A 72089-nucleotide genomic window follows, 5' to 3' on the forward strand; every position below is an offset into this window, starting at 1 on the left:
GGATCATAATCGAAAAAAAAATCGAAACTACTACAGAATCATTAATGTTCGTAGGTGTTTTTGGAGGGCCAAACGATGGTCGTTTTCGGTGTGAAACCTATCATTTCGAAGCTCGGGATGTCTATTATCTAATCTTAAGAGGACTCAAGTTGAAACGATATCGCTTCGGACTTTTTTTTGGGGCCAAAATAGTAACCTATGTACGGGCCTACGAAAATCACAAATTAGGCTTAAAATCATAATCATTATTCAAATCATCAACAACTCATTACAGCATTCATATTCATCAATATTAAGCATGTAAAAACTCCTAATCTTGAATCCTAGCCCTGATTGACTAACTCGATCTCACTTCATCGGATTCAAGTTTCGAATCGTTACATTTGTCGTGATTTTCGTCGGTTTCTATTACGATTAGTCAGATCAAATCACTGGATCATGATTGGGACTCCAAGAACCTAGATCAAGTTATTAAGGCTCGGATTGGGACCAATCGAACCTTCGGTTCAAGGAAAAGAATGAAGAATCGGTCCAAAATGGACTAGCCTTGACTCGATGGCGAATATCGGGCCGCCGGTGAAGATCCGGCCACCAATCCGCTCTCCTCTTTCCACGGCAACGTCAAAGACTCTTGCTACAGCAAATCACCAGCAGCTTGAAGGCTTGGGAGCCTTGGTGACTGTCGGTTCGAACCTAGAACGAGACCGATCCAAGAAGTGAACCGAATCTAGAGAGAGAAATCGTGATCTGTTTGTGCAGTGTTTTGGAGGGAGAAATGAGAGAGAGAGGCTGAGGAGAGAGAAAAAAATTCGTGCAAATGAACTGCCCTTTATGAACATAGAAGATATTTTACTTATATACTCATACATTAAGCGATTTTGGCCGTCAATTCGACCCTACGACCAAAATCTCGATCCAACGATCAAAAATCCATTTTGAATGCTCCATTATGATCTCGAGGTGTTGGGTAATTGATCTAGTGGGTTTGATTTGCAAAAAACCAAGCCAAAATTGGGAATTGCATCAAAATGTCTAATTAGGGGTTAATTTGCAAAAAACCAAGCCAAAATTGGGAATTGCGTCAAAATGTCTAATTAGGGGTTAATTTGCAATTTGACGAAATTCGAGAACCAATTTGTAAAATTTTGGGAAATTGAAAGTGTAGAAGTGAAATTGAGAGTGAGAGGGTTTCAGAATCGGTGGCCGGAGGCCAAGAATCGGCCGGAAAGGGCCCGAACCAACCAGTCCCACCAGCGGCTGATCAGATCGTTTGTCCACTTCGGACCCCTGTGGGTAAAAAATTTATGCAATTTGACCCCTAAAGGACCTAATTGAAAAGGAATTTTATATTTTTTTATGAAGAAATTGACCAATTAAGATACAATTAAGCTAATCAAACCTTATGAACATGATCTAGGGGTCTTTTTTTTTTGACTTAATTGAATGATTATCGTGGAAAAAATTGAGTCGAAACCATGGGTTCTTTGAATTAGGCCTAAAGGGCTAAAATGGTAAAATTTGCAATTCAATGGGCAAAATTGCAAATTAACTAAAATTAACTCAATTAGTGCCACAATTGCCCTATCTAATGAGCTACCCATAGGTAAGATCACTTACCACATTTAAATTGACCTTGAATTGAATTGCTTGAGCTTAGGTCAAAAATGGATCTAAGCCTAATATTAAAATTGGACCTAGATTTATGAAATTAAACCATAGCCATGAATGGGTCAATTCAAATTTTGTCAATTGAAGCTTAATTGCTTGACTTTCTAATGCTTGGGAGGATAAAATTCTTCAAATTGATGAGTTCTTGTGTGAATTTCACAAAATCGATCTCAAATTTGGACTTATCTCAAGAGTCCATTTGCAAGTTATGAATGATCGATTTTGGTCCTCTAATTAGGGCTCAAAATAGCAATTCATATTTCGACTCGATAAATCATAAAATTGAATGCTCAAACAGATTAAGATAATCCTTAAACCGAATGTCAAAGAAAGAATTATACCTAATTATGACTAGAATAAAAGTAATTTTATTTTTGGTCGATTTAGAATCCAAAGCTGAAAAATTCAGAAATCAAGGTTCTTAATCGAATTTTGTAAAATTTTTCATGCAAAATTCAAATTAGTATTAAAAGAAATATATTTGTACATTTTTTATTTTTAATTTTTTGGGTCAAGGTTTGACCTAAAGTCAACCATTTAGTTGACTTTTCTTAAAAGGTTAATTTTTTTTTTTTTTTTATCAAATCTTTGAATTTTCAAGAAATTGATTTGAAAAAAAGTGAAATTAAAGCTAAGTAGAAATTTTTGGGTAAAAAGTTAATTTTTGACTCGAGGTTGACTTTTAGTCAAATGGTTGACCAAAAAGTCAATACAAAAGTCAACCATTTGACTTTTCAAGTTTTTCTTGAAAATAAGCTTAAAAACTGCTTAAAAACAACAATGCAAAAGAAAGAAATGAAAAAAATGACATTATAGTGTTCCGTCACGATCAGAAACCTAAATCTTGATTTTTTATTGTTTAATGACATGTCGACTAAAAATCAAGTGTCAACAGTGCGCATATTAGTAACTAAAATCCAGAACACAAATATGCATTAATAAATCTCAAAACCATTCAAGTAATGTACAAATGGCATGAAAGGAAAAATGTGCAACATAGAATTGGATGCGACAAACAATTGGGGTGACTCAAGATTCATGATGAAATGTGTGAGGGTTTCTAGGTGAATATACGCTCTAGCGGCACAAATTTAACATGCAAAATGACATTCAAATGCAATAACGTGAACATGTACTCAAACCTTGTAACATGTAGTTTAAGTGTCAATAAGACATTATCGCAAAATTTAGTCTCTAAATGTCTCAAACAAGCATGGTAAGATGTATATATGGCAAGATTTCATTTCAACATTTACTTCACAAAATGTGCATGATTTTAGCTTTCTCAAGACATGCAAAAATCTTACGGAAATTCCTACATACATAACATGTAATGATGAATGTTTCTTGTTATAATTTGAAACCTAAATATGATCGCATGAATCACAACAAAATTGACAAAATAGAGATGCACATTTAGACTATGTACTGTTGTAGCATATCTTAACCTTAACTCATGTAATTAACTCACTTTCCAACATCAAGACTTTGCAAATCATGCATCAATTGAACATATGTATCATATATTTTAACTTTGACGAAAGACTTGAGACCAAATAAGCGCATTAGTGGACTCAATTTCATCAAAACAAAATTCGGATCAATGTAAGGCATACTGTTCTATGTTTGGATCTAAGCAATTTTGACCTAGTTAAACACATTAAAAAATTATGAAAAAAAATGCAAAATGTTCTCCACACAATTACGAGCAACTTTTATGAAGGAAAGTTTCTCTAGAACTCAACACAATAATCAGTTCAAAAATGACAAAATCAGAGATCAATACGGAGCAGACTGACCTGAGCTTGAATCTGAGAAGATTTGACCTAGTTAAGCATATTCAAAAATCACGAAAAAATTAGAAAACATGGACAAGAAGATTTGGAGCAAAATTCATGAACGCAAGATTGTCCATAAATCGTCACAGGAGGCTATACAAATATAGTAAAATCTCATTTCGGAATAAGAACAGAACTGAAAATCCACTTAAACTACTGCAGAATCACTCTTCTTCAGAGGTGTTTTTCGAGGGTCAAATGACACTTGATTGGGATGTGCGACCTATTGATTCGAAACTTGTGACATGTATTATTTAAGCCTAAGTGGACTCGAGTTGAAATCAGGTCGTTTCGGACCTCGTTTTGGCCAAAATAGTAGATCATTCCTATGATTAAGAAATTGCAAATTCAAACAAAATCAACCACAATCATTCAAGTTCATTATTCAAGAATACTCAATTGTAGCAAATCATCATCCAAATCTATCATCTAACATCTAATTATCATGTATCTACTTAAAATTGAACCCTAGCCTCAGCTGGCTAATTCGGCCTCACCTCACGAGGTTTGAGACCAAGAAATTATATTTTATCGCGATTTAGTCAATCAATTGTATTTTTTGCCGAAACTTCAATCAAACCTCCACAAACTGCCAAAAACTAGATCCGGACAGTAGGGAATAGTTGTGAAAGCTGGCTGAACCGCCTATAGTGAAGCAAAATAGAACCAGTTGAAAGCTGAACCAGTTTAGACGCTGTTGGAGTAGATTAGGTCACCGACGCTCTTCGTGACCGATCGGTGAGGACTGACACCTAAATTTTGGCAATCCATTTAGTCATTTATCGCCTTAAAAATTAGGGGTTAATTTTATCCCTTAAAAAAAAACATATATTGCATAGCATATAGATTTAGGTGCATTTGTTTTTAATTTGCATTTTTTACATTTGTTTATTGGACCGGTGGTGGATGGGTCGAATTGGTAGTTTTGAATTTTAAATTAACAGGTCGGACTAAGCCCATGAAGAATACAAATTGGCCCAAGCCCATTTTCTGAAATTGAGATTTGAAATGAGGATCTTTTGGAATTTGAGAAAATCGAAATGTGATCTTATCTTTAAAAATCAGTAGAAAATATTTAGGAGATAAGGAGAATAAAAAGATTTTTGTAATCAAGAGGTTATAGAAATCTTCGAAATATCCGAAGATCACATTTTTCACGCTTATAAAAGGGCTGTGTATGGTAAAGCAAAGTGAAGCCATCCGTGGGGGTTCTCTTCGTCGAAAAAGAAAAAGAAGAGCAGAAAAAGGAAGAAAAAACTGCAGAAAAAACTCCTCACCCGCCGCCGCTGCAGCTCGCGAGATCCGACGCTCCACCCTCCGCGAGTAGGCCCGAGCCGTGCCACAGCCGAGCCGCCTTCCCCACATCGACGTAGCCGCGACCGCCGCGCAGCCCTCGCCCTACCTTCGACACATCCACCCGACGACCCGCGAAGCACACCTCCACGGCCCGACGCCATCTCAGCCGCGAAGCCGTCGCCCGCTCGCGATCCGGCCCAGTGTCTCGCCATCGTCAATCGCAGCTCGCAACCTCGGCGGACCTTCCCCGACGCCATCAAATACGGCGGCCTGCACGGCCTCGTCGCCCCCGGCCAGCCCGAGCAGCGCATCTCACGCCCGAGCGACACCCGACCTCCGTTCTAAGTCTCCTCGCCGGAGCTCCTCACCGTGCACCCGTGTGCCCTCGCCGGAGCTCGACGCCGGCCATCCTCCGCCCGGCGCCGTCCACCATTGTTGCCTTTTTTTTTTTTAATTTCCTTTTAGGTGATTTACTTTTTATCTTTTATTTTTATTTATTTATCTAGTTATTTTAAGTGCTGTCATTTTTGCTTAAGTTAGAACATGGGATGTCAATTTTAATTATTTGTATAGTTTAGGCATTATCCTTAAGGTTTTGCCCAAAACTATATAATTATTAATTTGGTCCGACGTTGGATCATTTTTTTAATTATATTAATTTTTGGGCATTTTGTCGGTAGTATTTTAAGTGTTGAATCAATATAACTATTAATTTGATCCATAAGAATTCGGATCAGATTTTTAGTTATTTTGATCTTTTTGTCGTGATAATTAGGGTTAAGATAATCGTTAATCTGACCTGTGAGACAACGGGTTATTTTTTCGATTATTTTAATCCTTTATTTGATTGAATATCTTGATTGTTTAGATTTAATGTTTAGTTGATAATTGCTTGTTTTTTTTTTAAAACCACTAAAAAATCTAAAAATATTTTAATTAGGATTTAGTTTGTTTTGGAATAATTCTTGTTATCTTGCATATCTAGAATAGGGATTTTATTCCGAATTTAGAAAAAAAAAAAGTGCATTCATTTAGGTTAGTTTTATCATTATTTGAATTGCATGTGAAATTTTAATTTCGAAATTAATATAAAAACACAAAAAAATCATCATGGGTATATCATGTTGAATTAGGGCATTCTTTGCATGTCATTGCATATTAGATAAATTGCATATTAGATTAAGATAATATCTTAGTTTAAATTAGGATTTAATGTAACTAATATTTATATTAAAAATCCTCTTATTTGAATTTTAATATAAATATTAATCAAACTAAAAATTTTTATTTTTATTTATTTAAAGATGAAGATTGCGGGTGACAAGGTCGTCGGGAAGGGCCAACAATGGTGGGGAAAGGGTCAACGGGGTCGCTGGGCCCCTGTCGGTAGTGGGGAGGTGGCAACGAGGCCTAAGCCCTCGTCACCTGCAATCCTTATCTTTTTTAAAAAATTTACTTTTAAATTTAATTTAATTAATATTTATATTAATTATGTAGCAACGTCAACAAAACGGTATTGTTTTTGCACTTGTCTAGCCATGTAAATATGCAAAATGACATCGTTTTTGCACTTCTCTAACCATGTTAGAATGCAAAACGACGTTGTTTTGCATTTGTCTCGCCGTTGACACTTAATCGATCTATTTTGCTCTAATCTTAACACTTAAGTATCACTTTCCTAACTTTTGGTACTTAAATGCCCCCTGTGCCAAGTTTTGACACTCCATGTGCCAAGTTTTGACACTCCAAGGGTCGGGGTGTCAATTAACTGACATGCTAATGGGTTCTTTCATGTATGGTGTAATTGGGTGATTGATTGAGATTAGCAGATGGGAATCACTCTCAGGCCATTAATTTTCTCCACATTCTTAGATTGATTAAAGATTTGGAGTCCAACCCAAACAGGTTGCCCGAGTGACAAGCATGTTAGTCTTATTTGTTCAAAATTTAGGTTCAAAGCGCCACAATTCTGCATTCTCTTCACAAATATGAATTGTGTGCTCCAATAATTATTGATGTGTGAACATGCGAGGACCGGCCAGAAAGATTGGGCATTTGAGGATATTCTTGGCCACAAAGCGAGGGCCGGTGAGATGAACCAGTCATGGTCAAGCCTCGACAATAGCCAATGTTGGTCCTTGCCAACCATCGCCGACGTCCCGGTGATCGGCGTAGGGAAGAGAGACATATAGGAAAAATAAAATGGTAAAAAAGAGAGTATAAAGTCATCAAATTTGTAAAATAAATTGCAAAACAACATCGTTTGTCTATGTTAGTTGCCGCTCATGCCACGTAAAATAACTGGGATGATTGGACTGGCACATCAGCTCTTTAAGACTACATTAGAAAGTCGTCAAAAAGTTTAGGACTAAATCTGTCAAAATGGAAAGTTCGTGACGAGATTTGCGGCCACACAATAGGTTTAAGAATTTTTTTTTTTTTAATGTTTTCTTCAATTTTCATAACTCTTATGTAATAATCAATAAAAACATCATACCTCAATAATACGTAAGAGAAAAAAAAAATTCCCGATTGGTGAGACTACATCTATTGGCTTACATATATCGAATTACATCTAAATTAACAAGTAAGGCAAATCAATTTTTATTTATTGTTCTAGAAATATTATATCAGATTAGATGAGATGATGCAAAGAGAAGGGGATGACATGGAGCTTTACGACGATGTGGCTCGACCACAAACTTTCATTCCACAGACTTTTTTTATCACATGTAAGATGTATTAGAAATTCATCAAAAGGTAATCAAAAGCGAGCGAACAATGAAACATGCTGTGGGAGCAGTAACGTACCCAAAAACGCCATCGCAACGCGTTTCTCTTGGGGCTACAAGTTCGACGATGATACCGTCGCCATCGCAAGGCGTTTCCCGTTAAGCTACTTGTTTGACTAAGACCTTAAGCTGAAATTACTTTTTTCGACGGAACAGAGAGCATCCTCATCAAATTCTAGAAACTATTATATATGATGGTCTAATGATCCGTTTATTTAAAAATAAAATTATTTCTGGACTTTTTTTTTTTTTAACCTTTCGGTATTAGGATAACAGAAAATTAATTGATTTATAGAAAACATTTTTTATGGACTGAAAACAACAAATTTAGATTGGGATAAAACAGCTTCCCCTTCTAACAAGACTTTAGCATGGAATGTTCTTGATTATGAATGGATTGGGCAATCTAACTATAAAATGTACGGTAAAAAAACATTTAGGCTCTATTTGTTTTCCAAATAATAAATGATTGCAAATATATTTCCTTAAAAAAAAAATCGCTTATACGAGTTGTAATAATGAGTCAGTACAAATATTTTTACTACCGACAATAATTTATATTTAAATATATTTTCGTGAACGATAAAAATAGTTTTTGTTTATTCATTTTAATAAAGATATAAACGATAATTTTAATAATCATTTTTCATGAAAGAGACAACCAGAGAGCTACGCAAGTCTAGCGAACGACTCAATACTGGCTTCCCTCTATAAATTGGGCAAGCCACTCTTTAATCGTTGCTCACTTCGAATCGACCCACAAAATCTGAGCCGTTTTCGTCTCGATCTTCCTCTCTCTGCTTGCACAGGGTGGTGATCAAGATGCTGAACCGAAGCGCAGGATTACTGAGCTCACTCCCTCCCGGATGCAGATTCCTTCCCACCGATGAGGAGTTTCTGGAGCACTACCTGAAGCGCCAGATTCTTGAACAGCCACCCGACAAAGACCACCCCATCATCCTACCAAAGGTCGATGTATACGATCTCGAGCCTCAGGAATTATCCTCTCGGTTTGGTGACATGTTCGGTGGCAAGGAGCTGTTTTTGTTTTGTTCCTTGAAGCGGAAGTACTTGAAAGGCAACCGGTCGAACCGGAGAACCAAAACCGGTTACTGGAAACAGACGGGCTACCCATGTGCCATCGTGAGCGAGCAGAGTAGTGCACTGATGGGAGAAAAGAAGACACTAGTGTTCCATGAAAGCAGTATGCGTCAAGGCAAAAGGACCAGCTGGGTCATGTACGAGTATCACCTAAACCCGAAGTTTTTGGGCAATGATCATGATGAAAATGAGGTAACATTTCAGTTTTCATTCAGTTGCACAACGCAATTGGTTATAAATAACATTTGGGACACGCCTTTTTAGTTAGGGGTTTTTTTCTCTATCACTAATGTTGTTCATGAATATATATACAGAGAATGCCTTATGTGGCGTGTAGGATAAAGAACAACAAGGACAACAAACTGATTATGGGTGTCGCTCCGACCTATGTCAATCAAGAAGGGAACCATTCGAGCTACTGTAACAATCATAACAATGAAGCTGCTGATGACCATGAAGCTGTTGACGCTCAACCTGAGGTGAGAGACACCCGTCCTATTAGCAAATAAGCATCATCTGTGGGACTATTTTCATTTCATACTTCAAGATTTTTTCAGCAACAAAAAATGCAAAGTACTTGAGTTGTTTTATAAGATCTAGATTGTTTTGAATGCAGCAGTCAGGTGAAGAGTTCTGGGAATCACTCCCTGAGATTGAGCCACTGGGTGACATTTCATCATACTGCAACACCACATCAACCCATCAGCTCCAGGCAGGAGTAGAGGAAGGCTTGTCGTCCATACTTGATTTCTCAAATGACAAGGATGGCAACGAGCCCAACTTTGGGTACATGCCATCCCCACGCAGCAATCCCGCAATCTATACTGATAGCTGCTTGATGTGTTCGATGGACTTCCCTCCAAAAATGTGCTTCCATAGTCGATCATAATTTGCGAGAAGTTTGTGTGTACGTGTGTGTTTTTGCTTGTGATGTATTTAGTATTGTGAGTGTGGCTTTTGGAGAGAAGCGAAACTTATTTCGTTCCATACTTTTCTTGCTGTCTTAGTTTTGAGGGTCCTGCTTTTTCTTCCCCCTTAGTTCAGGTTGTGTTTTCTGCTAATTAAGATGGAATACTTTTAACAGATGGTGTTATGTTTTCAAGTTATCCCCAAATTCTTGTCCTCATGGATGACGATTCCCATTGGTGGAGTTGAAAAAGGACTCCCAAAAGATAGATGCAATTAGCAGAATGATTAAATACTGTGGAATTCGGAGCTAGAAGTGGGAATCGGGAACATTATGCCCCGGGTGTTCAGCCTTTTTTTTTTTTTTTTAATATATATATATAATTTTTTTTGGAAATAACTATAAATTCCATTAATTAATCAAAACAATAAAGAGAATTTCAATAGTAGTAATAAATCATTCCTGCTTCATGGTTAGTTTTTATAGGGACTCTCAAGTTGGGACAACCGTAAAATAACAAAATATAGAAGAGACAGTACATAATATCCAGACTTAGACAAAAAAAAGAATGTTTCTTATTATAAAATCAAATCACACCCCACAAATTTCAATTGTTGAAATGAAAATACATGAAACTCAGATTTAGACAAATGCATCTCATAGAAAAAGTACAACCTAAAAATTGAAGATACCAAACTGATCAGACATACATCTTATCATCACAGCAAACACCTACCCCCGGTTTGGCCATTTCAGAGATGTATCTGTGTTGGTGCCTCTTTAAGTGGCCCGTCCTGTTACTAGATTTTGAGGATAATCTTGCAGCACATGCCGTGCAGACAGCTTTCTTCTTCTATTTATGAAGATTTAGACTATGCACATGCTTCTCTTATTTAAAGTGAGCATACTATTGAGGTCAAATTATTTACTCACAAATGAGTTCATCATCTTGATTAAGATATGAAGCTAACATTTCCAGCCTTTTGAGTAAGAAATTCATACTGTCACCATGCATACGAAGGAATAATTCTTCAGCACTGCAGAAAGATACTTCACTTCAATGTTTCCCCTCAATAAGACACAATTCTCAGCAACTCTACCAAAAACCAAATTATCTACCAAATAATCGATTGCCCCAAGAAGAAGGTTTGAGGAGAGTGAAGAGTCTGTGTACCTCTCCAGCTCCACTTCTTGTCGCAACGTCGCCACCGAGGCGCTTGGGCCACACCCATTTAGCAGGACCGCAAGAATCGACAGACTCGCCACCCTCTTGCTCAAACGAAGCGCTGGCAGCAAGAACCGGTCGCCCTCGTGAGGAAAGGCCTCAATTTTTTGCTCATTGTTGTAAATCTCACTCTGCTTCTGCCGTATGTTAGATTCAAATTCTCTTCCAGCAAGCTGGTTTGTTTTCCTCTCAACCTCAATTCACTGCACATACAAGAGAGAGAGATTAGATCTGTGTATCATGCCTCTAACATGCATGGACCCACAAGAAGAGCTAAGCACCACTATGTTACCATGCTCTGCTCCCTCTCATCTATATGAGATAGATCAACATTAGATATTTGAAGTTCGAATGAGTCATGCTCATCTTCCTTCTCTTTGATGCGCTTCAAAAGGCCACTCTGCATAGGATAGAAGTTCAAATGCCCTGGAAAAAATAGAAGAGCGATCTGAATATTGAAAAACCACAACAAAGCATGTCTTCTAAACCTTGATCTCTGCCTTCACCTGAATCTGAGCATCGCTATTTTTCCACCGATCATTTGCATCCATGTACTGATCCCACGAAGCCTTAAGTTCCATCTCATTTGATTTCTGCAAGACAATTTTCCTTGTCAGAGCCCCTTTTTTTCCTTTAGAATAGGTAAACAGAACAACTGCCTTCAGAAAACAAAAGGGATTTCTTCTTTTGCAGACATTGCTTCTCAATAAACTACTTTGCCCATTTAAGACATCACAGAATCAAATCCAATCAAAACAACAGTCTGTCGAATGGGCGTGGACCCAATACTAAATCCATACACCTCGTTTATACAAAGAATGTGTGCGTGAAACAACCAGCTGGGAGAAAGCCGAACAACTATTTGTTGGCAAATTCGGGATTAGCAATGGCACATACTGCTATAACAAATAACTCGTTACACAGTTATAAGAAAAACTCATTAAGTAAGTAATGTACATCAATGAACACATTTGATCCATGTACATCGTTTTCCACAAGGAAAATATTCTTTCCGGTGACACAACATGGGCACACTCTTTATCAGCAGAGTGTGCATCCAAGCAAGCACCTTCAAAGCAGTACACACAGATCTTGCAGCTGGTACTGAAAAAAATCAACAAAAAAACGGAAATGGGAAAGCCATCACTCCGCTACAGGAACGATGAATCTGGCAGCAAAAACTGCTTCGCCATCAACATTGAGGAAAGAAATCGATCAACCAAACACGACAAAGTACGAGGAGAAAGCCAGAGAGAACGGGGACGAACCTGTAAAGATCTCGAGCTCCAGCGGGGCCTGCACAGAGAGACATGGAAACGCACGGATCTCTACTGGATCGGAATCCTCGTCCCACCGATCGGAATCTGAAAAACAAAACTAACAAGCGGTTGAGGTTGTGGGTCTTCTGGAGGACGAGGAGCTGGAGCTCGTGGGTGTGGTCGACGAAACTCGTCGACCTTCGAGGGAGCGGCGGAGGCGAGCCTCAGAGGCGGGCGGCGGAGGCAACTCGGAGGCGAGCCGCGGAGGAGAGCCAAGGAGGTGGGTGACAGAGCTCGTCGACCTTCGAGGGAGCGACGGAGGCGAGCCTCAGAGCCAGAGGCGGGCGGCGGAGGCGACTCGGAGGCTAGCCGCGGCGGCAAGTGGCGGAGGCGAGTGGCAGAGGCGGCGAGTGGCGGAGGAGAGCGACAGAGGCGAGCGGCGGAGGTGGGTCGAAATGGGTCACTGACGAAGTCACGAAGTGTCGAAGATCGCGACTCGCTTTACGACTTTAGGTTTTGAAAATGGGTCGAAAATGGGTCACAGCGTGTGGCCCATTTTCGACCCATATTAGAATTGAACTTAAAATGGGTCACACGCTATAATGGGCCCATACATCCTTCATAACCCATATACGACCCATAGTGTGACCCATTTTGCCACCACTACTTCTCACCAATGGAGAGATCCATGACGTTGAACATTTTCCAAACATTGGGCTCTCGCCTACGAAATTTTTTTTGAAATTGGCAAGCCATTTAGGAAGTGGGTTGGGTACTATCACTTAGGCATGATATGTTCTTGGGCGGTCCAATTCTCATCTAGGAATCGAGAATTGGACCGGTAGGACTGGTTCTCATTTCTCTGGAATCAGGAATCCGACCATTTGGTCCTGGAACCGGTCCGGTCCAATTCCGAGTGGGTAATGGAACCGGTGGCTGGCGTCCTGGAAGCTTGACGGCTGCTGTGAGGACGATGCCGGGAGCTGCAAAGTCAGCGGGAAGACTCGTCGGAACTGGCGCGGGCGGACTAGCGGAGGCGAGAAGCGTTCCGCCAATTCTGCTTGCTGTTGTCGTTGGGGTTTGCCGACGTCGGAAGGACACACAGAACTGGGTTTTCGATGCTAATCTCAGGCGATCGTGGGCGCGGTGGCAGGAAATGCAAGAACAAGCTTCGGTCCCAATGTCTGGCGGCTGGACTGACGTGTCGGATCAGAAGGCAGGAACGCCAAGAAGCACGTCGCTGCGGCCAACAGGGATCTTCACCAGAATTGGGCGGCACTGAGCAGAAAGCAACAACATCACCACGGCCACAGGTGGTGTCCGCCGGAGGTTGGTGGCTGCGACGGGAGGCTACGACTCGCTGGATGTTTCCTTGGTTTCGGCCGAGGGCAAGAACAAGAGCGAGGCGCCAGAGCTGCAGGATGTGCGGAGTCGGCAAAGGGAAGGAGAGAGAGAGAGAGAGAGAGAGAGAGAGAGGAAGAGGGAGAGGGGAAGAAGATGCTCTCTCCCTCTCTCTCCCTCTTGCTTTTCTCTTTTGTCGCTTGTGAAGACCTTCCTTCCATGAACTCTTTTTATTTGTGTCAGACTTGTTCGTGCCCTATTCTATCGTGAAACCGGGAACCAAATCGAGATTTATGGATTCTAATTTTATAGAATTGAGGATCGGACTGATAACCTTGAAATCACCCATAATCAGCCGATTAGGTCCAGTTCAATCGGTTCTATTTGCTTATCTCTAATGTTGCTAATTTGGTCCATTGTGAATTCGAAAAATAAAAATACCAGATATAGAAATTGAGATTTTTGAGAATTTACAAGAGAGGGGATAAGTAAGGAGAAAGAAATTAAGGTAAAAATGAGAGAAGAAAGAGGAGTTGAATTATGTAGCCAAACAGTCACATGGAATTTGACCATTTGACTATTCTTTTTTTCTTTTTTTTTTAAACAGTGAATGTTGTGACCCTTTCGACCTCTCTTTTCTGCGCCCTCTTAGGCGGGCGTGTGCAGACTAATGGCTTGCTAAGTGTTAGGCTTAGCCCAAACTCTTTCAAGCCGACCAATTTATGACTTATAATTCAAGTTTTTAACCTATGAGTTAATTTCAAATAAGAGCCACCACTAATTGATTTTGAGTTGGTCAATTAAAAACTCAAGTGAAATATCAAGAGAAATACTTCACTCTTACCCAATTAAAGGAACTAGGATCGAGAATTTGATTATAGTAGTTAATCACTAATACCCTTCAAGTACCTAATCTTATTTAAACATCAAGTAAAACATTTATACAACATTTTATACCGATTACAAATTTTAGGATTCAATTCCTAATTAAATTGAGGAAATAGAAATCCATATATCACAAAGGCACAATTGGAATGAGGGAAATAAGCTAATACTTGCTTCCAAGAAATTAAACACTTTTTTTTTTTTTCAAGGATTTTCCATGTATTTGTGAAAAACAACTAATTTTTTTGGTTTTTTATTTTTGGAAAAAATAAAATATTTTTGGGATTTTCTATTTTGTGGAAATATAAACCATTTTTACTTTTCTGATTTTTATTTTATTATTTTTAGTACTAATAATAATATAATATTATTATATTATATTAGAAAGGGACTCGAGTCGGATCTCCAAGTCAATACCGACCCGGGTTGCTGAAACGGTGAAACCGCGGCCTGACTGGGCCCTTTTGGCGAGCCCAGTCTGGTGACCCCAAAAAACAAAGGAAAAATGAAAAACAAAGCCCGACCCACAACCTAGAGAAGCTAGACCCAAACCCTAAAACAGACCCATGATTTTTTAATTCGGCCCAAGGACCAAACCCTACCCAATTGGAGACTTGCACCCGACTTGGCTTGTAACCGTCGACTTTACCTCGGTCGCGGCCAAGGGCACGTCTGAGCAAAGACGTAGGGGGCAGCGGCAGCGAGCAACAAGCTCGGTTAGTCCGAGTTGAGACGCAAGGGGTAGTGGCGGCGAGTAGCTAGTTGCTTGGCCAGTCCGGGCCGAGATGTAGCGGATGGCGGCGGATGGAGGTGGTCGAGCTCGTCACAACTTGTCCGTAGTGAGCAGCGCCAGTTGACCTTATGGGTATGGCACGACGCGGCTTCAGACGACACGACCCAGAGGGTGACTCCATGACGGGGCTTCAACTTGCGTTGGGCTTCGAGCACAGGGGCAACCACAGATCTGTGTTGGGGGATGACAGCAGCTACGTTGAGCTGGCGAGCTCAACACAGCAGGGCTCACAGCTGGTTGATGGGGGTGGTGGCAGGTGATGCCCGTGGCAACGACAAGCTAAGGGGATCAATCCCGCGGCTCTCTCTCCCTCTCTCTGATCTGGAATCGAACCCCCTCCGCTCGGATCTCGCCCCGATCTCTCTTTCTTCTCTCTGGCTTGGTCACTCTCGGGCCTCCCCCGATGTCTTTCGAGGGAGAAAATATTGAGTGGTTCGTGCGCGCCACGTCATCCGCTGACGTGGCCTGGGGACCCGCTGGAAAATGAAAAGAATCGCTCGGCTCGGCTCGGTTCGGCTTGGCGTGGGACCCACAATCTGGTCAGACTGAGGAGAAAATCAGGCGCCATTTTAAAAGATTTCGGACTGAGCGAGGTTTTCTTCTTCTCTTTCTTCGCGCCTCTCACTCTACCCTCCCCCTCTCTCTCTCCGACGAACAGGACGCGACCTCCCAGTCGCTCTGTGCCCTCCCTCTTTCCGACCGGCGAACCACCGCACGGGACCGGCGAGAGGACCGCGACCTCCTCTCTCTCTGCATTCCCTCTTTCCGACCGACGAACCACCGCACGGGCGAGAGGACCGCGAGCAATCGACGGACCACTGCACGGGACTGGCGAGAGGACCGCGACCTCCCTCTCTCTCTGCCCTCCCTCTTTCCGACCGGCGAACCACCGCGAGAAAATCAGATGTTTTTGTAGAGATCTCCCATCGTCGCCTTCATCTTCTTCCCCCTTTCAACATCCAATTTCAGCTGGATTTAGTCTTTGGAGACTTACTAAAAGAAAGAGGCAGGTTGCTTTCAACATCCTCACCCCTGGAGGATTTGTCCACTCGAGGATCCAAGGTATGTCATCTTTGTGAACTTACTCCCCTGCAGTTAAGTTGCAGTTACCGATATCCTTTTTCCTGCCTTTGTCATATAGTGTTGTCCATTGGCATGAGATAATTTGTGCAAGAAATTTATATATATTATGTTCCCTTAATATGCTCTTGTTATCACATTAGTTGATGCTTTATGATGACCTTTTGGTCAATTGGCACGATCAGGTGTGGGTTGTTGTCCTTAGTGGAATGGGTATCGCATTCTCTTTCTATTATGTACTCTGAAAAGAAAAAAATTAAACGGCTCATTGGTCAACTATCACTTAATTATAGAAGCTAGAAATTAGTTCTTAGTACATATGGTTACCTGAATATCTTTCTGCTCGCAATTAAGTAGCTATTATCACCGTGGAGAATTTGTAATCTGAGGCCTCTGCACTCTTCTTGTTCATAGTGCTGCAGAACATGTTCTAAAGAGGGTAACTGCGATCATTGAAATGTATTTGAGATGCAAGAGAAAGAACTTTTGGTGAGTGCCTCTCTATATGATGCAGAAAATCTTTAGGAAAGAAAAGCTCGCAGACTTCTTTTGCCGATTTTTGCAAATTGAATTGGAAAGATTTTGTTTGATAAAAGATTTTAGTAAGGGTGGTTGGGACTATAATAGATATTTTCAATTTTCATTTAAACTTGCTTGCAGGATAGACTAATAAAGCAAGGTCTTTACGTTAACGTGATTTCATGTTCCCGTCAACAATTGTAAAGGACGAGAAAGTCTAATATTTGCATCTTGCAGGATCTTAAAACTTTGTTGGTGAAGACAAAAAGGGAGTTTGAAGATCTGCAGTTCCAGTTTCAGACAGATCTAAAACAGCTAGGTAGGAAAAGTAGACTAAAAAGGAGTAGTCTAATTAGTTCTTTTTTTCTGAGCACAGGCGAGGCTTAGGACATGGAGCTGCATGTTCCTTGTCCTTTTGCATTGAATGTCAACCATTTTAGATGAGTGTCGTCTATATACTTTATTTATTACAGCTCCTCCACTGAATGTTATTATCTCAGATTGAGGCCATTGTCATTAATATGCTTTCTAAGATTTGGCAATAAATCTCAAATTTCAACTTGAAGAATGAATCTATGGGATCTTGTTACGATCTTTTTTTTTGCTTTTGCATTTTATTAAGGAGAATAAAAGCTAGATGTGACATGCTTCCTGAGCATTAATATGTGTTTTTGCTTTTCCAATGGATCAGGCAATCAAGTCCAGGAGATGTCTACTGCTGCCCTTGGATATCATAAAGTGGTGAAGGAAAATCGAAACCTTTACAACATGGTTCAGGATTTAAAAGGTCAGCTTTTTTTTTTCAAGGAGAGTTATTTGTTTGTGAATTGGATCGCATAACTCAATTTTTTGAGCTGTACGCATTTATCGCAGAAGTATATGCTTGTCCATGGGTCAGTTGCTTTTAAGTAAAGGAGCTTTTGTTGTTTTATTTCCAATGTTACGAGTTTAATTTGACAAAAATCTTTACAGGAAATATACGAGTATACTGCAGAATTAGACACATTTTTAATGCGGAAGCCAAAAATGTGGTAGATTTTATTGGAGAAGATGGTTCACTTGTGATTGTTGACCCTTCAAAACCCCATAGAGATGGAAGGAAAGTGTTTCAGTTTAATCGGGTTTTCAGTCCACTTGCTACTCAAGGTATTGTTACACTTCATCTTACTGTCTAAGGCTATATTGTTGGCCAAGTGATTGTCCTGCAAGTTGATGTTCAGCTCCTAAATAACAATGTAAATTGTTTTTCGCCATGCGGCCCTCTTTGCAGATGATGTGTACATGGATACTCAACCTTTGATTAGATCAGTTATGGATGGTTACAATGTCTGCATCTTTGCTTATGGTCAAACTAGATCAGGTAAAACACATACAATGGTAAGAACTTAAGTGTAGCTTTAGTAGATCCAACCTTTGTGCCAGATCACCTCCTAGGCTCCTAGATAATTTGTGTAAAATAAAAAGTGTGCATTTTCCTTGCTGTTAGATGGATGTACTGTTAATTTCGTATATCTACCTGCAAAGCATGAACATAATTCAATCTAAGCAGATGCTTAAGATTGCTTACGTTGATTTGAGGAATAACTACTTATTGCCTTTTGGAATTGCAGAGTGGTCCATCAGGCGAACTGACAAAGGACATGGGGATTAATTACTTGGCTCTCAACGATCTCTTCGAGTTGTCTAACAGAAGGAAGGACATTATAACTTATGATATTCATGTTCAGATGGTTGAAATATATAATGAGCAAGTGCGTGATCTCCTTGCTGAGGATTCAGCATCCTCAAGATATCCTTTGAAATGGATTATTCTGTCTAATATAGATACATTTGATGTCAAATAAGTAGATAAAAAGACTGAAGAAAGCTTAAGTTTCTGAAATGTAAATTTGGGTTCCTTGACTATGCACAAATTAAACAAATTAAAGATTCGAAGCTGTACCAGCGACGGTGGCTTGAGCCTTCCAGATGCTACCATGCATTCTGTCAAGTCCACAGCTGATGTGGTCAACCTAATGAAATTTGGTGATGTGAATCGTGTCGTCAGTTCTACAGCACTGAACAATAGAAGTAGCCAGTCTCACAGGTCAGATTTTGGACAGGCAGAGTTTCCTACCCATTCTTTTTGGTATAAATTTTGATGTAGTTTCCAATAGATAGATTATTCAAGAGAGTGATACTGATGTCCCTGGGATGCATCCTTGCAGTGTGCTGACAGTACATGTTCAAGGGAAAGATGTATCTGGATCCATCCTCCGCAGTTGCCTGCATTTGGTTGATCTTGCAGGAAGTGAACGGGTAGATAGATCTGAAGTCACAGGAGAGAGACTGAAGGAGGCACAGTACATTAACCAGTCTTTGTCTTGTCTGGGAGATGTTATCACAGCTTTGGCCCAGAAAAACTCCCATGTACCTTACTGCAATAGCAAACTTACGCTTCTGCTGCAAGATTCCCTAGGTACCTATTTTGAAGTTTGAACTTTGTCAGGTGTCATTGAAGCTTCATTTTAGGATAAAATTACTAATTCCCAGAGTGAGCATTTCATAGAATTGAGATACTCTGATTATGATCCTTGGGTAATGGTGACATTGCTTTTATGCATTTTATTTCAGGAGGAAATGCGAAGACATTGATGCTGGCTCATGTGAACCCTGAGAGAGATTCATTTGGGGAATCAATGAGTACCTTGAAGTTTGCCCGGAGAGTTTCAATGGTTGAACTTGGTGCTGCACGCATGAACAAAGAGACCAGTGAGGTCATGCAACTCAAAGAGCAGGTAAATGTACTTGGGTAATCTCTATGCTTCAGATGCCTTTCTGACAATAATCAACATTACACTTGTAGGGGGCTGGATCTGTCGATTTGGCAAAAATGAGATCCAGATTGTTATGCAAGGAGAGCGCACTCTTTGTACTGATCCTCGAATGCCCAACTTGCTTGTTCAAAGCATGAATGGCAAGGAATCTCACATAAGGAAATCGCTGCGCACCATAGAGAGGAAGCTCATCAATGGATCTGAAAGGAGGTCAGTGAAATATTTAACTATCTAGTCTTAACACTGAATTGGAAAAATTTAGTATGGTATGAAATACACAAATGCAACTGAAAAATTCCAAAATGACGGGTAATATGAGAATTTGCTCACATCATTATCTTGCCATTAAGACTTGGTTTCTATGCAACTGCAGGAACGAAAGAAATGTGACAGAAGCTCGTTCACTTGTCAGAGGCTCTACTACTTGCATTAATAATGGAGTATTGGCAATTGCAGCCAACACACGGACACTTAGGAGACAATCACTAACAGGTGCTGGTTCAGATCAGTCTCGCCGGTCTTCTCTGGGTGGCAAGTCCACTAATTCCAGTAAGCAGAATCAGCATAATTAAATTTAATTCACAGTATATATTTCATCTCATTATGTTCATCATCTGATTATTTGTTTTTGTTTCTTCAATAAGATGTAAGAGACACAAGGAATGCCAAGACGCCTCCTCCAGTCCACCCATCATCTACGATAGCAAAGCGTTGGCTGTAGCTATAGATGGCGAAATTTAGTGTTCAATGACCAGCGAAGTGATGCTTTGACTCGAAGCTGATTGAAGTTTTGACATGATAGATGAGACTGAGAATTGACGAGGGAAAGACTGAAGAGTTAGCCGACAAACGCAATAGCAATTTTTGGTTTAACACACTGCTTATGTAAATATTGACACAAGTTCTTCAAATAATGCCCGAAATTTCTATGGCAATGTTTTCAAACTGCTCTTGCCCATTGTTCTCTGAATCTGACTTAAGTCATCAAAGCTATCGGCATCTTTTAACAGAAATGGAGGAAATGACAGGTGCCTCTGCTAATAAACCGGCTGCTCTTCTATTGTATAGCTAGCTAAAAATCGAAGATTATAGCACGACATTCATATAACATGACGCCAATGTGGTACTATAGAATCAAGTGTTCTTGTTTTTAGTATAGTTGATTATAATAGCTTCACAGGCCCTGAAACCGAGATACCTCAGTTTATCCAACGATACCTTGCGTGATATGGATCATACATAGTTTACTTATTCAGTTATAAACCTCCAATGTAACTGAGGGGCTAGTCAGTTAAAAAAACACACAAACTATAGCAACTTCCATGTTTCATTTTCTGAAACAGGATCCCATGCCCATCTTTGAAGTTCATCTTAATTTAGTTGAAGATGCAAACAAGCAGATGGCCATTGCCTTAGATTTACCCAAAAGTGCTACTGTCAGGAAAACAGACGTGAAGGTTAAGAGGAGCATCATTAACAAGTCATCCAGTTCACCAAATTGTTAAAAATGCCTTCTTTACAAGTTTATGATGAACCTGAAAAACTGATTCACAGATGAGTGTACTTTATTCAAGTTTCAACCATTCAGTCAATGGAAAGAAATATCGACAATTATTTAAGGAAGGTGAAGAGAAGGAAGTAGTTAGCAAAGCTTAAACAAGCCGGTTGTTTGATTGTAGCTAATTTGCCCGTTTATTTTCTTGAAGGAATAGTCATAGGCTTGAAGCAGCCGCTTGTGGAATCTCCTCATGTCCAAGCTCACATTCTGTCTGTCGAGATAGATCTCCTTAGTGTATTGCCATCCCTTCCTAGTCAGACCCTTTGGATTCGTAAGGACTGGATCATCTTTATCGTATTCATTATACAGTGAGCTCTCTCTAGGCGAAATCTTGTAGCCAATATACTTGAGACCAAGCTCTCTAGCAGGTTTACCAAAGCATGTCTCAGCTGGTGAATCCGTCCCTAAAGGAATGACTTGGATGAGCACAGAACCAGGCTTCAGGAAAAGGAAGTGGGTCAAAGCAGCCCCATGTACACCATCCATAACCTCGCTCTTATTAAGCAAGCGATACATCTTCGCCAGTTCAGTCGGTCACTTAGGCCGCAAAACTTCTACTCTGAACCCCATATCCTCTGCCATTTTATCCAAGCAGTCTTCGTTAACTAACGCCCTAGACCCACTGTGCGATAATATCACTAGCTTTGGTTTCTTCACCTGGTGTTTCTGATCGTCTTTATTAATTTTCATCGATCGCCCCAAAGTTGGCACTGAAGCCGATCGATTCAGTTTCAGCTGTACCCCTTGCTCCTTGTCTGGTATTGAACCTTTTATCCGCAGCTGGTAAGCACGGTCAAGGAAGTGTCTGAAATCGAGCATGCTCTTATTCCCCTTCATCAGTGAAGGATCCACAGTAAGGTCATCATGGATTTTCAGACCAACAATGGCATCCGGGAAGCAATGGGTTCTTTTATCTCCAGCAAAGTCGATGAGCGGATAGTTCAAGAGGCGAAAAGGATGTTCTCATACTTCATAATCCACCAATTGTACAAACTTCATCACTTATAAGAATTCCTGTGGGATCGGCTGTCCCCATTAGATAGTAAGAATCTGGAATAGGAATCCTTCCTCCTTTCAAACTCTTCTTTTCATCATTCAGCAGGATGGACAGACGATTTTGTAGGTATGTTTCGTCCAGAGGAATCCCAGATAAGATCATTCTGGCCGCAGTGAAACCATCCTTCTCACCGTGATTCACCGAAACTGTTCATACAGTAAAAGAACAAAAGGAAAACACAAGGGAAAATGTTTACACATCAAATAGCAATTGAAGGAAATACGCACCCAACGGAAGTAAAACCAGCAAAGATGAATAGAGATGCATTTTTTTACTTATGCATCAACAGTCCAAAAGTTCAGAAGAATACTACCTCTTGGAGCTGCTCGTTTACTAGAGAAGACACTATTTGCATCTCCCAGAGCATTCTCCACCATGTCCAAAAGAAGTTCATTAGGGACCCGCCATAGCTTAAAAGTGCAATCAAAATCTTTGAAAGATATGCAAGCTTTGGTTTATTACTGCATCAATGAGGACCAAGGTCTAATGAGTTCTTCCAAAAAGGTAAAATTTGATGGCAAAAAAAGCTCAAAACAAAAAGCAATGGGATTTAGTAATTCACAAGAAAAACATGTCCCATGTTCAAATTAAACTGCTGAAAGAACAAGAAAGCTGCTAACTTTTCAGTCTGTTTATGTAAGGGTCTTTTAACCAGCTAACTCCAAAGGAAAATCTTAACACAATGATCAACAAATCAATAGTATAGCCAGGCAACAAACCCACAGATAACACTGTGATCACAGTACTAGGCATCAGAGGTACCATAAGAACCTCAAGAGAATTAATTAAAACAATGATAGCCTGCTGACAAAATATGAACAAGAGTGCAGAGGCCTCAGATTACAAATTCTCCACGGTGATAATAGCTACTTAATTGCGCGCAGAAAAATATTCAGGTAACCATATGTACTAAGAACTAATTTCTAGCTTCTATTATCAAGTGATAGTTGACCAATGAGCTGTTTAATGTTTTTCTTTTCAGAGTACATAATAGAAAGAGAATGCGATACCCATTCCACTAAGGACAACAACCCACACCTGATCGTGCCAATTGACCAAAAGGTCATCATAAAGCATCAACTAATGTGATAACAAGAGCATATTAAGGGAACATAATATATATAAATTTCTTGCACAAATTATCTCATGCCAATGGACAACACTATATGACAAAGGCAGGAAAAAGGATATCGGTAACTGCAACTTAACTGCAGGGGAGTAAGTTCACAAAGATGACATACCTTGGATCCTCGAGTGGACAAATCCTCCAGGGGTGAGGATGTTGAAAGCAACCTGCCTCTTTCTTTTAGTAAATCTCCAAAGACTAAATCCAGCTGAAATTGGATGTTGAAACAATTCATGTCATTTGCCTCCAATGCCCATGATCTGCAAAAAGGGGTACAGATAGTAAAGTATTATCTGCAAAAAGGGCCACTTCATGGTTTCTCGTGGCCAGAAAAACTACTGACTTAGGTCAACCACATGGTCAGCCATGGAAATCAGATAAATATGAGCAATCGATCAAGGAGATACGCTCTGCGAAATGTCCAGTCCTTACAAGCGCTGTAATTTTGAAATCTTAATTACCTTAGATTCAAACTGCAGCGAGTCATCTTCCTCACTGTGGTGAGAGTTACTCCATTGACGAAACATGGTGCTTGAAGCCACAAAAATTGAAGGAATTAATAATATATCTTTAAAGAACTATTGATGGCCTACTATAGAAGTAACAACTCACACCATATAAGAACATGTACAGATATTCAAAAGACTAGGAATGAGAGCATATTTCCTATAGGTAAAACAGACGGGAAAATAAATTACAGAGGCAAGTGGAGCCTTCGCTCTCTAGTCCCTAACAGAACAAAAAAGGAAGGGCAAGTGAACTAAGCCCTTAATTTTAAGGAAAGAACAACCTAATAATTGAGCAATGTAGATGTATTGCAATTCAACCACATTGATGCTATAGTGCAAAAAGTAAAGCCCGTATATAGGATAGGCGACACTGCAACATCAACCATCAATAGTGTCACTGTGCTTGAAGCTGTAAAACAATTGCAGCTCCCCGAAGGAAACATGCTCTCAAATTCTTAATTTGTGAGATATTCATGAGCTAGAACCAATGTGAACATTGCATACGCGTATCCAGACAGATTAAAAAAAAGAAATTTCCCAAGAAAGCACTAGAAATGCTACAAGAAAAATACCAAATTTGTCTCCATCGCTGTACCATCGGAAGCTTCTGTTCTATCAGCATTCTGGTTCTCCACATCAATCACGACTCCATCGGAATCATCGTCCTCAGAATCATCAGCCACAATTTCCCAATCAGCGCTACGCACGCTCTCCGCCAAAGCAGCGTCCTCTTCGCCCTCTCCATTAACCACAATCGACGGCAGCCTATCCAGCGAAGCCTTCTTGACCAGCGGCCTCCTGCTCCCAGAACTAGTAGTCATCCACACACGAAAAAAAAAAAGAAATTGAGAATCCCGAACAGGCGCCATGGAAACCGAGGAAATCAGCTAGCTGGCGGAGCACCTAAGGCCGCGCTGCCGCATCTTGCAGGAGGTGGGGAGAAGCCGGCGGCGAGGGGCCGGGGAAGCGAAGGTCCGCTGGAAGCTCGAGTCCCTCCGGCACGGCCCGCTCAGCCCCCGGCTCAGCAAGCACGTGGACATCGTCGTCCTTCATCAGAATGTTCTCGATCTCGTCGAACCACGAGAGCCCCGAGTCTGGAGACGACGACGACGCGATCGTCGAGGAGTAAGCGCCGATGACGTCGCCGGTCTCAGGGAGGTCGCCGAAGAAGCCGTCGAGGTTGATGTGAGACATCACGTCGTCCTTCATATGCAACTCCAGATCCACCATTAGAACACTAGGGAAAAAAAAAAACAACAAAACAAAAAAAAAGGGGGAAGAAGATGAAGGCGACGATGGGAGATCTCTACAAAAACATCTGATTTTCTCGCGGTGGTTCGCCGGTCGGAAAGAGGGAGGGCAGAGAGAGAGGAGGTCGCGGTCCTCTCGCCAGTCCCGTGCAGTGGTCCGTCGATTGCTCGCGGTCCTCTCGCCCGTGCGGTGGTTCGTCGGTCGGAAAGAGGGAATGCAGAGAGAGAGGGAGGTCGCGGTCCTCTCGCCGGTCCCGTGCGGTGGTTCGCCGGTCGGAAAGAGGGAGGGCACAGAGCGACTGGGAGGTCGCGTCCTGTTCGTCAGAGAGAGAGGGGGAGGGTAGAGTGAGAGGCGCGAAGAAAGAGAAGAAGAAAACCTCGCTCAGTCCGAAATCTTTTAAAATGGCGCCTGATTTTCTCCTCAGCCTGACCAGATTGTGGGTCCCACGCCAAGCCGAACCGAGCCGAGCCGAGCCGAGCCGAGCGATTCTTTTCATTTTCCAACGGGTCCCCCAGGACAGGTGTCGAAAGCTGAGTGGTATGTGCGCGCCACGTCAGCGGATGACGTTGCGCGCACGAACCACTGAATATTTTCTCAGGATTTGAGTGAAAGTTGCTAATTATTTTGAGATAAAAAAATTCAGATCAAAATTATGACTGGACCTAAAATTGGTTTCTTTTTCTTTCTTTTTTAATAAAGAGAATTGGGCTTGCATTGATGATTATGGGTTTAAAGTTCAAATCTACAACGCTCCTTGGTCCACACATGACGCGTTAACTTCAAAAAACTTTACAAATAGTCATGAAATTGCTTCGGTTTATCCAGATTTCATCAAAAACATCAAACGACTCAAATGTGTATCTCTCGATCGAAGATAAGGGTAACTGGGAGCGTGCAGGGAGGGTGTTTCGTACCTGGTTTTTCAGGCGAGTCGAGGTCTCGTTCGGCGAGAGTGGAGGACGACAAGCTGGGCATTTTACTCAGCTGCGGAAAGACCTCCGAACGAGCAAAGGCTGGCTCACGAAATGACCCTTGACCGGAGTCCTTGAAAACCGACGGCGAGCTCCGGCGATGGGTTTCGGGAACATTTTCCGTTAAGCCCCTGCCAGCTCATGGAGTCTAGAAGCTTCAAGCTTCGCTCTCGTCACTCATGGATTACTGACGGATCTCTCTCTCTCGGTCGTCCTCGCACCGTCACTGCACGCCCCACTTCATCTTTTTCGGCCGCGCGCGTGTATGAGGGACTGAACATGGAATTTGTGGGCTGGGCTTTTAGTCCTTTAATTCGGATGGGCTCAAAGAAGAAGCAAAATAGATGGGGCCGCAACAAAGGGTGGGCTGAAAAAAGAAATGAAGAGATGGGTTCGAAAGATCAAAGTTGGGCTGAACCAATAGAGGGAGGGGTTTTTTTTTTTGTTTTTGGACAAGAGGGGGAGGGGGTTTGAAAAGCTGAAAATTTTGGTAAGAATACTTTTGGTAAAATTTCTGTTAAAAAATTATTTCAGAAAACTCTATTTCTATTCTAGGAATAATTTTTAATAGAAAAACGTATTTAGAATCTGAAAATTTATGTCTTAGAATAAAAAAGAACATCAAACACGTTTGGTAACTTATATAATTTTTTTTTTTTATTTCTTTTAATTTTTTAATATTTTTATTTCTTTTTCTTTTTTTCTTCATTTTGGCCGGTCGTCGGCCTCATCTAGCCACGGCGAGGCTCACCAGCCCCTAATGAGGCCAAGCCTCGCCATAGGCTGGGCAAGGCTCAACCTTGCGGTGGTTGGGTGAGCTCGGCCTCGTCGGATCTGGGCGAGCTCGAGCTCGCCCGGCCAGGTGAGGCCGAGCCTCGCCGGGGCCGGCGACGCTCCGATGAGGTTTCCGACCCTCGACGGTCGGTTGTCGACCATGGCCGAGGCCCGGCGATCGGCCAAAGGAAAAGAGAAAAAAAGAAGTGTTTTTCGGAATTGTTACTAGGAATAAGAAACAAGTTTTTTTTTTTTTTTTTTTTTGGTAAAGAGAAACAAGTTTTTTTGCTTTTTTTTACATTCCAAATCTGTTCCCAAGAACAAAAAAATAGATTTTTGTTCATAAGAACAAAAGTGTAAACAAACGTGTTTCTATTCTTTTTTGTTCCGGGGAACAAAAGAACAAAAATTTGTGTTTTGGGGAACATAAACGGATTTAAACAAACATGGCCTTAGGCTGTGCATGACAACGTTTTTGATTAGGGAATAATTTTTTTTTCCAAAAATAGTTCTTTTTATTTACGTTCCAGAAACAATTTTTGAGTAAAAGAACATGTTTGATAACTGCACAAAATTTCTATTTGCGGAACGAGAAAAACGAAAACTGTTTGATAAGCGTACCCAATTTCTATTCCAAACTTTATTTTTTAAAAAAAGTAATAATAAATAAGAAAAATGAATAGATTGGATATTACATGAAATTGACAAGATCAAAATATTATTAGATTAATATATTTTCTTTTTGCGAATTTTAATGTTTGGTATAGAAAATATTGCGAAAAGCATAAGGCATATTGAATTTGTAGTGATTTCCTTGGGACTAAGTTTTTACTCTTTAAAAAAAAAAAAAATTTGTAATTCTAGTGCATGCATGGCTTGGGGATTTTAGTCTTCTAATCTTGACATGGATGTCAAGTTGGGGTTGGAAATTTCCAACTATTGGAATGGTGCATGCACGGTGTGGCTTTTCTGTCATTATGCATTTAGTTCATAGTATGCTCCTAAAACACTTAGTAAAGACCTCGGTCATTTTGAGTTGTCGATGCATCCCATCTTGATGCTACTTTTTACCTTGCTTCTTTCAAATTACAAACTATTTCATTTTCGTGTTTCACATAATCTTATAAGGTTGTGGCTAATTTTGATGAAGGGAGGTGTTTTTCCTCTCCTCTTTTGCTTTTTTTATTTCTTGACTAGGATGCAAGCTTCAGACGGCGGTTTGTAGGTCTTGAAGTGTCAACTTTACAATAGTTACAATTTGCTTCTCTTTTGTTTGTTCACATTTATGATACATTCAATGGCATTTGTGCTCATGGAGATAGAATTGGATGACCTTAATACTATTAATAGAAATGTATTCATAATAATTTACAAACACATTGCAAAAGTTTTCACTAAAAAACAAAAACATATCTCAAAAGTTGGAAATAAAAAGTCATGGAATCTCTTGCATATTGTGATCTCTTGCTATCATATTTGCAATATTTTTCCTGATCATGTTTATCTCAGCCGCCTCATCATGTGATGTATCATCTACAACATCGTCTTGTGTAGGTCCAAATGGATGCTCCCGATCTCCATATAAAGCAAAGTTCCTGTCTATCTTATCTTGGTCGCGAATATAATTATGGAGAATACAACATGCGATTACAATATATGATTGCTTTCGAATTAAAAATGAAGGCATGTGTCTCAAAATGGGAAAACGATTTTTAATGTCCCAAATGACCTCTTGATAACATTTCTCAATGAAGAATGCTTATGTGGCGGTCCACACGATTTCATCTCATTTTTTAATATGTATTTTTCTTTTTATCCTTATTTTATAATTAATTTTTTTTTGGGCAAATTATGCGGATATTTGAAACGTTGAGAGAAATTCAGGTGTCGACAGATGTCAACGCTCAGAACGCTCAGGTCCTCTCTCAGCGCCTCCACATTCACCACTGTGGCGTCTGCTAGATCGCCAAGGCCATAGCTGTACGTTGCGGTCACGTTCTCATACTCGTCGCGCGGGATCCCACTGTAGCCCGCTGCCGAGACTCCATCGCAGGCTTTGCCGCTGAAACTCAGTTTCTACTTCACTGTAGTTAATGGTTCTCTGTAGTTAACTGTAGTTCATGGCCCCTTTCCTGAGTGGAGCTTTACTCTACTTCACTGTAGTTAATGGTTCTAAGGATTTGATATTGAGAATTGTGGCGTTTTGAAACATGTGTATCTCTCTTTTAGTGATATTTCCCACTCCGCAAGATTGCTGAATTTAGGCGGTCCCTCCTGCAAGGTGCGAGAATTATCATCCTATTCTTTTTCTGATTATTTTTTCCTATTTTTTGTGCAGATTTTGAACACATCAAAAGGTGCCATCCTTGTGGAGCTTTTCAAGGATGGTACTCCTGAGATTGTGGATAAATTCCTTTACGTGTGGTGAGTGTGCATCTGAATATTTAGTCATGCTTGGTGGTCAAGGCTTAACTTAGACCTACGAAGAGCCCCATGAATCATCAATGCTCATCAGCTGTTTTGATGGCTGTTTAATCTCCGTTGATTTTTAGTTCATGTGCTTGAATATCTCTCTATTTTCTCCTACCTCTTGAGTTTGTTCAGAGTGTGATATGTGTCGATTCAACCAGTAATGTTTCCTGTGAGAGTAGTCGTCTAACTGTGGTTATGTTAGCAGCGGCTAAATGCTTTTGCTGCTGAATGCGTATGGTTCTTCTACTATAGGTTTTTGCACTCCTTGATTGGATGACTATTTGGTCGATTGGATGACTATTTGGTCCTTGTGCAGTGTGATTGCTGAATACATAATTCTTTGATGAAACTTCTTTTTGAGTAATTTGGTGAATGTAGTTCACTTTCAAATTATTAGAATTACTGCCTGAGGAGAATGACAAAGGCAATATTATTTGACCCTAGCCAATGTTTTCAATGAACACTCTCATATTACGCGTACCAACAGCCTGAGCTTGGATTTTTTACAGTCAAAAAGGGCACTTCAAAGGCATGCCTTTCTGTCACATGATTAAACATTATGTTATTCATGGAGGGGAATCCGAAGGACTTGGAGCTGCAGAAGATTGGATTTCCCGAGGAAAGCTTCGGGGCAAGCTCATGACGAGGTATCTTGATTTGACGTGAATCATCACTGTAAGGTCTATCTAACTTTTGTTTTGTATTTTATATGATCACTTACTTTTTTCTCTTAATGTGCAGTCCCAAGCATGAGGCTTTTATGCTTGGCACTTCAAAGAGTAAGCAAGACAGCAAGAAATTTGAGCTTTTCATCCCAACTGCTCCTGTACCGGATTTGAATGACAAGCTTTTGGACGGATAAACAAGGGACAAGATGTGGTACAGGTAATTTCACCTCTCTGTTCAAGAGTTACTTGTTTTTTATTCCAATTCGAGATACAACTGTGCAAGTGGCCCATTATGTTTGTTTTCTACCAGGAAATTGAAGAGGTGGATACAGATGAACGATAACGGCCCAAGTCTAATATATTGATAAAGGATGTAATTCTCAAACATGAAGTATGACGCTTTAGCCAAACTGGTGCCGTGTGTTGTTAACGTGTGCTCCTCTGAGATTTTGCTAACCAGGATACAAGTTTTCTGAGGCAGACCACATTCCTCAGGACTGTTGTTTTATCTTCTTCGACAGGTGTATTACTTGCATTGTTGTTTTCAGGATCTTTTGGATTCATAGCGCTTTTTCCTTTTTCTTTTCGTTTTTTTCCGGGGTGGGAATGATTTATAATAGGGATTAGTTTCTCTTTTCAGTAAAGAGTACATGGAACTTTGATTTGTGGAGGGTGTGGGAATGCAGAGTTAGGTTCAGCATTACACGAATGATGTGCTGCTGCATCTTTTTGCTTGTAATTTTATCATTATATTCTATCAAGTTGTTAATTCTTTCTAGATATGACTGTGAAACCACGGAATTCTTATGTTGCCTCCTTGATGTGGAAAATATCTATCGGAACCTGCTTTGCAATTTTAGTTTTTAGGGAGGAATCTTTTGTTTTTTATTTTTGTCTTTAAGCTCTTCAATGGAGCGAAGGGAGTAATTTGAAAGCAGATGGAACTTGACTCTGGTTCAGAATTATCAAGAACATGGATTATTTCAGTTGCTTATTACTTAATAAGTTTTGGTTCAGCTCAGAGAGTCTATCATCCAAGGTCAGCCCAAACTTACATGCGTGAGCTGTTCTTTGCTCCAAACTGCTTTGTAGTTAATGGGTCATGAGCATATGTTTCCCTACTTTAGTCTAGATACTCATGAACCACAAGAAAACTGTCTAATATGCACAAGCTCTCAAAGTCACCTCTCTCAACACCGTGCAGTCACTGCAGAACATCACTGTTGCAGCTGCCATTGGTCCACTCCAGCACGCTGCCAAAACCCACCACCACGACCAAAACAACCACTATCGTCACTCTCTGTCTTGTGTATTCTCTCTTTGACCTATGGCCGTAGAGTGTGGACAACCTCTGATATGAGGGCGTAGATATAGAGAGGGAGAGAGAGGTGACGTGTATGCTCCAATGTCTGATTTCGTGGTCCTTCCCTGATGAACGTATATTTTCTGTAACTGGAACTTCATTGAATCCATGCTCATGAGCCTTTTCTATGTAACTGCTAGGAGCACTCGCTTAACCTTCAGAGTCAAAGGTAATAGCAGATGTAGCATGCTACTGAAGATGCAAAGTACAATGGGTGTAAATAACACTCTTTTCAAAGAGAATAATCAGATTGTTAAGGTCTAATAATAATCTTGCCAGAGGAATACAAAAAAAATCCAATTCTTGGATGGGTTTTAGTTGCAAAAACTTGCAGTTCCACATAGCAAGCTGGTCTTATCATTTGAAGGGGCAAAGCATGTTTGATTCGAGCCAACTTTTTATTTATAAAGCATCCTACTTACTGAAAAGAGGCAAATAACTGTGACTTCTTTCTGTCTGGTCACTGTGAAATGTTCTTGGCTTTGAGTCACAGCAAGCTGTGGTACGGTATTGGTATCAATTGCAGCCTTGAGACATGTTATGCCAGATTTGTTCGTTTCTCATATCTGCAATTGTGCCAATGAGATCCCATTCCAATTTCTACATTCTTTGCTTTAACAAATCAACACATTGGTTCTTGAATTCTCCTCTAAGTAATAGGATACTTTTAAATTGAATAAGTTACATTCTTGTTGCTTCTGAGAAACTTTTCAGAAGGGATTAGTGGTTCCTTCTTGTTTGTCTAAATCAATCTACTCAAGTTACCTTTGATTCCTACCCGTCTTTGAGCATTTTTCACGGTAATCTTGCATATTAATCTCCTCGATTTTACCTCTATCTTGAAGCTATTTCGGGACAACAGCTCCTCGAATTTCACGCAGGGCATAACATGACGTGTCCACCAAATCAGATCTGACTGTTGTGTGGTGAATTATTTCTGCAAAGCGGCTTCAACTGTTCCTTTAGTTGATTTGAGGTGATTATGGCTTTGAGTTTCAGTTCAGGCGTTTGGTTTCTAGTTTCAAGCTCCATCACGTGAAGCATTTTCTATTCGCTCTCAGGCCATTTTATGATATCCATGATGTTAATGAACTACTTGACGTCATATTGTGAAATTACTTTTATTGATTTTACTGCTATTCATTTCCCAATGGCGAATGCTGGTTTTTTTTTTTTTGGCTTTGCCATAACTCTAATGTGGTAATCTTGGTACTTTGCTGCATCATGCATTGTAGTTGGGGCTTCAGTAGATTTATGGATTATGCAGTGGTATTGATAATCGATATGATTTGAAGGAACTATTCGAGCCGGTTCTTCTGCATACAATAATCCAGAGTACTTAACCTAACTCATTAGATTTTATACCTCTGCTTAAGGCATAAGGGCTTAAACAGACGCATTAAATTAGATGTGGTGCAACCAGCTGCTTTTATTTCTCCCACTTAATGGTAGCATGTATAGATTTATTTGACACGCCCTGTTGCCTCGTTCGATCCCAACAGATGAATGTATTGGGTCCTTCAGACAACACTTGCTGAGAAGAACATATAGCTCAAATCTAACCGTGTGGAAATAGCTCCTCCAGTCGATTATTGAAATAGCTTAATCAAATGCAGGCACAGTCAATGGCTGGTGAACATGTTTTGGTCGAAATTTCTCACACTGATGATGGACTCGTGTATACCATTCGGAAAAGGATGGAAGACGCTTCATCCTCAGTTAATATCTGCAGTGTGCCAGAGCAACTGCGCAGGGGAAATGAGAGGCACTACTTCCCGGCATTGGACTCTATCGGACCTTATCACCAGGGCAGCCCGGCTCTCAGGGATATGGAGAATGACAAGTTGCGCTACTCATTTACACTCATAAACCGAAATCCCGTCATAGGATTGACCTTGGATAAGTGTGTCAAATCACTCCAAGGGCTGGAGAACCGAGCACGTCTGTCCTATGAAGGAGATCTCAGCCTCACTAGCAACGACTTCATTGAAATGATGCTTGTCGACGGTTGTTTCATCATTGAACTCTTCATCAAGCGCTCGAACAGGAGCCTCCAACGTAGGAATGATCCTCTCTTTTGCACTCTGGGGAAACTCTATGACTTGAGGCGTGATCTGGTGCTGCTGGAGAATCAGATTCCTCTGTTTATTCTTCAGCGATTGTGATTGTGTTGATTCCGCAACAGTCCACACATTCTCTAATTGATCTTTCCTTTCGATTCTTCAAGAGTATGATCCCCGGAGAACAGGAACATCTCCAAGAAAAGCTCAGCGAAGAATCTCATCATTTGCTCGATTTAATCCACCACTGGTTGACACCGGCGAATTACACAAAGAAAGATGCACCAACACCAAAAGGTCTGAATAAGTGTGGTCGAACTTCAGGCTGCCGGAATCAAGTTCAAAAGATTGGCAACTAGAAGGGTGTTACGCATCGAATTTAGCCAAGGTTTCCTCCATGTGCTGCCTCTGAGAATCAATCAGAGCACCGAGACCCTTTTGAGGAACCTAATCGCCCTTGAAAAACGTCGGTGCATCGCCATGCAGTGCGTGACTTCTTCTGCTTATCTCGTTCACAAACTGTTGTCCTCGGAGAAGGACGAGAAGCTGTTCTGTGGACAGCGTATAGTATCAAACTACTTGGACAGCAACAAAAAGGTTGTTGAACTGTTCGGCAATCTGTGCAAGGATGCAAAATTAGAGGATTTCCACTACGAAGAGCTCTGCATACAGATGAATGAGTACATCAACAGGAAAAGGTGTAGGCCATCGAAGTGCGACCAGAAGACTGATCAACTAGCAAGGAAGCCGTGCACACTTGTCGTCGTGGCCATTATCGTCCTATTCATGATATTCATCGGGATGCTGTTCTCTGCATTGTTGTTCTTCCTCCACCATAACTAGCACCCACACGGGCGTGAATGAGTCTGCTTTATCGTCACATTATGTTAAGCTCCTCTTTTCTTTTGTGGTTTCAAGTTTCTGTTGCTTTGTGCACAAGTTAAGTGTCAAGACGGATGTTGCACATCCGTGTCTTGGCAATTTCATGATCAGAAGTTGATCGATGTTAACAGCAAATAATGGCGTCGCGAGTTCATTGTCATCTCTTTGTGCAGGAATTTCCACTTAAGCAATCGTTCTGGCTGAAAGAGAAGCAGCGGCCCTTGTTTCATTTACTTGCTTACTAGAATGCTCTCATTTCTTGTTTCGTATGATTTTCAAGAAAGTGAGAGAGAAGATAGATTGGATAGAGATCATGTATAAGAATACACTCTGCTTTTTTTTAATTGTGGGTTTTTCATCTTTTCAGTGGCTTTTTGTTTGTTTTTGCTGGCAATTATCCTGGCTGTTTGTTCTGAAGTTCCTTTCCCGATGAAGTTGATGATTGTTTATGTGTTCTTGGTCATGACATCTGGGTTTCCATGGGAAATAAGTTCAGATAACCTGTGGACCCTTAAAAAGGAGTCTTTATCTTGAAAAATGTTCTGTTTCTTGAATCTACCATCTTTTTGGATTAGTTTAGCTCATTGATTTCTGCGTATGGGTGTCTGTCGTTCGGGATTCACTCATTTTGTTTCTTGGGCAGGTCTTATCCCTCTGAATGAGCTCTCTGATCCCATTATCATGAAGAAATACGGGGGTGAAGCCTGACCTAGAGACGATCAATGTCGTCAGCACTATCGCTGGGCAGAAGGAGGTAAAATTCTGGATGCGGAATTATAATCTTACCTCGCATTTTTTGCATAAACTGTATATCTGTCTTATAGAAAGAGACGATTGATTCAATGGCTATCTGTGCAGGTTGTGGTGGTTATGAAGATCTACTGGGAAGATGCTTGCGAGAAGATCTGTGAAGCAACCGGCAAAATCGCTCTGAGCTGCCTCATAATTGGAAACAGGGGCCTCGGCAAGCTGAAGAGGTAACAATTCGATTGCATTCAACTCATAGCCCTTGGTGCAGTTGAATATGCATTGGCATGTGCACCAATACGTGCTAGGATAAAAATGGTTACTTTTGCATTATGGCTCAATCAATTGGCTTGAACTCGATAATGATGCTGCAAAATTTCATTCTACTAATGACACGTCTTGACAAAACGAAGCACGATGTAGGCAATGAACGGAGTGCATGTGTCATCAATCAATATTTACTGCCTTACTCTGTTTGCTACCATGATTTTGTTAAAAACATTTACTTTCTAACATCATTCTCGTAGAACAAGAGAAAATTTTCCTGATGAACAGTGCTAATTATTCTTGATTTGCCCGTAAGAAGGATTATTTTACGGGGAAGATGCAGCATCTGATTTTCCCTTATAGATTAAGTGGCCTCAAGTTGATTGTGCAATCGATCTGCTTCTCGTCCTCTCTTTGAATGTTTTGCTGAAAAGACTGATGCAGTTTGTCTGTTGTGCCGGTGGGGGGCCATACTAGGGAGTGTGAGCAACTATGTTGTGAACAATGGATCTTGCCCTGTGACCGTCGTGAGGAGCACAGAACATGAGACCTAATCGGTTTGCATACTCTCCAGTGTTTGATCAAGAAATAAATTCATCTGCATTCTCTAGCTGATTAGGTCCCTACTCGTTGAGGATATACAGGATGGAAAGCATGGAAAGTAAGTTGTGCTGTTTCAATGCTGCGGCAAAGTTGTAAGAATTCCATGGTCCTGTGTACATGTCATTCTTGAGTTTCTGCAAAGTAAACTTCGTCGGACCGAAATAAATTTGATCTTGGGCACTTTGGGTGTTGGATGTGTAACTCTTGGTTATAATCTCGGAGTTGCTTTCCGTGGCTTCTCATCTTATTTTTAGTTCTTCTAATCACAAGCAGGTGTTTGATTTGTCTGAATACCTTAAGCCTTTCTCAGCTCTGAATTATGTGTATCTATGTAAATACAATGATGAGAGGGATTTTTCAAATGGACTAAAGTAACTTTGAGGAGGGAAAATTGCGCAAGTTCTGCTCTTTATGAAAATTTAAAGGACTTGAACCAGTCATTTAATCAAATGAAATGACATGAATAGGTGATCCTGCACAGCACTAACCTGCAGTTAGAGCAGGTGACTGTAGAGCAGGTGACTGCTGTACTGGCACCATGCTCTGTATCTTGTTTGCACATGTTGCTAGCGGGTCTTGGAGGCTTCGTAGTTTAACTGTTGCGGTGAAGTTGCATACCGGATGTCTTGCTTTTAGTATTGAAAGAGGCCGTGTGCACAGATATTGGCCAGTGGAATTAGAGTTGATCACGAGCCTGGCAGCAATTTGCTAGCTCGGGTGAGACCGAAAATTTATGTCATCTTATTGACTAGGAGCCAGCTCGGGCAACAAGTTGCCCTCAAACCCGTGGCCTGACTCACTTGTTTGACTTCGCCTAGATATAAAGACCAAGTAGCCAAGCAACGTTCCGTTAGGGGGAACCGACATGCATCGGTCTTAAAATGGATAATCTTGGTATTTCATCACGTGCACTTCGGTTAATTTTAGTAGCTATATCCTTGGACTAATGCACACAAGCCGTATACATGAACACCATTGTTAGTCTGGAGAAATGAGGCTGAAATATCTCAAAAAACCAGAGGCTGATACGTTCCTTCTCGTCCGGTATTCATGCTCAGCTACTTCTTTAGGGGGAGCAAGATGGAGATCTAATCTCTGCAATCTCTTATGCTCCATTTTCTTCCCCTCCTATCCTCCTTTCAAAACGGTTGAACGGCGCAAAACTAAAGCGGCAACTAATGGAATGCAAGAACATTAGAATCCTTCTCGCAATGTCCTTCTTCGCTTTCGTTTTGCTCAACCCTGCCGAGGCAATCTGTGTCCCTCGCGACGCCACTCCCGTCGGACCATCTCCGTCGCCCGACTCTCCTCTGAACTCCAATGCCTCGCCATAGCACCAACCGTCTCCATCACCAGAATCGATTCCTCCTCCACCATCCACGGCCGCTCCTCCTCAAATCTCACAGGTCGGACCATCTCCGTTGCTCAACTCTCCTCTGGACTCCAATGCGTCCCCATACGACAAATCGTCCTCTTCGCCAGAATCGATTCCTCCTCCACCCTCTGCAGCGGCTCCTTCACAAAGCTCACAGGCCATGGATGCCGATCCTCCATCAACCAATGTAGAGGCCACTACCGTGCATAGGGGCGGCCCAATACAGGCGGAAGCGGCCAACCTCGCGCTAAAAAAAGGTGCGCGATACGACTGATTACCCCGCCCTCTGCATCTCCACCCTCACCCCGTCCTGGTCGGGAGCGCGCTGCTGGAGGGGCCCATTGCCCTGCTCCACGCGGCCATCAAGGCGGCGACTGCGGAGACCAAGCTTGCGATGACAGCGCTAGGCAGGCTCATCGAGACATTGCACGCGGACGCCAAGACCTTGACGATCCTCAAAGACTGCCATGACAACCATAGCGACGCGCTGGACAACTACCAGGCCGCGACGGACGCGATCCCGAACCGGGACATAGGGACCATAAAAACCATGCTGAGCGCGGCGGTGACGGACTACGAGACGTGTGAGGACGAGTTCTCCGGGAGGCGCTCCCCGATGGCCAGCCGGGATAGTAAGCTTAGCCGTATGGCTGATAATTGCTTGGCCATTGCTTCCTTGATCAAATGAGTTAGCTGTTGGATGCCTTTTGAGATGTCCTGTAATATAAGATCCAAAGTGCCACTTAAGTTAAAAAAGAAACTTTTCCATTCCTTTAAATAGGATAATGAGTCTTTAGGAATAAGAAGCAAATACATACTTTACAGGAATTGTATGGGTCTATAAGATTATAATTTTTATGATGAGTATTGTAACCTTGTGAAAGCGGTTTTTATGTAACTAACCAACATGCTAATCGGCTCTTTTATATATGAGAAATTGTAGAAATTTTTATGTTATGGTGTAATTGGGCAATTGATCGAGATTAGCAGATGAAAATCACTCTCAGGCCATTAAATTTCTCCCCATTCTTTAAGTGATTAAAGATTAGGAGTCCGACCCAAACGGGTTGCTTGAGTGATGAACGTGTTTGTCTTATCCATTCAAAGTTTAGGTTCCAAACGTGTTTGTCTTATCCACTCAAAATTTAGGTTCCAAACGCGGCAATTGTGCACTCTCTTCACGTGTATGAACCATGTCCTCCAGATATTATTGATGTGTGAAGATTTGAGGGCCCGTGAGAAAAATTGCGCATTTGAGGATATCCCCACCCACAAAGTGAGGGCCGGCGAGATGAACCATCGTGCTCCAATAATTATCGATGTGCGAACAAGTGAGGGCTGGCGAGAAAGACTGGGCATTTGAGGATATCCCCGGTCACAAGCGAGGGCCGGCGACCTTCACCGGTCATAGTCAAACCTTGCCTATGGTTGACGCTGGCCCTTGCCGACCATCACCCACGTCTTGATGATTGGCAAAGGGAGGAGAGGTAAATAAGAAAAAGAAAAAAGAAAAAGAAGTTAAAAATTAATAAAATTTAAAAATATTGCAAAACAACGTTGTTTGTCCATGTCAATCACTGCCTGTGTCAATAGCCGACAATGATTGAACCATCAAATTGGCCAAAGGGGTTACATTAGAAATTTGTCAAAAAATTTAAAATTAAATTTGAAATTAGAAAGACTACATGAAGGAGAAGTAATATTCTCGATTGGTATTTTCGAGACTTACATTTATTGGCTTATATATCAAATTACATCCAAATTAACAAGTAAGGCAAATCTATGTCAATTTATTGTTCTAGAAACATTACATTAGATTAAATGAAATGATTAAGTGCTTTCATTTCCCCCTTCTTGTTAATGTCAAAAAAAGTGGGATGCCATGAAACTCTATGACGATGTGGCTCAAGCACAAAATTCCATTCTACCCGACTTTTTTCATTACGTTTAAATTACATGTTTTAGAAATTCATAAACAAAAGTTAAGCAAAAGGGAGCCACTATGGAAAGTGAAAGTGTCATCGCATGGCACTCCTCTTGAAGTTACTTATTCGATGAGGACACCGATGGTCTATTCTCAATCATTAAAGTTGTGCAGCTTTGTTTTTCCACTAAAGGACCTAGCAACATTGCTTTCCCACGATAGGGCCAATGAAATAACAAAGCTACTCTTTGCTGAGGCTCAGACCATAGGCTGAAATTCCTTGATTGATGGAACACAAACCCACACAGGAAAAACTAATCGATTTATAGATAACATTTTTCATGTATTGAAAACAATAAGTTTAGATTGGAAGAAAACGACTTCCCTTTCTAGCAAGAAGGATTTCACTCTCTCTAAAGTACCGAACAAATGAAAAACTACCCTTTTCCTTGAAAATAAATTTCATGAAAAATAATTTTCTGATATTACGAAATTTTCAGTGAAATAAAAACATCCTAAATCAAGCATATGTTCATGCATGCGTGTTGGGATACCTCTCATTGGTGGTGTCCTGATTGGATCAATCCCCACTCTGAAAAGTTGACAAACTTTGTGATTATAATTACTGATTTCCGTTATCTTTATTGTTAGAGACAAATCATAAAATCCCACAGTAAAATTTCCCTTGTCCCTTTGATTTATGGGTCGAGAAAAAAATTCATGCATGCCTAGATAGAGAGAATTATTAGACTTTGGCATTTCATAGGAATGTTCTTGATTACGCATGGGGTCGGGCAGTAAAACTATAAAATGAATGGTAAAGAAACTTTTAGGCTCATTTTGTTTTATGAAAAGTAAATGATTTTGAAAACATTTTTCTAAAAAAAACTACTTATATTGATTGAAATAATGAGCCAATACAAAATGTTTTCATTATCGACAATAATTTATATCTAAATATTTTTGCGAATGATTAAAATAATTTTTCTTCAATTAATTTAATAAAAATATAAGCGATATCTTTAAGAAAATGTCATAAAAATCAATTTTTTCGCAAAGCAAAATGAACGGGATCCAGGGAAGATTGACTGGTGTGGTTTTACTGTTCTCAGCCAATCGAGGCACGTCACCTGTGAACGAAGGGGAAGACCGCAAAGACAAAGCAGACGTGAGAATCAAGCTAGGTCAGTCAACGAGTCAACGCACGATTCTACACTATACATTCCACACCCTTGGCCAAAGTTAATCCTGCCTCACTTCGAATCCACCCACAAAATCTGAGTCCTTTAGTCTCGATCTTCCTCTCTATGCTTGCACAATTTGGTTATCCAGATGCAGAACACAATCTCAGAAGTAACAAGGTCACTCCCTCCCGGATTCAGATTCCAGGCCACTGATGAGGAGCTTCTGTTGGACTACTTGAAGCCCAAGATTCTCGGACAGCCCGACGGACGCCACTACGGCATGATACCGGAGATTGATGTACTGGAATTCGAACCTTGGCAATTGCCCTCCCTGTTCGGTCACATGTTCAGCGGTAAGGAGCTGTTTTTCTTTTGTCACGTTAAGCGCAAGTACTTGAACAGCAACCGCTCCAACCGGACAACCAAAGCCGGTTATTGGAAACCGACCGGCGAGGTGCCCACCATCGTGAGCGAGGACACTGAGGCAAAGATAGGAATCAGGAAGACACTAGTGTTCTATGAAGGCCGCATGCCCAAAGGCACAAGGACTAACTGGTTGAAGCACGAATATCACCTAAATCCCAAGTGTTTGGGAAACAATCACGCTGAAAATGAGGTAACATTCTGGTTTTCATTCATCTGCACAATGCGATTGGTTATAAATAACATATGGGACATGCTTCTTTAGTTATGGGTTGTTTCTCTATTGTTATATATATATACAGATGCTGCCTTATGTGGTATGTCGGATAAAGTACAAAAAGGACAAGAAGCTGATGAAGGGTCGTGCTCCGACGATCAGCCCTGGAGGCTATCCAAACAGCGCTTTCACAAACACTAACAATGTATCAGAGACCCCTATGAATCAAGAAGAGGACCATTTGAGCTACTGTAACTACCCCAACAATGAAGCTGCTGAGAACCGTCAAGCTGTTGATGCTCAACCTGAGGTGAGAGACACTCATTCTAGTTTGTAGAACTTATTTAGGATTGGATTTTATCCCCTAGTCCTACAGAACATACCAAAGTCCCAGAAACTCATTGGTTTCCTGGGGCCAAATTACTAATGCTTGCATTAACATATAAGCAACATCTGTGGGACTATTTTCATTTCATACTTCAAGATTGTTTCTACAACAAAAAATGCAGAGTACTAAAGATGATTTGTTTCATACGATTGACATTGTCTTGAATGCAGATGTCAGTGGAAGAGTTAATGGAATCGCTCCCTTCATCTCAACCACTGGATGGCAATTTATCATACTACAACACCACTCCAGCCTATCAGCCCCAGGCAGCAGCAGGGGAAGGATCATCGTCCTTCTTTGATTTCTCACATGACAACGATGGCAATGAGTTTGGCCACGGGTACATGCCATCTCCATACATCAATTCCATATTATTCCGGTTTCACTGTGCAATGTCTGAGGACTTCTCTACTACAATGTGCGACAATGGTCGATCATAATTTGCAAGGAGTTTGTGTGTATGTGTGTGTTTTTACTTGTGATGTATTTTGTATCGTGAGTGGCTTTTGGAGTGAAGCGAAACATATGCAGTTTCGTACTTTCTTGCTGTCCTAGTTTGAGAGTCGTGTTTTTTTTTTTTAAATATAAAGTTCAGATTGTGTTTTCTGCTAATTAAGATGTAATACTTCTGATAGTGTTATGTTATTCAGGCTATCCCTAGTTCTTGTCCTCATTTAATGAAGATATTCATTGGAGGAGTTGAAAGACTCTCAAAAGATAGATGCAATTAGCAGAATGGTTAAAAGCCGTGGAATTTGGAGCTAGAAGTTGAAGTGGGAACGTTATGCCCGGGGGGTTTATCTTTTTTCATATTTTTAAAAAATAGAAATACATCTTTTCATCACAACAAACACCTACGTAACAGTAACACTAAGATTCAAACAAATATTTCTTTAAGAAAAAATACAAACCTCAATGGCCGGATGCAGTAAGGGTAGTGGAGTACCGTCCGGCTAGGCCATTTCAGAGATGTATCTGTGTTGGTGCCTCTTTAAGTGGCCTGTCCTATTACTAGATTTTAAGGATAATTTCGCAGCACATACCGGGCATAGAGCCTTCTTCTCACCATTGGAGAGATCCATGATATTGAACATTTTCCAAACATTGGGCTATCGTCTTGGCGAGCCATTTAGAAAATTTTTCGGAATTGGCAAGCCATTTAGGAAGTGGGCTGGGTGCTATCACTTAGGGATGATTAGTTACTGGACTGGGTGGGGATGATTAGTTATTGGGTGGTCCGGTTCTCATCTAGGAATCAGGAATTGGATCGGCGGGACTGGTTCCCATTTCGTTGGAACCAGGAATCGGACCATTTGGTCGTGGAACCGGTCCGGTCCGATCAGAGTGGGTAATGGAACCGGTGGCTAGCTACCTGGAAGCTTGACGGCTGCTGTGAGGACGATACCGGGAGCTGCAAGCCAGCGAGGAGCCTCGTCGGAACTGGCGCGGGCGGCCTAGCGGAGGCGAGAAGCGTGCCGCTGATTCTGCTTGCTGTTGTTGTTGGGCTTTGCCGACGTCGGAAGGACACGACAGAGCTGGGTTTTCAATGCCAATCTCGGGCGATTGGCGGCGCAGTGGCAGGAAATGCAAGAACAAGCTTCGGTCCCGACGTCTGGCGGCTGGACTGGCGTGTCGGAATGGAATGCGGGAAGGCCAAGAAGCTCGTCGGTGTGGCCAACAGGGATCTTCACCGGAATTGGGCGGCACTGGGCAGAGAGCAACAACATCATCGCGGCCACAGGTGGTGTCCGGTGGAGGTTGGTGGCTGCGACGGGAGGCTACGACTGGCCGGAGGTTTCGCTAGTTTCGGCCCTGTGCAAGAACAAGAGCGAGGCGCCAAAGCTGCAGGACGTACGGAATCGGCTAAGGGAAGAAGAAAGAGAGGGAGAAGAAGAAGATGCTTTTTTCTTTTCTCCCCTCTCGTCGCTTGTGAAAACCTTCTTCTTTCCATGAACTCTTTTTCTTTGTGTCAGACTTCTTGGTGCGCGATTCCACCTGAAATTGAGAATCAGTTCGAAATTCATCTATTCTAATTTTATAGAATTGGAAATCGGACTGATGACCTTGTAACTACATATATCGGTTCTATTTGCTTACCCCTGCTATTGCTAATTCCACCCATTGTGAATTCGAAAAATAAAAAAAGACCATATATAGAAATTGAGATTTTCGAGAATTTACAAGAGAAGGATAAGTAAGGAGAGACAAATGATGGTGAAAATGAGAGAAGAAAGAGGAGTTGAACTATGTAGCCAAACAATCACATGAATGTGATTGTTCGACCACTTTTTTTTTTTTATTTTTTATTTAATACTTTATATGGTGATTGCTATGACCCTTCCTAAGGTTTGTTGCTCCGCAATGCAAATTGGAAAATAATCTTCACCTTGAGCCATTTTGCAATGCAGCGGTAGCAAAAGCAATGGCCGCAATCCAACTTTCCGGGTTGATCAGGATAGGCATCCTGCAATTATGTTAGCAAAAACGAGAGTATAATGAGTGGTCAATATATTCCATTTAGTCTATATTTGTCTTAAAAGTTATGAAATGACCGAAATTTTTTGCCATTCTTCTTTTATCTCGATGTTCTTACATAATGAAGTGACTTTGACAAGTCAGATACAATATGTTTTGGGCCTTGAATTCCATTGATTAGGCATGCTTGTGAGCATTGTTCTAATTTTATGCCCTTTTTGGCATTATTTTAGGCTTTTATTTATTTTTCTAAATGCTTTACTGGTTAATGTAACTTTTTGGGTTTTACAATGTCACTTAGGGTTAACAGGGTACTTATTTGATCTATTCTATGTATGAGGTAGCTTTTTGTCATGTTTCACATAATGAAAAAGAAAAGTGATTTCTCTTTGTTAGTGCGCAAGTGAGAAGTGTTGTCTTAGTGCATGTTGGCGGATCGATGAATCTTGTGTTTACCTATAGTTAATTGTATCACTTAGGATCCCCAAAAAGGTGCTGCTTTAAATAGATGGCCCTTTGTAGCAATCAAAAAATTAATTCGATGTTATTAATGTAATTTGTGTGTTTGTGTGTTTAAGTGAGAGAGAGTATCTACTGCCCATATAACTGATACATCTTAATCTAATCACCATATATATCCCCATTTCATTATCAAGATCTCCTACTTATTCTAATTTTCATTTTGCTTATATAAATTAAATCTCCCACCATATATAAAAGGTTTTAATCACGTTCATATCTAAAATATCTTGACGGATGGTGTTCGTAACTCAGAAATCGGTTGGCTTTTATTCTAGTTAACATCATATTGTCATTAATTATCAACAAAGTTTATATCTTCTCATTGTCAAAACAAACATGGGAGTATTTCACTACTTAGGTTTCATAGTTTTCTTCAAGACCAATTTATTTGTTATTTTAGTTAATTATTAATGGCGCTAATATTACATCACTATTATTGGCGCATGCTATCATGTTGCCTTCTATTTAGTTCCTTAAAGTTAGACACAAAGAAATTACATATTCAACAATGTTAAATATATCAAATTTAGTTGAAACTCAATCAATCTCCGCAGAAACCATTACATGAACCACTTCAAAGACGAAATATGCATTATTCATAATTTTATTGCTTTCCTTTTACAAAGTGGACAAAAGTTCCCCTCATGAGCCATTTCTCAATGCAGCCATAGTGAAAGCGATGCCCACAGTCCAACTGTCCAAGTTTATCTTCAACAATGAAGTCATCCTGCAAATAGTCCAGCAAAATAAAAGGTACGATTTAGTAACATATATGCATACTCTTTGTTTAAATTTAGCTAAGACAATTACTTATGGACAACAATATTGTTCCTCAATTCCATCTTAATATTTTCTTGAGTAAATGAAGTGGCTCTTACTAGACAAATACAACAGGATTCGACTTCGACATTGTATTCTTCTGAAGTAGAGGTTTGAGGATGATATTGCTGCGACCTGAGATGTGTAGAGATGGCTTCCTCACTCAATCCTATGGAAGCATCTCCACCCTGTTTGTTGAGGTGGACCAATTCTTAATCAAAAACATATGAAGAAAACCTAAGTATTTCATAGTCACCTCTCCTTAAGTAAATTATTTCTCAAGTATCGAAAATATTGCTTGCTCAAAGGCTAACCAAAGTCAAAAATAGATGTCCTCTACATCAATTCGACATCAATGCACGTCTAGATTGGCTTTTAGTTGTTTGAATGCAAAATACACAATAACACACATAAATGTAGTGAAGGGGCTTGAGCATATATATACCCACGAAAATGAATTACAACAATTTCACTAATTGAGACATTTCAACGTTGGTTAGTATGAGAGATAAAACTCGAAAATCACGTCCACAACAAAATTCAAGATTTAGGGTAACAAATATTATTACTCGAAAACTTCTATGTCCACTACAAAACTCATGACACCACTGCAAATGTTTGAAGTCATACACAAGCAGCAATCTCTGTTTAGTTGAACTTTTTATAGTTCATAGAAATATAAAAGATATTATGTATATACTGTTTGCAGAAAGTTATAATTTAGGAAACATTTTCTTCAAAACGATTGCATGTATTGTTTATAAAGATAAATGAATGAAAAATATTTTCATCGTTCATGAAAGTATTTAGACTTTCATTTAGGTGGAAATTTAAAATACATGTAAGCCAATACAAATCTCCGGGAGACAAAATAAGAGGTAATGGCAATTATGACATTACTAGGTTGTGGTTAATCATTGCCAAAAAAAATAAAAATAAAAATAAAAAAATCCGTCAACACTACATAAGACATTCCTTTTTCTATATGACACATAGTGTCATATATTTTAAAAAATATTTAAAAAGGTATACTTAGTTACATATTATCTTGATATGGCGTGTAAATTAAAAGTTCATGTCTAATATAGAAATGAGAATCACAAGTTTAATACAATGGGATTGTCTTTTGGCATCAAGAGCATGATATATGTGGAAATGCATCACATAATTGGTAGTAAAAATCGGTCTCAATTTAAGACTCTCAATCTCAAATACTCTTTTCAAGGAATTATATTGACGAAATTTCTAATGGGATTATCATACTTAATTTAGGAACCAAATTAAGAATTATGCAAAAATTTGTTGAGTTTTTAAATCTAGTACTATAAATAAGATGTCGCCGTTCCTAGAATGAAACACAAATACACAAAGATATAATAATATTACATTTTTGGAACTTACCTCATGCGTTCTCAATTGGATGGCAGCCCACGGTGATGGAGATGATATCTCGGGATGAGGTCTCGCTCGCCTCACCCCTCTACTCGCCCATCCCTGCAATCTAGATGTCGCAGAAGTAAATTGACTGTTTATTAGTAATCTTTCTTGGCCATGTAGCCCTACCGAGTTCTCCGTTGTAACATGGTCAATTGTGTTATTATTTTCATTTTCCATTGTAGAGGCCTGTAAATGTAAAATTCTTTTGTCAGAGAATTATAATAAAAATATTCGTATATATATGTGTGTGGGTATATGCTGTTCATTATGCCAGAATAGCTCTAAAAATATGAACTAATATGTTTTCTTGACGAAATATTAACATATTATGTACTAAATCATGAGAAAAAAAGGATGAGATTACCTCTGGGAAAAATATAAAATATTTTCTAGCAAATGAACGGATTTCATATTATTTCTTTAGGCTAACATTAATGATGTTATCTATACGAAAGCATACATTTGTTGTCAAATGGTGAATCAATCCACTAAGTGTGTAGAATTCCTTCTTTTGGAAAATTTTACATAGACAAAAAAATGCTAAACTATGTATGATCGACTGTGTAATGACCATTTAGCATTTGTATTAAAACTATATATGAACATAAACCAATTTACTAGAGGGGGTGTATGTATTCTATCCAAATTAGTAGTATATACATCGAAAAAGTTTGTTTCTGTCGAGGGAGGAATTCCTACTCGAAGTATTGGAGGGACTAAGTCGGAATGCAATTGCCCTCGCGGTAGACATAAAACAAGAAAAAAAGATTTCAAATGATATAAATTTTCTTTCAATGCCTGCACATTCTTAGTTGATTTATCACAGGAGAATGAGTAAGACAAGTAATTGACTTACACATAGTGAGATTGACATCGAAAATTTTGGAAACAGGATTTAAAATTTTTCAAACCAACCTAATTATCATATTTCTAATACCCTGCAAAAATATTATTGTAGTTGACATTATATTGTAATAAAGCGATAATTTTCTAATTGGTCACTAAGGACAATTTTGATAAGACTCATAGACAATAAAGCCATTGAGGTTTTGAAGAAATTGTAGAATAAATATTAGGGACAAGTTTGCTAAAAGTTTTAAAACTAGTCATGAAAGTGCAATTAAATCTTGAAAGTTGTAAAAAGTGCAATAAAATCTTGTCAAATTGGTTTAAACAAGTCATTTTATTAATTTCGTCCACTTTAACTAATGGAAAATGTTTACATGCCTTATTTTATTACTTTCTTAAGACACGTGGCAATGACGTGGCGCCTACTGAGTGCCACGTCAGAAAAAGTGTTAAAAAATTATAAATACATACAAAATTAGATTAAAAAAAAAAAGAAAAAAATTAATATTAATAAAAAACACAAATTCACCCACGGCTTGGCCAAGCCCTTGCCAGTGGTTGCCGCTAAAATTGTTAGGAAGGGCTAGCGAAGGTCACCCTCACTGGCCCCAAGAGATGCCTTGGTGGCTCCCGACAAGGGCCTACTAGCCCAAATCTGGGCGACGGCATGACCCTCACCCCAGATCTAAGCAAGAGTCATTTGGCCTCGCCCAAGGTTGCCCACCCAAAGCAAAATTGCTAGAATGAACCTTAATAATAATCAAACGAAATTGGTAGAATGAACTTTACAAGCATAGAAGCACAGATAGTCCTAACCATTTATTAAGGCTTTTAAACAAATTCAATACCATAGGGAATTGAAAAAGAAAAAAGAAGAAGAGAATATACGTACTTGATTTGAGAAGCACCAGCCAAAAGTAAACCTTGATGGAAATTAGCCTGCAAGAAATGACCATTCATGAAAAAAATGATAAGTACATGTAAAAAATTATTTATTTAGATAAAAAGGTGAGCAAATAATCATAGATTCCCTAGAAAACAAACTAAGGTCACCAATTGATCATTGAATTGATCACGTGAAATAAATTTTAGAATTTGAATCTACGCGTATGACTATCTTGACAATCAAATATAATGAATGGGTTTATAACATCCAAATAATTTGGTTTCTAGTAAAATATCCTACACCCTCTAAGATACGACAATCTATTAGATTATGTTGTTAGTCTTTAGAATGCAATTATTTACCTTGAAATTGATACTTCTCATACAATCTCTCCATCATTATAAGCAAAATTTGTAAAATGCAAAAAGAAAGACTTTGACACAAAAAAAGAGAAAGCATATAGACATCGATACCCTAATGAAAATATAGATTAAAAAAATAATAAAAAAATCACTTGAAGAAATATGCTTCATCTATTGAAAACATCCGAGATCTGAACAATGGATGTAGTATACATACTTTTCAAATTCTTTTTCACATTTGAAATAAACAGGAAAAAAAAACCATAGTGCACGAGTTGAAAAACTACCTATATCATACCATATGCTAAGAAGAAAGAAGGATATGAAAGGGAAAAAAAAAAATTAGGGAAGCATGAGAAAATAACCTGGAAGATCTAGACTGATGTGAGAATTCAAGAGAATTTTGATGTAATTTGCATTGACTAAGATGAAAAGATGAGATGATACCAAAATGAAGACAAACTTAAGAAGACAAGTTGGTAGTGCAGAACTTATCTCTATTTATATTATCCTTCCTCATGCCTGATCGAGTAAATTCAAATTTACCATATTGGAGAGCTTTCTCAATTTGACATCTCTTTTTAGTTGCTAAGAAATCCTAATTCGAATTGTCATCTTACATTTGTATTTGTATTTCATTCTTGAAATAGTCTCGTTTTATTGAATTAATTCTTTTCTTGGTCTACTATTCTCCCTCTCCCACAATATTTAGAATGGTTCGATCTTGGTTAATCTTAATTTTTTTCATAGATTCTCAAAGTAATCCACCAAAAGAGAGTGAGACCTTTTAATATCATTCCTTGTAAACAGTAACAATTTTCTTATCCGATTCAAACGGTATTAAGGTCCGGAATCTACTATGAGATTTGCAAGTTAAAATATGTACTTGTTATCATATTGGTAAGTGATATATCTAAGTTCGTTAATTTGATTTCTTAAAACAGTCAATTGATGAATCTTTTAACTTAGGTACTAACTGACTGTACATACCGTTAGAATTATTTAATTTTCATCTACTTATTTATATATTTTTCTCGTTGGCAACCGTTAATAGTTATTTTATATTCTCTCAATTTGAATTTGTCCATTATTTTTAAGTATATGAAGCCAATATTGTTACATCAACGACATAAGATGTCATTTTTTAGTGATCATTCCAGATTTCAACTTAGACACAAAAAGATGCAATTCAATTATTGACGAGATATAGCTTACTAATTAACAATGCAACCCTACCAAATTTTGCCAAAGAATAGGAAAAACTTCTGGAAATAAAATGGTTGTCAATGGTTCATATTAAGATAATTATTTATCCTCATGAATTTTGGTGGAAGGAAATCCCACAATAATAAAATTGTTGAAGAAAAGAAAAGTATATGGATGCAAGAAATTATACACATTGGCCTTTTAGTGGTAAATACAAGATATTTTACCATATACTCTCTTTTGCCAATTTTAGATAGGTCTACTTTGGGACAACTTGCTCACACATGCACTGACACACATATCCAACAATAAACCTCATAACATATCTTTGTGCGTTCATTTTTCTTCATCAAGGCTAATTGGGTCAGTTGAGGTTTGCTATATTCTATTCATTTCCTAATTAGCTATAGAGTTATATGATTATACATTAATTATTTGACTAATTTTGTGGCAGCACAATCTAATCATTATCTATTTTTAGGGCACTTGACTTTTCTTTTTCTTGCCATTTATTTAATTCTATTTGCATTTGAATTCTTTCCTTAATGCCTTTTTCCTTCTCATTGTTTTTAAAATTCATTCCTCTAGTAATTTTTCTTTTTCACATTCCAAAGAGAAAAACACCAATATAATAATACCGACCAAAAAAAAAAAAAAAAACAACAACAATATAATAATTACGTAGACATCCTCATGTATAGATTCATTTTTTTGGCAAAATCCTTTGATTAGTGATTGACTTTGGAAGCTATGCTCCTCATCTCTACCTCTCTTTGTATGCGCGTTTGTTTCTTTATTATAAGTAATTTAAATCATAAGTTACTGAAACATCTGAATAAATTTTTTGATATTTTCCTGGCCTTTTTTTTTTTTTGGCTTAGTCGATAGTTGCATTGAGATGCTTTAAATTTTATTGAGAACAGTTGTTGCTGCAGGTGAACAGTTGTTGCTGCAGGTGAACAGTTGTTATAAATGTAGCGGATTCTGTAGGACTCAATCTTATCCCAATGTCGTTTGGCTGTACCAAAGAGGCTAGAAAAACCACAGAGGTGTGTGGCAAAGAGATTAAGGTGCACGCATCTTGATATAGAGAAAGCGTTGCGGTGTTGGTCTTTTGTGAACACCCGAATATGCTTGATACAGTGAACAATAACACATCTTTAGAGAAAGTATTGATAGAAATTCATTTTTCGAAAGAGAGGTCTCGTTTTTCAAAGTTCCATTACTATATGGGTGGGAGGATCATCTGATTATTTGGAAATCCAGTAATTTTTTTGAAATCTACAAACCTTAACAGGATACTGCATGAGGCAATATGTCACTGTTCGCTTGATAAGTTCAATTAAATTCTTTCTATTATGAAGGTAACGCTGAGCTGTATTGCAATGTTGGCGTTCCATTTGTGATGGGAACTACTGGAGGATACAAGGATTGGCTTTACTAAACAGTCGAAGATTCAAATTTATATGCAGTAATTTTCCAACAAACGGGGAAATAGTTGACAGAACCCACAATCCATGTTCAGTTTTAGCTGTCTCTGCACTTTCTTATTTTGTCCTAATTATTCTCTAGTTTTTGGTAGGTTGTGGCATTTCTTGTAGCGATGGAGATTATGGCAGAGCAATTTCCAGGAGCCTTCTCTAGGTATCCTCTAAAGGTGTTCAATCCTCATTCTTCCGCATCTGCTTTCCCCTCTGCTCCTCACTTTGCTTTGTCTTGTATGGTTCATCCTTTTGACTAGGTCTCGATTAATGATTTTATGGATGTTTAAGTGCACATGTAGCTGATGTTAAAATTAGAATTCTCAACACTGTTGGATTAGATATTTTCGAGAGAGCCATTGGTTGTAAGATCAACTATGCATGGAAAAAATAAAATAAGATACTAAGAATGGGAGTTCTGTGAGTTTTGTCCTACAATTTGTCAATTAGGTACTGTTGATCTCTTTATTTTCTGCATTATATCAACACAGATAAAATGGAAACACAATGATACAAACAAGACACAACCTAAATCACAAAGCAAAAAAAAGACGGTGGCGAGTGCGGTTATAGGTGACTCATCGTTGGTTTGCTAAGCCAATGTGGGACTCAAGGCAGATTAGGTGCTGTTAATCTTATTGATATAGGTCTGATTCTATCTTGTAAACTTATCTTTATATAGTTTCTATCCTCAGTTAGATTTGTTGTATTTTTCCTGTTATCATTTAACTCGTCATGTTCATTTGCTTGGTTATCAAGTCGAATGATGGTTGAGTACTCCGCCATTTGTTGTGAAGTGACCCTTTAACCAAAATGGGGAATGAGATAGGAGTTCGGGTGCTTATACACTGAACCACTATCTTTGCTGAAGCTCGATGGAACAAATGAGGGAGAAAAAGATTTTTTGTTAGGTGAGAAATAAACTTTTTATATTGCTATCTCGGGAAGCACGAGAGCTGGAACCTGTGGCAATTTGAGTCCCTCTGGGCTTTCTGTAGTTACCCTTTTGTTAAACTCTTATATTTTTGATCGGGGGACATATTCCGTCCTTAAAATGCCATAGTGCGGTTTCACCCCCTTCCTACTTCTCCTCACTTTTTCTTTGCCAGTTTGAACAAGTGCATCGTTGATGTCTATTTTGGTGCACTGAGTTGTAGTTGAACATTTTCCAAACATTTGGCTCTCGCCTGCGAAAATTTTTCGGAATTGGCAAGCCAGTTAGGAAGTAGGTTGGGAGCTATCATTTAGGGATGATTGGTTTTTGGACGGTCCGGTTCTCATCCAGAAATTGGGAACTGAACGGTGGGACTGATTCCCATTTCTCTGAACGAGGAATCGGACCATTTGGTCCTGTAACCGGGATGGTCCGAATCAGAGTGGGTAATGGAATTGGTGGCTGGCGACCTGGAAGCATGACGGCTGCTGTGAGGATGATGCCGGGAGCTGCAAAGTTAGCGAGAAGCCTCGTCGGAATTGGCGCGGGCGGACTAGCGGAGGCGAAAAGCGTTCCGCTGATTCCGCTTGCTGTTGTTGTTGGGCTTTGCCGATGTCAGAAGGACACGACAGAGCTGGGTTTTCAATGCTAATCTCGGGCGATCGGCAGTGCGGTGGCAGGAAATGCAAGAACAAGCTTCGGTCTCGACGTCTGGTGGCTGGACTGGCGTGTCGGAATGGAATGCGGGAACGCCAAGAAGCTCGTCGGTGCGACCAACAGGGATCTTCACCAGAATTGGGCGGCACTGGGCAGAGAGCAACATCACCGGGGCCACAGGTGGTGTCCGGCGGACGTTGGTGGCTGCGACGGGAGGCTACGACTGGCCGGATGTTTCGCTGGTTTCGGCCGTGTGCAAGAACAAGAGCGAGGCGCCAAAGCTGCTTTTCTCTTTTGTCTCTTGTGAAAACATTCTTCTTTCCATGATCTCTTTTTTCTTTGTCAGACTTCTCGGCGCGCCATTCCGAACGCGCGATTCCACCTGAAATCAAGAATCAGTTCGAAATTCATCAATTTTAATTTTATAGAATTGAAAATCGAACCGAGAGGTCTGATTCAATCAGTTCAATTTGCTCACCCCTACTATTGCTAATTCCGCCCACTGTGAATTTGAAAAATAAAAAAGACCACATATAGAAATTAAGATTTTTGAGAATTTACAAGATAGGATAAATAAGGAGAAACAAATGAAGGTGAAAATGAGAGAAGAAAGAGGAGTTGAACTATATAGCCAAACAGTCACATGGAATTTGATCGTTTGACCACTTTTATTTTATTTAATATTTTATATGGTGATTATGCAGGTGTAGAGGTAATGTCGAGTGAGAATGGACGACCCTTATGTTCGAGGTCCTCACCCTCATTTGATGCAAGTTCCCCCAAATCCTTTCCCGAGTGATGTTGGGAAGTTCTTTTGATTTGATTTATTAATGAGATTCTATCCTATATTAAAGTCACTGCTAGTCTATTTAAGTCGATTAGGAACAAATTAGGACGTAGAAAGACGTCTCACTTCCTACGTAATCAGAAATCTAAGATCAAGAACTTGATTACATTATTTTTTAATAGTAGTGCCCTTTTGATACCTTAACTCAATTGTTTGTCAACTAAGGGAGTCAGGTGATCTTTGCCAAGTTGTGAGTCCTAGGTTCATTTCCACCTAGTGAGAATGCACTTTATTTGATTGGTCTTAATCCTCAAGTGTGATTTAATCAACAAATGAAGTTAAACGAATCAAAACATAAAAACAATATACGAAAATCAAGACAACACATCAAAATGGTAAGAAAGTATGAGTAAGAATAAAGTGCAGAAAAATAACCTGGTATAAGTCGAGCAAAGAATATTACATAACCTTGTTTGGAGCCCCAGAAATGATTCCACATGGAACTTGATTTCAGATACTTGTCCTAAACTAAAGAAAACAAATTAAGCCTAAACTAATCTATATAAATTCTATTTATATAAACATAATGCTTATTCTAAGCTAACTTGATATGATATCTATTCCTAATCCATTTACTTGGGGTTAGCCTTAACTACAACTACTACCATTTTTTTGTTTTGTTTGAAGTGACAATCCTAATCCATGGAATTAGGTCAAAGTGAACTTATTCAAACTAAACCTATCTCTTGGGTTATTCAAACTAAGGTTGCGTTCGTTTCGCGGAAAATGTGGCATTTTTGGAAAATATTTTTAGGAAGTCATTTTCCAAGAAAATATAATTATTTTCCGATATTCGGATAAAACCTGAAAATGAAGTGGAAAATATTTTTCGCTATTCGATAAGGAAAATATTTTCTTTCATATACTTTTTTTCATTTAATTTATTTTTAAATGAATTTTTCATATATTTTTAAAAATTTTTTTTAATTATTTTTAATTTTTAAAATCTATTATAATTTTTTTTTTCATTTTTTTTCTTTTTTTTTTCTTTATTTTTCATCTCCTTCTTTCTTGGTTAGTCGCCGACCATGGCGATGGCCCGCGACTGGCCACCGGCAAGCCTCGAGCTCACCGACGAGCACGAGGCTTGCCGCTCACTAGATTGGCGAGCGTGAGCGTTGAGCTCGAGGCTCATTAGATCGACGAGCGCGAGCTCGAGGTTCGCCTAACGACGGCCGAGGACTAGCCATGAAAGAAGAACATGGAAACAAAGAAAAGAAAAGGAAAAAAAGAAAAGAAAAGGAGAAAAAGAAAAGAAAAGAAAAAAAAAGAAAAGAAATAGAAAAAGGAAATTAAAAATAATTTGCATTAAAAAAGAAAAAGAAAATTTAAAAATAATTTGAATAATAAAAGAAAAGAAGAAGAAGAAAGGGGAGGAGGAAGTGATGATTTATAGAGGTGTGAGATAAGAGAGATCAAGTGAGTAAAATGTTTTTCACTTTTCAAAAATGGAAAATATTTTTCCCTAATTTAGAAGACTTTTTTCCTTTCATGAAAAATATTTTCTCTAAGGAATTTATTTTCCGTAAAATGAACGCCGGAAAATTTGGAAAACGTTTTCTGAAATTATTTTCTGCGAAACAATGGAGCCTAAGAAGCTAGATCTATACCTTAGTAAATATAGAATACAAACTGTGAGAATAATCCTAAAGCTAATAGAATCGCATGATCTCTCTAAGATCCTCCAGTTCGAAGTCACGGTTCTCCCAACATCACATAGAAAACATCTTGATCTATATTTAACAGTCATCATCTCAACATTCACATCATCAATTAAGCATTGAAATGTACAATCTACACTCACCAAGCCACACTATCAATCATACCAAGAAGATGGAATCATTTCACACTTGGTAAAAATTTCCGAATTAAGTGAAGTGTTTCATCCTAAACTGACCATTATGTTCATCGGTCATGGCCTAATCAAATCGACTTTGATTTTAATGATTCACCCGTGGATTTGTTGCTTAAGATGTCCACTTCAATTCATTAGTTGTCAACTTTTCAAGCTTAGGCCTACATTTTCCCGAAATCGAAGATCAAGCCCACACGGTCAGACCGTGCCCTGCATTTAAACCGGTTCTTTACACACCTATTTGACCTATTAAATCAACCCAGAAAAGTATGAAATTTTGCGGTTGGAAAGCTTTTGAAGACTTTGAAGTTTGTCATATTTGCAGGTTCAGAACTGATCCTGAGACCTGTGCAGTGCAGAGAACAGATCGACCCAGCAAATATGTAATTTACCTCGTCCGAAGGCTCAGGAAGTCCTTTAATACTTCATATTCATCACTATCACAAATTTCTAACTTTAAGGACCCCAAAACCCTAAAAAAACGCTACGCTGCTTAATCCGGAATTTCCAGACTAACGGTTCAGCGAGAATATTTTCCATAGCAAATGAGTAGTCTTGGCTTTGAATTGAAATATTTTTGTCTATTTTGAAAATTTTTCCATTGAATAATTATTTTAATATTTCCATCGGCCTTGAAATTTTATTCTTTTGGGGGTTGTAGGAAACGTCATAGGTTTATTTCACTCTCTCTAAAGTACCGAACTAATGAAAACTACCCTTTTCCTTGAAAATAAATTTCATGAAAAATCATTTTCTGATATTACGAAATTTTCAGTGAAATAAAAACACCATAAATCAAGCATATGTTCATGCATGCATGTTGGGATACCTCTCATTGGTGGTGTCCTGATTGGATCAATCCCCACTCTGAAAAGTTGACAAACTTTGTGATTATGGAACAAGTAATATTGATAATTACTGATTTCCGTTATCTTTATTGTTAGAGACAAATCATAAAATCCCACAGTAAAATTTCCCTAGTCCCTTTGATTTATGGGTTGAGAAAAAGATTCATGCATGCTGAGATAGAGAGAATTATTAGACTTTGGCATTTCATAGGAATGTTCTTGATTACGCATGGGGTCGGGCAGTAAAACTATAAAATGAATGGTAAAGAAACTTTTAGGCTCGGTTTGTTTTATGAAAAGTAAATGATTTTGAAAACATTTTTCTAAAAATAATTACTTATATTGATTGAAATAATGAGCCAATACAAAATGTTTTCATTATCGACAATAATTTATATCTAAATATTTTTGCGAATGATTAAAATAATTTTTCTTCAATTAATTTAATAAAAATATAACCGATATCTTTAAGAAAATGTCATAAAATCAATTTTTTTCGCAAAGCAAAATGAACGGGATCCAGGGAAGATTGACTGGTGTGGTTTTACTGTTCTCAACCAATCGAGGCACGTCACCTGTGAACGAAGGGGAAGACCGCAAAGACAAAGCAGACGTGAGAATCAAGCTAGGTCAGTCAACGAGTCAACGCACGATTCTACACTATACATTCCACACCCTTGGCCAAAGTTAATCCTGCCTCACTTCGAATCCACCCACAAAATCCGAGTCCTTTAGTCTCGATCTTCCTCTCTATGCTTGCACAATTTGGTTATCCAGATGCAGAACACAATCTCAGAAGTAACGAGGTCACTCCCGCCCGGATTCAGATTCCAGGCCACTGATGAGGAGCTTCTGTTGGACTACTTGAAGCCCAAGATTCTCAGACAGCCCGACGGACGCCACTACGACATGATACCGGAGATTGATGTACTGGAATTCGAACCTTGGCAATTGCCCTTCCTGTTCGGTCACATGTTCAGCGGTAAGGAGCTGTTTTCTTTTGTCACTTGAAGCGCAAGTACTTGAACAGAAACCGCTCCAACCGGACAACCAAAGCTGGTTATTGGAAACCGACTGGCGAGGTGCCCACCATCGTGAGCGAGGACACTGAGGCAAAGATAGGAATCAGGAAGACACTAGTGTTCTACGAAGGCCGCATGCCCAAAAGCAAAAGGACCAACTGGTGAAGCACGAATATCACCTAAATCCCAAGTGTTTGGGAAACAATCACGATGAAAATGAGGTAACATTCTGGTTTTCATTCATCTGCACAACGCGATTGGTTATAAATAACATTTGGGACATGCTTTTTAGTTATGGGTTGTTTCTATTGTTATAATATATACAGATGCTGTCTTATGTGTATGTCGGATAAAGCAAAAAAGGACAAGAAGCTGATGAAGGGTCATGCTCCGACGATCAGCCCTGGAGGCTATTCAAACAGCCATTGCACAAACACTAACAATGTATCAGAGACCCCTATGAATCAAGAAGAGGACCATTCGAGCTACTGTAACAACCCCGACAATGAAGCTGCTGAGAACCGTGAAGCTTTTATCCTCAACCTGAGGTGAAACACACCCATTCTAGTTTGTAGAACTTATTTAGGATTGGATTTTATCCCCTAGTCCTATGCAGAACATATCAAAGTCCCAGAAACTCATTGGTTTCCTGGGGCCAAATTACTAATGCTTGCATTAACATATAAGCAACATCTGTGGGACTATTTTCATTTCATACTTCAAGATTGTTTCTACAACAAAAAATGCAGAGTACTCAAGGTGATTTGTTTCATACGATCGACATTGTCTTGAATGCAGATGTCAGTGGAAGAGTTAATGGAATCGCTCCCTTCATCACAACCACTGGATGGCATTTTATCATACTACAACACCACTCCAGCCACTCCAGCCTATCAGCCCCAGGCAGCAGCAGAGGAAGGATCATCGTCCTTCTTTGATTTCTCACATGACAACGATGGCAATGAGTTCGGCCACGGATACATGCCATCTCCATACAGCAATTCCGCATATTATTCCGGTTTCGACTGTGGCAATGTCTGAGGACTTCTCTACTACAATGTGCGACAATGGTCGATCATAATTTGCAAGGAGTTTGTGTGTATGTGTGTGTTTTTACTTGTGATGTATTTTGTATCGTGAGTGGCTTTTGGAGTGAAGCGAAACATATGCAGTTTCGTACTTTCTTGCTGTCCTAGTTTGAGAGTCGTGCTTTTTTTTTTAAAAAAAAAAATATAAAGTTCAGATTGTGTTTTCTGCTAATTAAGATGTAATACTTTTGATAGTGTTATGTTATTCAGGCTATCCCTAGTTCTTGTCCTCATTTAATGAAGATATTCATTGGAGGAGTTGAAGGACTCTCAAAAGATAGATGCAATTAGCAGAATGGTTAAAAGCCGTGGAATTTGGAGCTAGAAGTTGAAGTGGGAACGTTATGCCCGGGGTTTATCTTTTTCATATTTTTTAAAAATAGAAATACATCTTTTCATCACAACAAACACCTACGTAACAGTAACACTAAGATTCAAACAAAATTTCTTTTTAAGGAAAAATACAAACCTCAATGGCCGGATGCAGTAAGGGTAGTGGAGTACCGTCCGGGCTAGGCCATTTCAGAGATGTATCTGTGTTGGTGCCTCTTTAAGTGGCCTGTCCTATTACTAGATTTTAAGGATAATTTCGCAGCACATACCGGGCATACAGCCTTCTTCTCACCATTGGAGAGATCCACGATATTGAACATCTTCCAAACATTGGGCTCTCGTCTACGAAAATTTTTCAGAATTGGCGAGCCATTTAGGTACTGAAAGGGATGATTAGTTATTGGGTGGTCCAATTGGCGAGCCATTTAGGAAGTGGGCTGGGTGCTATCATTAGGGATGATTTAGGAAGTGGACTGGGTGCCATCAATTAGGGATGATTAGTTATTGGGTGGTCCAGTTCTCATTTAGGAATCAGGAACTGGACCGTCAGGACTGGTTCCCAATTATTTCTCTGGAACCAAGAGTTGGATCATTTGGTCCTGGAACCGGTCCGGTCCGATTCAGAGTGGGTAATGGAACCGATGGCGAGCTACCTGGAAGCTTCACGGCTCCCGTGAGGATGATGCCGGGAGCTGTAAAGTCAGCGAGGAGCCTCGTCGGAACTGGCGCGGGCGGACTAGCGGAGGCGAGAAGCGTTCCGCTGATTCTGCTTGCTGTTGTTGTTGGGCTTTGCGACGTCGGAAGGACACGACAGAGCTGGGTTTTCAATGCTAATCTTGGGGGATCGGCGGCGCGGTGGCAGGAAATGCAAGAACAAGCTTCGGTCCCGATGTCTTGGCGGCTGGACTGGCGTGTCGGAATGGAATGCGGGAACGCCAAGAAGCTCGTCGGTGCGGCCAACAGGGATCTTCACCAGAATTGGGCGGCACTGGGCAGAGAGCAACAACATCACTGGGGCCACAGGTGGTGCCCGGCGGAGGTTGGTGGCTGCGACGGGAGGCTACGACTGGCCGGACGTTTCGCTAGTTTCAGCCGTGTGCAAGAACAAGAGCGAGGCGCCAAAGCCGCGGGACGTACGGAGTCGGCTAAGGGAAGAAGAAAGAGAGGGAGAGAGAGGAAGAAGATGCTCTTTTTCTTTCTCTCCCCCTCTCGCTTTTCTCTTTTGTCGCTTGTGAAAACCTTCTTCTTTCCATGAACTCTTTTTCTTTGTGTCAGACTTCTTGGTGCGCGCTTCCACCTGAAATCGAGAATCAGTTCGAAATTCATCTATTCTAATTTTATAGAATTGGAAATCGGACTGATGACCTTGTGACCACACATATCGGTTCTATTTGCTTACCCCTACTATTGCTAATTCCACCCATTGTGAATTCGAAAAATAAAAAAGACCATATATAGAAATTGAGATTTTGGAGAATTTACAAAAGAGAGATAAGTAAGGAGAAACAAATGATGGTGAAAAAGAGAGAAGAAAGAGGAGTTGAACTATGTAGCCAAACAATCACATGGAATGTGATTGTTCGACCACCTTTTTTTTTTATTTAATACTTTATACGGTGATTGCTGTGACCCTTCCTAAGGTTTGCTGCTGCCGCAATGCAAATTGGACAATAATCTTCACCTTGAGCCATTTCGCAATGCAGCGGTAGCAAAAGCAATGGTCGCAATCCAACTTTCCGGGTTGATCAGGATAGGCATCTTGCAATTATGTTAGCAAAAACAAGAGTATAATGAGTGGCCAATATATTCCATTTAGCCTATATTTGTCTTAAAAGTTATGTACTGACCGAAATTTTTTGCCATTCTTCTTTTATCTCGATGTTCTTACATAATGAAGTGACTTTGACAAGTCAGATACAATATGTTTTGGGCCTTGAATTCCATTGATTAGGCATGCTTGCGAGCACTGTTCTAATTTTATGCCCTTTTTGGCGTTATTTTAGGCTTTTATTTATTTTTCTAAATGCTTTACTGGTTAATGTAACTTTTTGGGTTTTACAATGTCACTTAGGGTTAATAGGGTACTTATTTGATCTATTCTATGTATGAGGTAGCTTTTTGTCATGTTTCACATAATGAAAAAGAAAAGTGATTTCTCTTTGTTAGTGCGCAAGTGAGTAGTGTTGTCTTAGTGCGTGTTGGCATATCGATGAATCTGTGTTTACCTATAGTTAATTGTATCACTTAGGATCCCCAAAAAGGTGCTGCTTTAAATAGATGGCCCTTTGTAGCGATCAAAAAAATAATTCGATGTTATTAATGTAATTTGTGTGTTTGTGTGTTTAAGTGAGAGAGAGTATCCAATACCCATATAACTAATACATCTTAATCTAATCACCATATATATCCCCATTTCATTATCAAGATCTCCTATTTATTCTAATTTTCGTTTTGCTTATATAAATTAAATCTCCCACCATATATAAAAGGTTTTAATCACGTTCATATCTAAAATATCTTGACGGATGGTGTTCATAACTCAGAAATCGGTTGGCTTTTATTCTAGTTAACTTCATATTGTCATTAATTATCAACACAGTTTATATCTTCTCATTGTCAAAACAAACATGGGAGTATTTCACTACTTAGGTTTCATAGTTTTCTTCAAGACCAATTTATTTGTTATTTTAGTTAATTATTAATGGCGCTAATATTACGTCACTATTATTGGCGCATGCTATCATGTTGCCTTCTATTTAGTTCCTTAAAGTTAGACACAAAGAAATTACATATTCAACAATGTTAAATATATCAAATTTAGTTGAAACTCAATCAATCTCCGCAGAAACCATTACATGAACCACTTCAAAGACGAAATATGCATTATTCATAATTTTATCGCTTTCCTTTTACAAAGTGGACAAAAGTTCCTCCTCATGAGCCATTTCTCAATGCAGCCATAGTGAAAGCGATGCCCACAGTCCAACTGTCCAAGTTTATCTTCAACAATGAAGTCATCCTGCAAATAGTCCAACAAAATAAAAGGTACGATTTAGTAACATATATGCATACTCTTTGTTTAAATTTAGCTAAGACAATTACTTATGGACAACAATATTGTTCCTCAATTCTATCTTAATAGTTTATTGAGTAAATGAAGTGGCTCTTACTAGACAAATACAACAGGATTCGGCTTCGACATTGTACTCTTCTGAAGTAGAGGTTTGGGGTTGATATTGCTGCGACCTGAGATGTGTAGAGATGGCTTCCTCACTCAATCCTATGGAAGCATCTCCACCTTGTTTGTTGAGGTGGACCAATTCTTAATCAAAAGCATATGAAGAAAACCTAAGTATTTCATAGTCACCTCTCCTTAAGTAAATTATTTCTCAAGTATCGAAAATATTGCTTGCTCAAGGGCTAACCAAAGTCAAAAATAGATGTCCCTCTACATCAATTCGACATCAATGCACGTCTAGATTGGCTTTTAGTTGTTTGAATGCAAAATACACAATAACACACATAAATGTAGTGAAGGGGCTTGAGCATATATATACCCACGAAAATGAATTACAACAATTTCACTAATTGAGACATTTCAACGTTGGTTAGTATGAGAGATAAAACTCGAAAATCACGTCCACAACAAAATTCAAGATTTAGGGTAACAAATATTATCACTCGAAAACTTCTATGTCCACTACAAAACTCATGACGCCACTGCAAATGTTTGAAGTCATACACAAGCAGCAATCTCTGTTTAGTTGAACTTTTTATAGTTCATAGTACTATAAAAGATATTATGTATATACCGTTTGCAGAAAGTTATAATTTAGGAAACATTTTCTTCAAAACGATTGCATGTATTGTTTATAAAGATAAATGAATGAAAAATATTTTCATCGTTCATGAAAGTATCTAGACTTTCATTTAGGTGGAAATTTAAAATACATGTAAGCCAATACAAATCTCCGAGGAGACAAAATAAGAGGTAATGACAATTATGACATTACTAGGTTGTGGTTAATCATTGCCAAAAAAATAAAAATAAAAATCCGTCAACACTACATAAGACATTCCTTTTTCTACATGACACATAGTGTCATATATTTTAAAAATATTTAAAAAGGTATACTTAGTTACATATTATCTTGATATGGCGTGTAAATTAAAAGTTCATGTCTAATATAGAAATGAGAATCACAAGTTTAATACAATGCGATTGTCTTTTGGCATCAAGAGCATGATATATGTGGAAATGCATCACATAATTGGTAGTAAAAATCGGTCTCAATTTAAGACTCTCAATCTCAAATACTCTTTTCAAGGAATTATATTGACGAAATTTCTAATGGGATTATCATACTTAATTTAGGAACCAAATTAAGAATTATGCAAAATTTGTTGAGTTTTCAAATCTAGTACTATAAATAAGATGTCGCCGTTCCTAGAATGAAACACGAATACACAAAGATATAATAATATTACATTTTTGGAACTTACCTCGTGCGTTCTCAATTGGATGGCAGCCCACGGTGATGGAGATGATATCTCGGGATGAGGTCTAGGTCGCCTCACCCCTCTACTCGCCCATCCTTGCAATCTAGATGTCGCGGAAGTAAATTGACTGTTTATTAGTAATCTTTCTTGGCCATGTAGCCCTACCGAGTTCTCCGTTGTAACATGGTCAATTGCGTTGTTATTTTCATTTTCCATTGTAGAGGCCTGTAAATGTAAAATTCTTTTGTCAGAGAATTATAATAAAAATATTCGTATATATATGTGTGTGGGTATATGCTGTTCATTATGCCAGAATAGCTCTAAAAATATGAACCTAATATGTTTTCTTGACGAAATATTAACATATTATGTACTAAATCATGAGAAAAAAAGGATGAGATTACCTCTGGGAAAAATATAAAATATTTTCTAGCAAATGAACGGATTTCATATTATTTCTTTATGCTTACATTAATGATGTTATCTATGCGAAAGCATACATTTGTTGTCAAATGGTGAATCAATCCACTAAGTGCGTAGAATTCCTTCTTTTGGAAAATTTTACATAGACAAAAAAATGCTAAACTATGTATGATCGACTGTGTAATGACCATTTAGCATTTGTATTAAAACTATATATGAACATAAATCAATTTACTAGAGGGGGTGTATGTATTATATCCAAATTAGTAGTATATACATCGAAAAAGTTTGTTTCTGTTGAGGGAGGAATTCCTACTCGAAGTATTGGAGGGACTAAGTCGGAATGCAATTGCCCTCGCGGTAGACATAAAACAAGAAAAAAGATTTCAAATGATATAAATTTTCTTTCAATGCCTGCACATTCTTTTAGTTGATTTATCATAGGAGAATGAGTAAGACAAGTAATTGACTTACACATAGTGAGATTGAAATCGAAAATTTTTGGAAACAGGATTTAAAATTTTTCAAACCAACCTAATTATCATATTTGTAATAGCCTGCAGAAATATTATTGTAGTTGACATTATATTGTAATAAAGCGGTAATTTTCTAATTGGTCACTAAGGACAATTTTGATAAGACTCATAGACAATAAAGCCATTGAGGTTTTGAAGAAATTGCAGAATAAATATTAGGGACAAGTTTGCTAAAAGTTTTAAAACTAGTCATGAAAGTGCAATTAAATCTTGAAAGTTGTAAAAAGTGCAATAAAATCTTGTCAAATTGGTTTAAACAAGTCATTTTATTAATTTCGTCCACTTTAACTAACGGAAAATGTTTACATGCCTTATTTTATTACTTTCTTAAGACACGTGGCAATGACGTGGTGCCTACTAAGTGCCATGTCAGAAAAAAAGTGTTAAAAAATTATAAATACATACAAAATTAGATTACAAAAAAAAGAAAAAAATTTAATATTAATAGAAAACACAAATTCACCCACGGCTTGGCCAAGCCCTTGCTAGTGGTTGCCGCTAAAATTGTTAGGAAGGGCCAGCGAAGGTCACCTTCACCGGCCCCAAGCGATGCCTTGGTGGCTCCCGACAAGGGCCTACTAGCCCAAATCTGGGCGAGGGCATGACCCTCACCCCAGATCTAAGCAAGAGTCATTTGGCCTCGCCCAAGGTTGCCCACCCAAAGCAAAATTGCTAGAATGAACCTTAATAATAATCAAACGAAATTGGTAGAATGAACTTTACAAGCATAGAAGCACATATAGTCCTAACCATTTATTAAGGCTTTTAAACAAATTCAATACCATAGGGAATGGAAAAAGAAAAAGAAGAAGAGAATATACATACTTGATCTGAGAAGCACCAGCCAAAAGTAAACCTTGATGGAAATTAGCCTGCAAGAAATGACCATTCATGAAAAAAAATGATAAGTACATGTAAAAAATTATTTATTTAGATAAAAAGGTGAGCAAATAATCATAGATTCCCTAGAAAACAAACTAAGGTCACCGATTGATCATTGAATTGATCATGTGAAATAAATTTTAGAATTTGAATCTACGTGTATGACTGTCTCGACAATCAAATATAATGAATGGGTTTATAACATCCAAATAATTTGGTTGCTAGTAAAATATCCTACACCCTCCAAGATACGACAATCTATTAGATTGTGTTGTTAGTCTTCAAAATGCAATTATTTACCTCGAAATGGATACTTCTCATACAATCTCTCTATCATTATAAACAAAATTTGTAAAATGCGAAAAGAAAGACTTTGACATCAAAAAAGAGAAAGCATATAGACATTGATACCCTAATGAAAATATAGATTCAAAAAAAGAAAATCACTTGAAGAAATATGCTTCATCTATCAAAAACATCCGAGATCTGAACAATGGATGTAGTATACATACTTTTCAAATTCTTTTTCACATTTGAAATAAAGAGGAAAAAAAAACCATAGTGCACGAGTTGAAAAACTACCTATATCATACCATATGCTAAGAAGAAAGAAGGATATGAAAGGGAAAAAAAAAAGATTAGGGAAGCACGTGAAAATAACCTGGAAGATCTAGACTGATGTGAGAATTCAAGAGAATTTTGATGTAATTTGCATAGACTAAGATGAAAAGATGAGATGATACCAAAATGAAGACAAACTTAAGAAGACAAGTTGGTAGTGCAGAACTTATCTCTATTTATATTATCCTTCCTCATGCCTGATTGAGTAAATTCAAATTTACCATATTGGAGAGCTTTCTCAATTTGACATCTCTTTTTAGTTGCTAAGAAATCCTAATTCGAATTGTCATCTTACATTTGTATTTGTATTTCATTCTTGAAATAGTCTCGTTTTATTGAATTAATTCTTTTCTTGGTCTACTATTCTCCCTCTCCCACAATATTTAGAATGGTTTGATCTTGGTTAATCTTAATTTTTTTCATAGATTCTCAAAGTAATCCACCAAAAGAGAGCGAGACCTTTTAATATCATTCCTTGTAAACGGTAACAATTTTCTTATCCGATTCAGACGGTATTAAGGTCCGGAATCTACTATGAGATTTGCAAGTTAAAATATGTACTTGTTATCATATTGGTAAGTGATATATCTAAGTTCGTTAATTTGATTTCTTAAAACGGTCAATTGATGAATCTTTTAACTTAGGTACTAACCGACTGTACATACCGTTAGAATTACTTAATTTTCATCTACTTATTTATATATTTTTCTCGTTGGCAACCTTTAACAGTTATTTTATATTCTCTCAATTTGAATTTGTCCGTTATTTTTAAGTATATGAAGCCAATATTGTTACATCAGCGACATAAGATGTCATTTTTTAGTGATCATTCCAGATTTCAACTTAGACACAAAAAGATGCAATTCAATTATTGACGAGATATAGCTTACTAATTAACAATGCAACCCTACCAAATTTTGCCAAAGAATAGGAAAAACTTCTGGAAATAAAATGGTTGTCAATGGTTCATATTAAGATAATTATTTATCCTCATGAATTTTGGTGGAAGGAAATCCCACAATAATAAAATTGTTGAAGAAAAGAAAAGTATATGGATGCAAGAAATTATACACATTGGCCTTTTAGTGGTAAATACAAGATATTTTACCATATACTCTCTTTTGCCGATTTTAGATAGGTCTACTTTGGGACAACTTGCTCACACATGCACTGACACACATATCCAACAATAAACCTCATAACATATCTTTGTGCGTTCATTTTTCTTCATCAAGGCTAATTGGGTCAGTTCAGGTTTGCTATATTCTATTAATTTCCCTAATTAGCTATAAAGTTATATGATTATACATTAATTATTTGACTAATTTTGTGGCAGCACAATCTAATCATTATCTATTTTTAGGGCACTTGAATTTTCTTTTTCTTGCCATTTATTTAATTCTATTTGCATTTGAATTCTTTCCTTAATGCCTTTTTTCCTTCTCATTGTTTTTAAAATTCATTCCTCTAGTAATTTTTCTTTTTCACATTCCAAAGAGAAAAACAACAATATAATAATACTTACCAAAAAAAAAAAAAAACAACAACAATATAATAATTACGTAGACATCCTCATGTATAGATTCATTTTTTTTTTGGCAAAATCCTTTGATTAGTGATTGACTTTGAAGCTATGCTCCTCATCTCTACCTCTCTTTGTATGCGCGTTTGTTTCTTTATTATAAATAATTTAAATCATAAGTTACTGAAACATCTCAATAAATTTTTTCGATATTTTCCTGGCCATTTTTTTTTTTTTTTTTTTTTGGCTTAGTCGATAGATGCATTGAGATGTTTTAAATTTTATTGAGAACAATTGTTGCTGTAGGTGAACAGTTGTTCAATCAAAATGGGGAAGGCTGTTATAAATGCAGCGGATTCTGCAAGACTCAATCTTATCCCAATGTCGTTTGTCTGTGCCAAAGAGGCTGGAAAAACCATAGAGGTGTGTGGCAAAGAGATTAAGGTGCACGCATCTTCATATAGAGAAAGCATTGCGGTGTTGGTCTTTTGTGAACACCCGAATATGCCTGATGCAGTGAACAGTAACACATCTTTAGAGAAAGTATTGATAGAAATTCATTTGCCGAAAGAGAGGTCTCGTTTTCAAAGTTCCATTAATATATGGGTGGGAGGATCATCTATTGTTTGGAAATCCAGTAATTTTTTTTTGAAATCTACAAACCTTAACAAGATACTGCATGAGGCAATATGTCATTGTTCGCTTGATAAGTTCAATTAAATTCTTTCTACTATGAAGGTAACGTTGAGCTATATTGCAAAGTTGGCGTTCCATTTGTAATGGGAACTACTGGAGGATACAAGGATTGGCTTTACTAAACAGTCGAAGATTCAAATTTATATGCAGTAATTTCCCAACAAACGGGGAAACAGTTGATAGAACCCACAATCCATGTTCAGTTTTAGCCGTCTCTGCACTTTCTTATTTTGTCCTAATTATTCTCTAGTTTTTGGTAGGTTGTGGCATTTCTTGTAGCGATGGAGATTATGGCAGAGCAATTTCCAGGAGCCTTCTCTGGGTATCCTCTAAAGGTGTTCAATCCTCATTCTTTTGCATCTGCTTTCTCCTCTGCTCCTCGCTTTGCTTTGTCTTGTATGGTTCATCCTTTTGACTAGGTCTCGATTAATGATTTTATGGATGTTTAAGTGCACATGTAGCTGATGTTAAAATTAGAATTCTCACCACTGTTGGATTAGATACTTTCGAGAGAGCCATTGGTTGTAAGATCAACTATGCATGAAAAAAATAAAATAAGATACTAAGAATGGGAGTTCTGTGAGTTTTGTCCTACAATTTGTCAACTAGGTTCTGTTGATCTCTTTATTTTTTGCATTATATCAACACAAAGATAAAATGGAAACACAATGATACAAACATGACACAACCTAAATCACAAAGCAGAAAAAAGACGGTGGTGAGTGCGGTTATAGGTGACTCATCGTTGGTTTGCTAAGCCAATGTGGGACTCAAGGCAGATTAGGTGGTGTTAATCTTACCGGTATAGGTCTGATTCTATCCTGTAAGCTTATCTTTATATAGTTTCTATCCTCAGTTAGATTTGTTGTATTTTACCTGTTATCATTTAACTCGTCATGTTCATTTGCTTGGTTATCAAGTCAAATGATGGTTGAGTACTCCGCCATTTGTTGTGAAGCGACCCTTTAACCAAAATGGGGAATGAGATAGGAGTTCGGGTGCTTATACACTGAACCACTATCTTTGCTGAAGCTCGAGGGAACAAATGAGGGAGAAAAAAGATTTTTTGTTAGGTGAGAAATAAGCTTTTTATATTGCTATCTCGGGAAGCACGAGAGCTGGAACCTGTGGCAATTTGAGTCCCTCTGGGTTTTCTGATGTTACCCTTTTGTTAAAATCTTATATTTTTGATTGGGGGACATCTTCCGTCCTTAAAATGCCATAGTGCGGTTTCACCCCTTCCTACTTCTCCTCACTTTTTCTTTGCCAGTTTGAACAAGTGCATCATTGATGTCTATTTTGTTGCACTGAGTTGTAGTTGAACATTTTCCAAACATTGGGCTCTCGCCTGCGAAAATTTTTCGGAATTGGCAAGCCACTTAGGAAGTAGGTTGGGAGCTATCACTTAGGGATGATTGGTTTTTGGACGGTCCGGTTCTCATCCAGAAATTGGGAACTGGACCGGTGGGACTGATTCCCATTTCTCTGAACTAGGAATCGGACCATTTGGTCCTGTAACCGGGATGGTCCGATTCAGAGTGGGTAATAGAATTGGTGGCTGGCGACCTGGAAGCATGACGGCTTTTGTGAGGATGATGCCGGGAGCTGCAAAGTCAGCGAGAAGCCTCGTCGAAATTGGCGCCGGCGGACTAGCGGAGGCGAAAAGCGTTCCGCTGATTCTGCTTGCTGTTGTTGTTGGGCATTGCCGACGTCGGAAGGACACGACAGAGCTGGGTTTTCAATGCTAATCTCGGGCGATCGGCAGCGCGGTGGCAGGAAATGCAAGAACAAGCTTCGGTCCTGACGTCTGGCGGCTGGACTGGCGTGTCGGAATGGAATGCGGGAACGCCAAGAAGCTTGTCGGTGTGGCCAACAGGGATCTTCACCAGAATTGGGCGGCACTGGGCAGAGAGCAACAACATCACCGGGGCCACAGGCGGTGTCCGGCGGAGGTTGGTGGCTGCGACGGGAGGGTACGACTGGCCGGACGTTTCGCTAATTTCGGCCGAGTGCAAGAACAAGAGCGAGGCGCCAAAGCTGCAGGACGTCTTTTGTCGGCTTGGAAAACATTCTTCTTTCCATGATCTCTTTTTCTTTGTCGCTTGACTTCTTCTTTCCATGAACTCTTTTCTTTTGTGTCAGATTTCTTGGTGCGCGATCCCACCTGAAATCGAGAATCAGTTCGAAATTCATCAATTTTAATTTTATAGAATTGAAAATCTGACCGATAACCATCCATAATCAATTAGTTCAATTTGCTCACCCCTACTATTGCTAATTCCGCCCATTGTGAATTTGAAAAATAAAAAAGATCACGTATAGAAATTAAGATTTTTGAGAATTTACAAGAGAGGGATAAATAAGGAGAAACAAATGAAGGTGAAAATGAGAGAAGAAAGAGGAGTTGAACTATGTAGCCAAACAATCACATGGAATTTGATCGTTCGACCACTTTTATTTTTATTTAATATTTTATATAATAGGTGATTGCTGTGATCCTTCCTAAGGTCTGTCTTTATGTGTCAAGATGTAGGTGTAGAGATAATGTCGAGTGAGAATGGATGACCCTTATGTTCGAGGTGCTCGCTCTCGTTTGATGCAAGTTCCCCAAAATCCTTTTTCCGTGTGATGTTGGGAAGTTCTTTTGATTTGATTTATCAATGAGATTTTATCCTATATAAAAGTCACCGCTAGTCTATTTAAGTCGATTAGGAACCAAGTAGGATGCTGGAAAACATCTCACTTCCTACATAATAAACAATCTAAGATCAAGAACTTGATCACATTAATTTTTTAATAGTAGTGCCCTTTTCGATACCTTAACTCAATTGTTTGTCAACTAAGGGGAGTCAGGTGATCTTTGCCAAGTTGTGAGTCCTAAGGTTCATTTTCACCTAGTGATAATGCACATTTATTTGATTGATCTTAATCCTAAAGTGTGATTTAATCAACAAATGAAGTTAAACGAATCAAAACATAGAAACTACATATGAAAATCAAGACAACACATCAAAATGATAGGAAAAGATGAGTAAGAATAAAGCGTAGAAAAATAACTTGATATAAGTCGAGCAAAGAATATTATATAGCCTTGTTTGGAGCCCTGGAAATGATTCCACATGGAATTTGATTTCAGATACTTGTCCTAAACTAAAGAAATCTAATTAAGCCTAAACTAATCTACAGAAATTCTATTTATATGAACATAATGCTTATTCTAAGCTAACTTGACATGATATCTGTTCCTAATCCATTTACTTGGGGTTAGCCTTAGCTTAAACTACTACCATTTTTTTTTTTTGAAGTGACAATCCTAAACCATGGAATTAGGTCAAATTGAACTTATTCAAACTAAACCTATCTCTTGGGTTATTCAAACTAAGGTTGCGTTCGTTTCGCGGAAAATGTGGCGTTTTGGAAAATATTTTTAGGAAGTCATTTTCCAAGAAAATATAATTATTTTCCGATATTCGGATAAAACCTGAAAATGAAGTGGAAAATATTTTTCGCTGTTCGATAAGGAAAATATTTTCCTTCATATACTTTTTTTCATTTAATTTATTTTTTAAATAAAATTTTCATATATTTTTAAAATTGATTTTGAATTATTTTTAATTTTTAAAATCTATTATAATTTTTTTCATTTTTTTTCTTTTTTTTTTCTTTATTTTTCATCTCCTTCTTTCTTGGTTAGTCGCCGACCATGGCGATGGCCCGATTGGCCACCGCAAGCCTCGAGCTCACCGACAAGCACGAGGCTTGCCGCTCCCTAGATTGGCGAGCGTGAGCGTTGAGCTCGAGGCTCATTAGATCGACGGGCGCGAGCTCGAGGTTCGCCTAACGACGGCCGAGGACTAGCCATGAAAGAAGAACATGGAAAACAAAGAAAAGAAAAGGAAAAAAAGAAAAGAAAAGGAGAAAAAGAAAAGAAAAAGAAAAAAAGAAAAGA

The 72089-nt window shown here is 38.9% G+C and overlaps 3 protein-coding genes, 2 long non-coding RNA genes and 2 pseudogenes across 7 annotated transcripts; 4 read left to right on the forward strand and 3 right to left on the reverse strand.

Annotated features, from left to right (window-relative positions):
• The first annotated feature begins 8416 nt into the window (after positions 1-8416).
• Positions 8417-9584, forward strand: LOC120294957 (NAC domain-containing protein 83-like). The gene is made up of 3 exons (XM_039316110.1): positions 8417-8887; positions 9010-9174; positions 9312-9584. Exons 1-3 carry the CDS (start codon positions 8417-8419, stop codon positions 9582-9584), a joined length of 909 nt encoding a protein of 302 aa, XP_039172044.1.
• Positions 9585-10154: 570 nt separating this feature from the next.
• Positions 10155-12526, reverse strand: LOC108955924. 3 transcript variants are annotated; one of them, XR_005549262.1, is made up of 4 exons: positions 12096-12526; positions 11334-11420; positions 11120-11227; positions 10155-11030 (listed from the first exon to the last, which is right to left on the reverse strand). It is a non-coding gene; the product is annotated as an uncharacterized LOC108955924 (long non-coding RNA). The 3 variants fall into 3 exon arrangements; XR_005549258.1 differs by having other exon boundaries at positions 11120-11253; XR_005549259.1 differs by having other exon boundaries at positions 11316-11420.
• Positions 12527-16086: 3560 nt separating this feature from the next.
• On the forward strand, positions 16087-20374 carry LOC104424963 (kinesin-like protein KIN-14L). The gene is made up of 13 exons (XM_039307288.1): positions 16087-16167; positions 16600-16674; positions 16942-17023; positions 17396-17491; positions 17677-17850; positions 17975-18081; positions 18315-18493; positions 18626-18790; positions 18912-19162; positions 19318-19481; positions 19550-19730; positions 19894-20069; positions 20165-20374. The coding sequence occupies exons 2-11, from the start codon at positions 16654-16656 to the stop codon at positions 19655-19657; spliced, it is 1347 nt and encodes a 448-aa protein (XP_039163222.1). The 5' UTR covers positions 16087-16167; positions 16600-16653; the 3' UTR covers positions 19658-19730; positions 19894-20069; positions 20165-20374.
• Positions 20375-21018: 644 nt separating this feature from the next.
• Positions 21019-22289, reverse strand: LOC108955972 (annotated as a pseudogene).
• A 7-nt stretch (positions 22290-22296) lies between these two features.
• On the reverse strand, positions 22297-26190 carry LOC104452629. The gene is made up of 6 exons (XR_005548491.1): positions 25936-26190; positions 24674-25334; positions 24343-24580; positions 23723-23792; positions 23377-23521; positions 22297-22596 (listed from the first exon to the last, which is right to left on the reverse strand). It is a non-coding gene; the product is annotated as an uncharacterized LOC104452629 (long non-coding RNA).
• Positions 26191-28617: 2427 nt separating this feature from the next.
• On the forward strand, positions 28618-30303 carry LOC120294959 (annotated as a pseudogene).
• A 10156-nt stretch (positions 30304-40459) lies between these two features.
• Positions 40460-41779, forward strand: LOC104451638 (NAC domain-containing protein 83). Its single transcript, XM_010066275.3, has 3 exons — positions 40460-40927; positions 41037-41261; positions 41510-41779. Exons 1-3 carry the CDS (start codon positions 40460-40462, stop codon positions 41777-41779), a joined length of 963 nt encoding a protein of 320 aa, XP_010064577.2.
• The last annotated feature ends 30310 nt before the right edge of the window (positions 41780-72089 follow it).

The sequence above is a fragment of the Eucalyptus grandis genome, chromosome 1, assembly GCF_016545825.1.
Source record: "Eucalyptus grandis isolate ANBG69807.140 chromosome 1, ASM1654582v1, whole genome shotgun sequence".
Classification (NCBI taxonomy): domain Eukaryota; kingdom Viridiplantae; phylum Streptophyta; class Magnoliopsida; order Myrtales; family Myrtaceae; genus Eucalyptus; species Eucalyptus grandis.

Bases quoted from the DNA above. Each gene is read 5' to 3' on its own strand.
- LOC120294957 (XM_039316110.1), top strand. From the start codon at position 8,417: ATGCTGAACCGAAGCGCAGGATTACTGAGCTCACTCCCTCCCGGATGC. The intron at 8,888-9,009 runs GTAACATTTCAG...ATATATATACAG, and splicing joins ATGATCATGATGAAAATGAG to AGAATGCCTTATGTGGCGTG. The intron at 9,175-9,311 runs GTGAGAGACACC...TTTTGAATGCAG, and splicing joins CTGTTGACGCTCAACCTGAG to CAGTCAGGTGAAGAGTTCTG.
- LOC104424963 (XM_039307288.1), top strand. From the start codon at position 16,654: ATGCAAGAGAAAGAACTTTTG. The intron at 17,851-17,974 runs GTATTGTTACAC...CCCTCTTTGCAG, and splicing joins CAGTCCACTTGCTACTCAAG to ATGATGTGTACATGGATACT. The intron at 19,163-19,317 runs GTACCTATTTTG...ATTTTATTTCAG, and splicing joins TCTGCTGCAAGATTCCCTAG to GAGGAAATGCGAAGACATTG.
- LOC104451638 (XM_010066275.3), top strand. From the start codon at position 40,460: ATGCAGAACACAATCTCAGAAGTAACAAGGTCACTCCCTCCCGGATTC. The intron at 40,928-41,036 runs GTAACATTCTGG...ATATATATACAG, and splicing joins ACAATCACGCTGAAAATGAG to ATGCTGCCTTATGTGGTATG. The intron at 41,262-41,509 runs GTGAGAGACACT...TCTTGAATGCAG, and splicing joins CTGTTGATGCTCAACCTGAG to ATGTCAGTGGAAGAGTTAAT.